The 72,089-nt window shown below is 43.1% G+C and overlaps 1 protein-coding gene and 1 long non-coding RNA gene across 2 annotated transcripts; one reads left to right on the forward strand and one right to left on the reverse strand.

Annotated features, from left to right (window-relative positions):
- Positions 1-46,132: 46,132 nt before the first annotated feature.
- On the reverse strand, positions 46,133-51,955 carry LOC136551587 (uncharacterized). The gene is made up of 4 exons (XR_010782625.1): positions 51,541-51,955; positions 47,416-48,152; positions 46,632-46,710; positions 46,133-46,388 (listed from the first exon to the last, which is right to left on the reverse strand). It is a non-coding gene; the product is annotated as an uncharacterized lncRNA (long non-coding RNA).
- LOC136551586 (uncharacterized) lies at positions 48,411-50,328 on the forward strand. Its single transcript, XM_066543136.1, has one exon. The coding sequence runs from the start codon at positions 48,652-48,654 to the stop codon at positions 49,861-49,863; it is 1,212 nt and encodes a 403-aa protein (XP_066399233.1). The 5' UTR covers positions 48,411-48,651; the 3' UTR covers positions 49,864-50,328.
- Positions 51,956-72,089: the final 20,134 nt, after the last annotated feature.

Below are 72,089 nucleotides of genomic sequence, written 5' to 3' on the forward strand. Positions count from 1 at the left end.
GTCTTGTGGTCAACCAGTTGACCTTCCCTATGATGGTGTTCCACGAGAGAGAGTTATCTTTTATTTTCTGCTGTGATGTATAAGACTAAGTATTGTTATTATTGTGATGTAAGATACACTGTGATGATACTCTCTTATAATTTGACAGCTTGTGTGTGTGATTGATCCCTGGGCACATATGAGTTAGTGCATTCAATTTTATCCTTAAAATTGGGTGTGACCAATTGGTATCAGAGCCGTGTTGACTGTAGGATGCAAGCCTAGTTAGAAACAGTCGTTTTAGCATCTTTGCTCCAATGGTTTCTTGCTTACTGTCTTATTCTTGTTATTTTATCAAAACATTTATGCTTTTTATACCTTAATCTATTATATAAAATTGTTGATTCTAATTCTATCTCACTTTAAATCTATAGATGTCTCATAACCCGAAGACCATTCGCCTTAGCACTGCTGGCTACCATGCCTTGTTCACCCCACGTGCTCCACAGGCAGAGAAGGAGATTGTGATCATCTCTGACGATGAGGAGATGGCTACCCCGACACCTGCACCTACTCCTACTCCAGCTATCGCACCGGTCTATCCTGTTGTAGCTACACCTAAGGAGTCATCAGCTACTTCACCTACACCTGCATCATCCCCAGCTGTCCCTGTGGTGGATGAGGAGATAGGCTAGAAGTGCAAGTATTACTTCAAGCCAGCCCCTGAGACGGCCTACTACCACACCCTCCTCACCCATGTGCTGGATGACTACTACCCTAATCTGCACGCCTCCATCAGCTATCATTGTGCAGAGTACCAGCATCCTTTGGAGGCAACCTTTTGGAAGGTAGAGCTGGTGGTCACCGCTTGGAATGACATTAAGAATGGACATGAGGTGGAGACTGTCCACCGTGCCACTGCCAGGAGGGCCCATGCCTTGGATGGCATGGAAGATGCGGCGCAGGACGCCTACATCTACTACCATGGTCGTCGCTTTGAGGCCATGAGGGAGGATCACTTCAGGTTCCTTCCTCGCAATGATCATGAGGGTGTTTGGCAGGTCTTGGCACCACTAGAGAGTGACCCAACTCTGGAAGCAACAGTGCAACATGTCCATGCTATGCAGGGGGTGGATGAAGAAGTCAAAGGAGAGCTGCGTGCATCATAGAGGGCCGAGAGACGCCTCTAGAAGCAAGTTGATGAACTACGTGCTCAACTTGGGCAGACACCGATCTACAAGAAGAAGCGCCGGTCGTTCACCATGATTGACATCGCCCCATAGGTGTTAGGTGCCTTGATTTAGATTAAAACGTCGTTAGTTCGTATTTATATTTAGTCTTGTTTGGTCTTGTGAACTTGGATGATTAGATGTTTTAATTTGTGAACTTGGTTGATTTGGAGATTGGTTGTTTGCTAGAAGTTTGTGGGCATGTCCACAACTTCCTTAGGTTGGAACCTTAAGTTTAGATGAAATCTTAATGCAGATGGTTTGCTTTATCTTATCTCTGCTGTGCTGTTTTCTAGAGCAGCCTATGTTCTTTATCTTTTATCTCGAAATCTGGGCTGTCAAAAATTCTGAAATTTTTGTGGAGATAACTAGACTTCTGTATCTTTCCAATGCCTCTAGAATCATGTCAATATCTTTTCAGGTTTGGGAGATCTAGCTGTCACAAGTTGATGTTCCTGCGCTGACTGGAACACAGAACATATTCGGTTTAGCTCTATTTTTGACCATGTGTATGTCAGAATCTGTAAAAGTGATCTAAATAAAAGTTGTAGCTGATCTCCTAAGCTTTCAAACCGTTCTTGGTACACCTCTGTTGGATCTCTGAAACTCAAGTTATGATAGATTTACCAAACTGCTGTTTTTGGAATCTTGTCCAGAAAATTCTCAGCAATGTTTCTTATCTTTTGTAAGCTCTCTATAATTTGGAAAATCTCTAAATTTTGCGCATTTGTTGGAAAGCAGATGGCCGCAAGAGGAGGAAGAGACAGAGGCCATGGTCGTGGATGTGATGCTCTCATAAATCCACCACCACCGCCACCTGTAACCATGGAATAATTAATGGGAATGCAAGCGCAGTTGATGCAAGCTATGATTCAGCGCTTGGACAATGAACCTGCAAGAGGACCACCACCTATTCAGGTCAGAGATAAGCGTGGAGAGTTTATGAAGGGTCATCCACCGATGTTCACTTATGCCTCAGATCCTATGGAGGCAGATGATTGGTTGCGTGCTGTAGAGAAGCAACTTAACATAGCACAATGCAACGATCTTGAGAAGGTGTTGTATGCTTCTGGTCAACTCCAGGGAGCAGCTCAGGATTGGTGGGATTCTTTCCAGTATGGACGTCCCAATAATACTCCTACTATCACCTGGTAGGAATTCAAGGACAATTTCCAGTCTTATCATATCCCTGATGGACTCGTGGAATTGAAGCAGGAGGAATTCAGGACCCTCAAGCAAGGATCCATGACTGTGGCGGAGTATCATGATAAGTTTGCTCAACTGTCACGTTATGCTCCAAATGATGTAGCTGAGGATAAGGAGAAACAACGCCGTTTCCTCAAGGGACTCTATGATGGACTGCAGCTTCAGCTGATGTCCAACACCTACCCTAACTTTTAGTCATTAGTGAACCGCGCTATTGTGATCGATGATAAGCGCAAAAAGATGGAAGCCAAGAAGAGGAGGCTTCAAGGGCAAGCTTCTAGAAGTAACACTCGCCCACGTGCATATCCCCAGCAGGGTTTTCAACAAAGGAATCAAGGACCATCTAACCAGGGAAACCATGGTCAGTATCCTCAACATAACCAGTTCCAGCAACGTCCTCAGTACCAGCAATAGTATGGTAATCAGCGTCCCTCGTAACAGACTGGCAATCCAGCAACATGCCAGGGAGTGCCCAATAATACTCCTGTGAAGAGTGGTGCACCCAACAACCCCAACGCCGGCTATCGCTGCAGAGAAGTAGGTCACTATGCTCATCAGTGTCCAAAGAAGTAGAACCAGCAAGCTCCTCAGAACCAGACTGGCAATCAGAAGTTCAATGCCCGACCACCTCACACTACTAAAGTGAACTATGTGTCATCTGATGCAGCTCAAGAGATGCCCGAGGTCATGTTGGGTACGTTCAACGTCAACTCTATCTCTGCTACAATACTTTTTGATTCTGGTGCTTCGCATTCTTTTATTTCCCAAGCTTTTGTTAGAATGCATAGCATACCTTTGTGTGCCATGAAAAACCCCATACTAGTAAATTCACTAGGAGGTAGTATGCCTGCTTCATATTGGAGTCCCTCGACTAGCATTTCCTTAAGGGGGGTAGACTTCAAAGTGAAACCTATTGTGTTGAGAATAGCGGGAATTGATCTTATTCTGGGAATGGATTGGATGAAACAACACCAGGTAGTGATTCGATGTCAAGAGAAATCTATGGTTGTGACATCACTCAATGGAGATAGAATCTATGTAGAAGTGATAGTGTAAGCTCAGCCTATAGCCACTATGAATCAGTTGGATGGTGATGCCAATGAACAAGATCGTGTAGTGGAGGAGTTCCCGGATGTCTTCCCTGATGACTTGCCAGGTATGCCACCTGACCGAGACATTGAATTCATTATTGAATTATTACCTAGAACTGTACCAATAGCTAAACGTCCATATAGAATGGGGGTTAATGAATTAGAAGAGCTTAAGAAACAACTAAAAGAGTTGCAAGAAAAAGGTTTCATACGCCCCAGTTCTTCCCCATGGGGGGCACCTGTGATCTTTGTGGATAAGAAGGATGGTAGTCAATGGATGTGTGTGGATTACCGTTCACTTAATGAGGTTACAATCAAGAATAAATACCCTTTGCCTAGGATTGATGATTTGTTTGATCAGTTGAGAGGAGCTTTTGTGTTCTCCAAGATTGATCTTCGCTCGGGATACCATCAACTTAAGATTTGAAACTCGGACATTCCCAAGACAGCATTCACTACACGGTATGACTTGTATGAGTATACCATTATGTCTTTTGGATTGACTAATGCACATGCATACTTCATGTATCTGATGAATAAGGTGTTCATGGAGTTTCTAGATAAATTTGTGGTAGTATTCATAGATGACATACTGATATTCTCCAAGACTGAAGAAGAACATGCTAAACATATAAGGTTGGTCTTGCAAAAGCTTAGAGAACATAAGTTCTACGCTAAGCTGAGCAAGTGTGAGTTTTGGTTGAAGGAGGTCTCTTTTCTGGGTCATGTTGTCTCCAATGGTGGAATAGCAGTGGATCCAGGCAAAGTGCAAGATGTATTGAATTGGAAACCACCAACCACTGTAAGTGAGATTCGTAGCTTTTTGGGATTGGCTGGATACTACAGGAGGTTCATTGAAGGTTTTTCAAAACTTGCTAAGCCTATGACAGCTCTATTGGAAAATAATGCTAAGTATGTATGGTCGGATAAATGCTAGGCAAACTTTGAAGAGCTAAAGAAGGGATTGACTACAGCTCCAGTATTGATTTTGCCCGACTTAAGCAAGAACTTCTCTATATATTGTGATGCATCTCGTTTGGGCCTTGGATGTGTGCTTATGTAAGAAGGAAGAGTGGTGGCATATGCATCTAGACAATTGAGGAAGCATGAGTTGAATTACCCTACTCATGACTTGGAATTGGCAGCTGTGGTACATGCTTTGAAAATCTAGAGACATTATCTAATTGGGCATAACAGTGATATCTATATAGATCACAAGAGTTTGAAGTATATCTTTACCCAATCAGATCTGAATCTGAGACAACATCGTTGGTTAGAATTGATCAAAGACTATGACTTAGAAGTGCATTATTGTCCGGGAAAAGCAAATGTCATAGCTGATGCACTTAGCAGGAAGAGTTATGCTAATGGACTTGGGATGACATTTATGTCAGCAGAGTTGTGTGCTGAAATGGAGCATCTCAACTTGAGTTTTGTCACTAATGCAATGGAATTGGTGATAGAGCCTACATTGGAGCAAGAGATATGCAAATGTCAATTGGAGGATGAAAAACTAAAAGAGATAGCAGAGAACATAATGCTTGGAAAGGCACCAGGATTTAGGATGGATGAGAATGGTACTCTTTGGTTCGGAAAAAGGATATGTGTACCTGAAGTAAAGGCTATCCATGATGCAATTCTGCAAGAGGCCCATGAGTCTGCTTATTCTATACATCCCGGAAGTACCAAGATGTATTTGGATCTCAAGGAGAAGTATTGGTGGTATGGTTTGAAGAGAGATGTGGCAGAGTATGTGGCTTTGTGTGACACTTGTCAAAGAGTGAAAGCTGAGCATCAAAGACCTGCAGGGTTGCTACAACCAATGAAGATTCCTGAATGGAAATGGGAAGAAGTTGGTATAGATTTTATCGTAGGTTTGCCCCGCACTCAAAAAGGTTATGATTCAATATGGGTAATAGTAGATCGACTCACCAAGATTGCTCACTTTTTACCAGTTAAGACTACCTATACGGGTGCAAGGTTAGCAGAGTTGTACATGGAAAGAATAGTGTGTTTACATGGTGTTCCCAAGAAGATTGTGTTGGATAGAGGCACTCAGTTTACATCGCAATTCTGGCATAAAGTACACAGATCTTTGGGGACAAAGTTGAATTTTAGTTCTGCTTACTACCCGCAAACTGATGGACAGACTGAAACGATCAACCAGATTTTGGAAGATATGTTGAGAGCCTGTGCACTGCAGTATGGTAATAGTTGGGATAAGAGTCTGGCATACGTAGAGTTCTCGTACAACAACAGTTACCAGAAGAGTCTCAAGATGGCACCTTTTGAGGCACTGTATGGGTGTAAATGTAGAACACCTTTGTTCTGGAATTAGACTGGTGAAACTCAAGTGTTTGGACCCGATGTCATTAGAGACGCAGAAGAACAAGTGAGAATGATTAGAGACAATTTGAGAGTGGCTCAGTCCCAATAGAAGAGTTATGCTGATACTTGTAGAAGAGAGCTGACTTTCGAAGTTGGTGATTATGTGTACTTGAAGGTGTCACCAATGAGAAGTGTGAAAAGATTCAATATGAAGGGAAAGTTAGCACCAAGGTATATAGGACCTTTTAAGATCCTAGAGAGACGTGGAGAAGTAGCTTATCAGTTGGAACTGCCTGAGAGTTTGTCAAGTGTGCACGACGTGTTCCATGTTTCCTAATTGAAAAAGTGTTTGAGGGTACCAGAAGAGCAGATTCCTTTGGAAGAGCTTGCTGTTAAGGAAGATCTTACATATGAAGAGTATCCGATAAAGATCTTGGAAACTACCGAAAGAGTTACAAGAAGCCAAACTATAAAGATGTGCAAGGTGCAGTGGAATCGGTATACAGAGGATCAGGCTACTTGGGAAAGAGAAGAGGATCTGAGAAAGACTTATCTCCAACTGTTTGAGTAAGCAATCACCCGAATCTCGATGACGAGATTCATCTTAAGGAGGGTAGAATTGTAACACCCAAAATTTCAATCTTTTGAAATAAGAAAAAATTGATTTAATTATGTTATTAAGTGTGCATTCAAATATAGGAAATTAATATTTTTTGGGAAATTAAAATCAAATATAAGGAATAGAAACATGTTGATACATATATGCTGCCGCATATTTAGTTTGTGATGAATTGTCTTGATTCAAAGATCAAATGAATTCAAAATCTATTTGAAAGTGCTTTTGGAAAATCTATTTGGAAAAAGAAAAGGCAAAATTCTTTTTCTCCTCCTCCCCTTCTTCATTTCGGCCCATGGACTTTTTCTCTGCGCCACCGCACCGGCCCACCCGAGCTGGCACTGCTTCGCGCAGCCCAGCAACCGCCGCCTCGCGGCCCAGCATGCGCGCCAGCCCAGCATCCCACGAACAACCGTTGCCGCCGTGCCTCCTTCCCTCTTCAGCCGCTGACCACCCGGCCCCACCTGTCGGCGCTACCCCCAACCTCATGCACCCCGCGCCCGAGTCACGCGGAACCACCGCTGCGCAACTGCGCCCCGCTCCTGGCGTCGTGGGCGCGTCGCCCGCTCCCCGACCTCTTTAAAATGAAGCCGAACCCCTCTGCGGGCACTCCCTGCCGCCTTCCCCACCTCTTCTTCACATTCACCTAGCGTAGCAGAGGCTACAACCGCTGCTCCGAAGACACCGTGGTCCGCCGTCCACCATCCACGTCATCCGTCGTCCCTGAGCCGTCTTCGACCCCGTTCTTCCCCGCTATGAGCTTCGCCTTGTTCCCCCCTCTCTCTCGGTGTTTTCAATTTGACGAACCGTGGCCTCTAGGGCCTTAGACGAGTGCACCATGGAGCTCCTTGCCACCGGCCATGGCCGCCACCTCGCCAGCCGCGTCCTCCATCCTCCGAATAAGCCTGGCCGAGATCCCCTGCTTCCCCGATAACCCCCGGTGCTCTCGGTTGGGAAAACCATGGGCCCTAGCCCCTGTACCGAGCTTGCCAGCGTGCTCTCGCCGCCGTCCATGGCTGAGCCACCGCGGCCGCACTGTTCTGGCGCCGGCGTCTCCTTCTCTCTCCCCCAGATCTATTTCAGGCCGTCTGATCTTGATCCTACGGCTCACGTAAGCCGATAGCCCTTCGTGGGTCAAATTTCTAAAGAACCCCTCAGTTTTCAGCAAATTGGACCCGCAATCCATAGCGCAAATTCCTGAGTACGCTTTCTTCTTTTGAAAACGTAAACTAAGCTGTTTTAGTCCAAAGTACGTTTTCAGTATTTACAGAAATGCCATTTGTACTGTTTTGCTTATAAAATCGTCGTTTAGCTCCGAATTGATCCGTTCAAATTGCGTTAGCTCCGTAATTTCATAATCTACGTGTTAGTACCACTGTTAATCAAGTTTGCAACTTTTGAATTTCATGATTAGTTTTAATAAAGTACAGTGTTATAGAAAACCTCGTTTAATTTATAACTTTCGCGTGTTAGCTCCGGTTTTTGTGAACTTCGTGTTGACGTGATCGTAGCGAGACGTAGATTATTTTCATAAACATTTTATCTTGTTTTCTATACTGTTGGTGTACTATTCTAACTATAGGATTGTTTGCTTTGCATGAATGCCTGTGGAATGTTGTATGTTGCCGTGTTTGTCGCGTTCAGACGGTGAGGAGAACGTTGGAGATCAAGAGTTCTTCGACGACCGGCAGGACCAGCAAGAGTTTGTGAACCAAGGCAAGTATAGCATGGGCCTACCTTGACGTCCTATTCACTTTAATCATTTACTCATGTGCATGTGTCTAACTTTGATAACCTTAAGGACATTCTAGTCATTTGATGACATGTTCCCTTGACTCCTATGGGTTAATTGCATATGGGTAGATTGCTAGTGCTCTAACTAAACATGATCTACACGATGGTTAATGGTTCTATGGAACTAAAAGTATAACGTGATTTGTAACAACTGATCCATAGGGCGAAAATGCAAATGACTTTTGATCATGTTGCTCCCGGCCCTCCATAAGGACTTATCTGTCGGCAAAAGCTGGGACTGACAGTGCAACCGTGAGGGTCATATGGCTCTGACTTTAGCTCAGTAATAGGACCTTTTCTAGCTTGTTAGAGGTTACCTTTATGGCGCAAGAGGGGCTTGCCACGTTGGGTATAGGGCTGTCTCTGTTCCTATGTGTATAGCCACGATGGATATGTGCCATAGGAAAGGGGGTTTCAGAGATCAAGGACACCTGCTTCATAGTGTACCCTGCTCGCTCACCTTGGCAGCGACATGGGAGTAATTAACCCGGGCATATGGGAATCACGACTCGCGGTGAATGTGCACCACCTCTGCAGAGGGTTACAAACTGTTATAACAGCCGTGCTCACGGTCACGAGCGGCCTGGAAAACTCACAGAATAATTGGATACGCATAGTGGTTCATTTACGACGGTTTACGATGATAATATGATGCAAATGATTCTGATATCTGATTATGTTGGTATAAATGGGAGCTTAAGCATAATTTGATAATAATTGGTAATAAAATCCTGACTTACTAAAAGTGCTAATTGCAGTAAATCAGTGTCGTCATTTTTGAGCTACATAACCCCATGTTATCTTGTTAAGTATGGGAAGTACTTGCGCTTGTTTATTTTCTTTATTTGGATAAAAATCTTGGATGGGTAACAGATGACAACGGGTATGAGGAATTTCCTAAGGATTATTAGGCTTGTGGTCAACCAGTTGACCTTCCCTGTGATGGTGTTCCACGAGAGAGAGTTATCTTTTATTTTCCGTTGTGATGTATAAGACTAAGTATTGTTATTATTGTGATGTAAGATACACTGTGATGATACTCTCTTATAATTTGTCAGCTTGTGTGTGTGATTGATCCCTAGGCACACATGAGTTAGTGCATTCAATTTTATCCTTAAAATTGGGTGTGACAATTACATTCTTGTCAAAGTATTTGGTATTAAAATCAAAACATGTCGCATCAATGCAGTGCCACAAGTAACATTCTAGGAGCGTCCATTGTGGATATTAGTCTGTGACTCCATGAGGGTCATTGGGAGGTACTATAAACACCATGAAAATATAGGTAACTAGTTTATCTCACCATATAAGATGGGAAAATACATATTTACTTATGATTGAAACCATCTTTTTAAATTCCTTTTGTTGTAATGGCCTAGTAAGGACAAAGAAATCGATGAGGATGACTTCATGGGTGTTGTCGGGGATCTCTGCACTCAACAAAATTATACACATATATTCCACGACCAGATGTCAGTGCTATCGCATCAAGTAGATTACAGGAGTCTTTGTGATTGGGAACTCTTAGAATTAGGTCGTTTATGACAATATGCATATTATGTAACATTATGTATATATGTTCATGTGATGTGGTTTGCATATATTGGATTTGACTAAGTATATGTATGTTGATGACATATTGGTGTGTGTGATATGTATTGATGTTGACAATATAAATATCATTTGGCCTCCTCTATAATTAGCGAGTAAAAAAATAAATTTGATGAAAAAATTGTAAACATTTGAAAAGTGTTTCCAAAGATGCCCGAAAAATATAAACCGCCTCTAGAAGTCTGGAAATCAATTTCCAAACGCAAATGAAGTTTGTAGCTGCCTCGCCTAGGCTAGAGTCGGCTAGGAACTTCAGTAGCCTTTGGAAATTGATTTCTTTTTAGAGGCATCTAAAGTCTCTAGACATGGATTTCTAGTGGCAGTTAGATACTCGATTTCTAGAGACGCATGGACAAAGATGGTTTTTCTAGCTGTCTTTAGAAATTAATTGGAGCCTCTCCTTTATAAAGCACTAATTCCGTAGCAGTGCGTTTATGTCCTGTGCTGGTATATCTAGGCTTCGCTTCACTTGTCTCCTTACATAGGTAGCTGAATGCATGAGCGCTGCTGGGAATTATATATATTTCCCTTTTGCATATATATACAACTCAACCAAAATCACATTAGTGGCATATGAAACTACTTGCTTATTTATTTGTAGGAGCATAGATGAAGAGAAACAATTAACTATAAATGTAGTAAGTAACAACTCAAATTACATTATTGTCTTTTTTTCTCGATCGGGGATAATCCCCGTATTTCATTAAGAAGAAGAGAGTTATACGACACAGCTACGAGAGAACCCTCGTAGCACAGATTATAAACCACCAAGCTAGTGGAGAGTACATGGAATTAAACATAAGAACAAGAAAGAGAAGTAAAGACAGAGAGCGATGGCCCTCAACCCCTACAACCTACCGACTGAGCCTGCAAGAAGAATTATATTATTGTCAAGTTTCATTTGGAAAATGCAGTATAATGACTTAAAATTCTGCAATCCAAGATTGGGATGACCATTTTTGAACAGCCTAACGCATGCAAAATATTTGAGGGCTCAAGAACCGGCTGAGATGACGAATTTTAATTTTGATGTGTGTCTAAGATGACGTTTCATACATGCTAGAAGTAGTGTTGGCATCCATCCATACGAAAGTAGTATTCTTATGATGTGCTTCCGAGTAATATCCCATCGTGAGCTTGGCATCCCTCTCGAAGACCCTGATTGTGCAACGGTCTGCGTTGGAGTCTCATACCTCCTGGATGATGGTGCTTGAGGATGCACTAACTGTGGAGGGTGTTGTGATGACAACACCTGTGCAGGTGGTGGCTCGTCATGCGCCTTCGTGGATGGCACACAAGAAAGAAGCATCGTCGTTTCAGGTTGTGGCAATGGATCATGAACTTGAACTGGAGGAGGAATGACATGTGTCGGTACCACGGCCTGGCCGACTGATGAAGTCTCGTTATTCCTCTTGGATGGCACAGGAGGCATTGACTGTCTTCGGTTCATGGATGGCTTATTAAATAGTTGACGGGCAGGGAAAATTGCATGTGAAGTGGGTTGCGATGTCATATGTGCTTGTGGCGGCTTATCACATGCATTATGGTGGATGGCACACGGGAAAGAACAGTTTGTTTGGATTGCTGCACAGGGTCATGAGCTCTATTAGATGCTGCTGGAGTAGGTGCATGCATAGTTTCGTGCCTTTTGGATGCTACTCTAGGAGCAGGAGCTGGCCCCTCCTGGTTTGTGAAGCTGGATGGTGTCTGGTATGTGCAAGATGGCTGATGCACTTTAGTGGATGGAACCTGATGAGAAGGTACCATTTGCGTTGACTGTGGCAATGGGTCATATGCCTCTGATGGCACAACTGAAGAATGACACATCGGCAGCAGCTGTGCCGCCGTCCCTACTGATTGTGGCACATTGTACTCCCTGTCGGAGGACGGCGCACACTGGTAGAGAAAAGACTTTTCATCTGAAGCTAAAATGGGCTCTAGTCCCGACATTTTTTTGCGCACGGGACTAGAGAGACCTTTAGTCCCGGTTGATGTCTCCAACCGGGACTAAAGGTCCCTGCCCAACGGCTACTGCGCTCGGCACAGTAGCAGGGGACCTTTAGTCCCGGTTGGTGACACCAACCGGGACTAAAGGTAGACCCTTTAGTCCCGGTTGGAGCCACCAACCCGGACTAAAAGTCCTTCAACCTTTAGTCCTAGTTGGTAACACCAACCGGGACTAAAGGTATACCCTTTAGTCCCGATTGGTAACACCAACCCGGACTAAAGGACCCTTCAGTCCCGGTTGGTAACACCAACCGGGACAAAAGGTCCCCCGATGGGTTAGTTCAAAAGGGAAGCATCCCATCCATTGTTAGATGTGTTGTGTAGGTGGGGTGGTAAGCTACACGCGAGGCAATGCATGAGGTCTTAGGTTCGAATCTCACGGGACACAGCGGTGGGAGGCATTATTTTTTTTTAAAGCTGGGAGGACCTTTAGTCCCGGTTGGTGTTATGCACTGGGACTAAAGGTCCCCTTTAATCCTGGTTCCTGACCCGGGACTAAAGGACCCGGATGCTTGCTCCCGGGTGGGGAACCGGGACTAGAGGGGGTTCCCCACCAGGAGTAAAGTCCATCTCTGTATCAGTGGCATATGAAGGAGGAGCGAAATGCCATGCCGGTTGCTCCATATGCGGTGGTCGCATGCAGATGATGATGTGCCTTGCGGCTTGGCAAATGAGGAGGTGAAGGACGAGTTGTCCCGGAGGGAGGCTGCAGGTTATATATACAATAGTTGGAGGGAGTGTCTGCGTTGGCATAGGCGGTGTGAGTTGCTGCCCTGATGGCGGCTGCAACACTGTAACGACCTGTGTTCATGGGCGGACCTACAGTTGTGCCCGAGTATTCCCGGGCATACCCAATATTTTTGGAAAAAAATTTAGTAGTTCTTAGAGGTATATACATGTACAATATAGTTAAGGTCTCAAAATTGTGACTCTTCACTATTTTCTGCATGTAATTCGCATCTAACTGAAAAGCAGCCCACAGGCCACACCTAACTGGACAGCCCAATGGCCCATCTGGCCTTCCCACTCCCTAATCTTCAATTCCCCACTCCCCAAACCCATCAGGAGGTTGCCGTAGGAGTAGGGCAGCCAGCAGCTTGGAACGTTCGAGTTCGACGGAAGCAGAATCGCGCCGCGCCGCCGCTAGGCCGCCCGCCCGCGTGGCCGCTCGCGGCGCCGGCGCCCCCCCGTCCCCCCTGCCGCCCCGCTCCCCCCGGCAGCTGCGGAGCTAGAGCTGCTCGCTCGGCACGACCCGAGCCGCAGGAGCCGGCGAGCCCGACTGCTCCAGTACCTTGATTTGATTTTTTCGTTCAGACGTAATCAAAATTCAAGTCCCTTTGGCCTTTGCTATGTTCAGAGGTAATCAAAATTCAAATGTCTTGGCTCTTGTGAACTTTTTATGTTGTTCACAACAACAACAACAACAACAAAGCCTTTAAGTCCCAAACGAGTTGGGGTAGGCTAGAGTTGAAACCCATCAGAAGCAATCAAGGTTCAGGCACGTGAATAGCTGTCTTCCAAGCACTCCTATCTAAGGCTAAGTCTTTGGGTATATTCCATCCTTTCAAGTCTCCTTTTATTGCCTCTACCCAAGTCAACTTTGGTCTTCCTCTGCCTCTCTTCACGTTACTATCCTGACTTAGGATTCCACTATGCACTGGTGCATCTAGAGGTCTTCGTTGCACATGTCCAAACCATCACAACCGGTGTTGGACAAGCTTTTCTTCAATTGCCGCTACCCCTAATCTCTCACGGATATCATCGTTCCGAACTTGATCCCTTCTTGTATGACCGCAAATCCAACGCAACATACGCATTTCCGCGACACTTAGCTGTTGAACATGTCGTCTTTTCGTAGGCCAACATTCTACACCATACAACATAGCAGGTCTAATCGCCGTCCTATAAAACTTGCCTTTTAGCTTCTCTAGTACCCTTTTGTCACATAGGACACCAGACGCTTGCCGCCACTTCATCCACCCTGCTTTGATTCTATGGCTAACATCTTCATCAATATCTCCGTCCCTCTGTAGCATTGATTCTAAATACCGAAAGGTATCCTTCCTAGGCACTACTTGACCTTCCAAACTAACATCTTCCTCCTCCCAAGTAGTAGTGCCGAAGTCACATCTCATATACTCAGTTTTAGTTCTACTGTGTCTAAAACCTTTGGACTCCAAAGTCTCCCGCCATAACTCCAGTTTCTGATTCACTCCTGTCCGGCTTTCATCAACTAACATTACATCATCCGCGAAAAGCATACACCAAGGGATGTCCCCTTGTATGTCCCTTGTGATCTCATCCATCACTAAAGCAAACAAATAAGGGCTCAAAGCTGACCCTTGATGTAGTCCTATCCTAATCGGGAAGTCATCCGTGTCTCCATCACTTATTCGAACTCTAGTCACAACATTGTTGTACATGTTCTTAATGAGCCCGACGTACTTTGTTGGAACTTTATGTTTGTCCAAAGTCCACCATATAACATTCCTTGGTATTTTATCATAAGCCTTCTCCAAGTCAATAAAAACCATGTGTAGGTCCTTCTTCTTCTCCCTATACCGCTCCATAACTTGTCTTACTAAGAAAATGGCTTCCATGGTTGACCTTCCGGGCATGAAACCAAATTGGTTCACAGAGACCCGCGTTATTGCTCTCAAGCGATGCTCGATAACTCTCTCCCATAGCTTCATAGTATGGCTCATCAACTTAATTCCCCGGTAATTCGTACAACTTTGAATATCTCCTTTATTCTTGTAGATCGGTACCAATATACTTCTCCTCCACTCATCAGGCATCTTGTTCGATCGAAAAATATGGTTGAACAGCTTGGTTAGCCATACTATAGCTATGTCTCCAAGGCATCTCCACAGCTCGATTGGGATACCATCCGGTTCCATCGCATTACCTCCTTTCATCCTTTTCAATGCCTCTCTGACCTCAGATTCTTGGATTCTCCGCACAAAGCGCCTATTTGTGTCATCAAAAGAGTCATCCAACTGAAAGATTGTGTCCATATTCTCACCATTGAACAATTTGTCAAAATACTCTTGCCATCGATGTCGGATCTCATTCTCCTTCACCAAGAGATGCTCCCTTTCATCCTTAATGCACTTAACTTGGTTGAAGTCCCGTGTCTTTCTCTCTCGAACCCTAGCCATCCTATAAATGTCCTTCTCTCCTTCCTTCGTACTCAAATGTTGGTAAAGATCCTCGTACGCTCTACCCTTTGCCACACTTACAGCTCGCTTTGCAGTCTTCTTTGCCACCTTGTACTTCTCTATGTTGTCCACACTCCTGTCATGGTACAAGTGTCTATAGCATTCTTTCTTCTCCTTAATAGCCCTTTGGACTTCCTCGTTCCACCACCAAGTATCTTTAGCCTCGCGTCCCCTTCCTTTAGTTACTCCACACACCTCTGAGGCTACCTTCCGAATGTTGGTTGCCATCTTGTCCCACATGTTGTTTATGTCGTCTTCTTCCTTCCAAGAGCCCTCTTTGATAATCCTTTCCCTAAATACCTCTGATGTCTCCCCTTTCAGTTTCCACCACTTTGTTCTTTCAATCTTAGCTTGTTTATCCCTATGGGCACGCACCTGAAAACGAAAATCTGCCACCAAAAGCTTATGTTGAGAAACAACACACTCCCCTGGTATCACCTTGCAATCCAAGCATGCTCATTTGTCCTTTCTTCTTGCGAGGACAAAGTCAATCTGGCTACAGTGTTGTCCGCTATTGAAGGTCACTAGATGAGATTCTCTCTTTCTAAAGAAAGTGTTGGCTATCATCAGGTCAAAAGCTACCGCGAAGTCCAGAACTTCCTCCCCCTCCTGATTCCTACTACCATACCCAAAACCTCCATGAACTGCCTCGAAACCTGCGCTTGTAGTACCTATATGCCCATTAAGATCTCCTCCTATAAAAAGCTTCTCACTACTAGGTATAGCTCTAACCAGGCTATCTAAGTCTTTCCAGAACTGTCTCTTAGCACTCTCGTCGAGGCCTACTTGGGGGGCATACGCACTAATTACGTTCAAGACCATATCACCAACAACAAGCTTGACTAAGATAATCCTATCTCCTTGCCTTCTCACTCCCACCACACCATTCTTGAGGCTCTTATCAATCAAAACTCCTACTCCATTTCTATTCGCGACTGTCCCTGTGTACCAAAGCTTGAAACCTGTATTGTCCACCTCCTTCGCCTTCTGACCCTTCCATTTAGTCTCTTGAACGCATAATATATTTACACGTCTCCTAGTCGCGGTATCAACTAATTCTCTTAACTTACCTATAAGTGACCCTACATTCCAACTACCTAAACGGATCCTAGTTGGTTCGACTAGCTTCCTTACCCTTCGCACCTGTCGACTCAGATGCGAAGACCCTTTCTCATTTTTCACTACACCCGGGCGCCGATGTAGCGTGCCACTAAGGAAGCGACGACCCGATCCTTGGTCACTTGACACCATGCCCAGATCACGACACGGCGCGTCACGGGGGTGACGACCCGGCCCTTGCCCATTTAACACCATACCCGGGTTCCGATATGGCGCGTCGCTAAGAGGGTTACGCCCCAACGATTTTCTTTCGGGTTTCATCTCCATTAAAGTGGCTAAGTTTTTACATTGGCTCGCCACGCCTAACACAACCCTCCTCCTTTACCAGGGCTTGGGACCTGCTATGCTGGGACACCAAAGGCGCCCCACCATAGGCGGAGTTGAACTTTTTATGTTGTTCATCCAAATATTTTCTTGCCATGGACATACCCTACTCTAAAATCCTGGGTCCGCCACTGCCTCTATTTGTGCATATGGCGGCGGGGGCGGTTGCCATTCAGGGTCGTCGTTGGCACTGCCGCAGCAGAACCAGAAATCACAGGAGAGTATGTAAGACATGTGAATTAATTTGCTAAGCTGAGTTGTGTGTGCACGCTGTGATATGATCCCAGGGGCTGATTACTATATATGGTGGGTTGCTATATATATATAGCGAAGCACGTAAAATATCTAGCCAGTATTGCATTAGTTTACGTTTATTTGTCCGCCTCCTGAACATGAATGGACGTGCCTTTAGTTAGGTCAGATTTTGACACCATTGGTCCCAAAATAACCCTGCTCATCATATCACTGGAAGAACCCAGCAGCCGGTTCTTGAATAGTGTACTGTATTTTTCATTTTTTAAAAAAGAAAAAGCGCACACTTTTCATTTTAAAAAATATCTGTTATCAGAAGAATCATGTACCCAGTCCAACAACAGCTTGTGGATACATTAGACTCGCTCAGGAGTACACACTTATAATTTCACATGGCCACTCCTGTTGGCCCTATATATATGTAGATATATGTAAAGTTTGTTTTCTGCGAGCTCCTTTGTTTCTTTCTTCTGGAAAACGTAATATCACCTTTTTACCTCTGGCGAGTCAAATGTTCTAGATAATTGCAATTATATATGACCATCGTTTGGTTTACAGGCGGTTAAAAACCAGTTTCTAGAAATGGCTCTACCCAAGGGTTTCTAGAAATCATATGTTTGTAGAGTTCTAGAAAAAAAAAATTTGAGACATCGAATCAAGATAGACTATGGACTGCAGCCCGCCTACAACTTCGTGGATGGAAAAACAATTACTTCTTCGTGCTATGTGAGAGGAACCTTGAAACAGCCAGCCACCTATTCATTGAATGCCCATACTCAAGAGAAATTTGGATGATGATATATAGCGAGCTGGAGCGCCTGCACCAACCTAGCACCACCAAATTGGACAATAGAGAGCGACGTTGAGGACTGGTTCCTGAATATGACGGACCAAGGTTCGAAGATGACACACACATTAGCAATCCTAACACTTTGGAGCATCTGGAAACAAAGGAACGACGTGATCTTTAGAGACTCGAGGAAATCAATGCCGGACCTCTTTTCAGAGATCAAGGACACCTGCTCCACATGGTCTTACGCTGGGGGAAGGTCCTCTCGCCTCTTTGGGTTGTTCCAAACTTAGGGAGTAATTAGCCTGTGATTCTTGTTTGCACTACACCAGATTTGCGTATCACTGTCGGCATCATCACTGCCGGATTTATGAGAACCGACAGTGATGTACCTTCAATGCCGGTTATGAGCTTGAAAATGAAAAAATAATTGGGGCTGGGCTAAAATCGGCAGTGAAGGACTACATCACTGTCGGTTTGTGGCTTGAACCGGCAGTGTTTTGGCTGCCACTCATCACTACCGGTTTAAGCCAAGAGCCGACATTGATTGTGATCTACCACTGTCGGTTCTAGCCAAGAACTGACGGTGATAAGCCTACAACACAAAAAGGCTGCAGCCGTCCTCTCCTTCCTCTTCTCTTCCATCCCGATAACAGAGGCGCGCGTTTGGATCCTTCCCTCCATTGCTGCAGCTGCTCTTCACCATGAAGCTAGTGCTTGAATTTTGAAGAATGGCTTGATCTTTTTACTTTAAGGTTAGTAACAAACATCCACTCCTTTGATTTTGTTGCTTAATTAGCTTCGTTTTGATGGCTACATTGCTTGATTCTCATTCTAGTTCTTTCTCCATTCTAGAAAGCACTTTTCCAATTGGACATTTGTGCAAGGCTCAAATTATGGTGAATCTATCATCCAAAAGGTTGGTGTCTATGAACACATTTAAATTCCTAGCTAATTATTCCATGGTGGTCAAGATCATCATTGTTAGTATGTGATGTTATAATTAGTTCTTAGAAGTAGAGTAGAATAGTTGTTCTTCAATATTGTGCAATAATTGTTTTTTACTACGATTTTCAATTTACAGCGTCGGGCCAACCAATTTCAATTTTTCAATAATTAGTGTACAATAATGTTTTCCAAAAATGGTACTTTCGAGCTAAAATTGTTGTTCATGAAGCTCAATTTCTTATTAATTCTTTGTAATTACTGTCTCAGTATTTTTTTTGTGCAGAGATGGATTGAGAGTGGATGCATCTGTCCCGGACGGACAAGCGGTACATGCATGGCATCAGCCAGTTTATCACCGATGCCAAAGCCCATGCTAAGAATGGGAACCATGTCTTCTGCCCATGCAAAGATTGCAAGAATCATAGGAACTTTCATCAAATTGAGTCTATACGATTGCACTTGATTACCAGGGGGTTCATGCTAAACTATACGATATGGACTATGCATAGCGAGGTTGGTATGAATGTTCTGCAGGAAAACGATGATGATGTGGACATGCCTAACGTAGCCATCCACGATGCTGACGAGGAACCCGGTGTCAACACGGAACCTATGGCCACAGTTAATAATGTGTTTAGGAACACGCTAGCTGACGACACCGATGATAACGATGGCATTTCTCAGCTGCTACGTAATGTAGAGACCAGATGTCTTAGTGAAAGACAGCTGAGAAAGCTAGAGAAAATGAGACAAGATGGCAAAACATCATTGTATAGGAATTGTCCAATGAGCAAACTGGAAGCCAACATCATGCTGTTAGAGTTCAAATCGACAAACGGATTGAGCGATAAAGGCTTCAATTAGTTGTTAGGTATAATAAGGAAAATGCTCCCATAAAAAAACGAGTTGCCAGAAAAGACATACTTGGCCAAGCAAATGATCTGCCCCATCGGCCTCGAGGTTGAAAAAATACACGCGTGTTCCAATGATTGCATATTGTACCGTGGAGAAAAATACAAGGACTTGAACAAGTGCCCTAAGTATGAAGCTCCATGGTACAAGGAAGGGCCGTCAGATGAGGGTACCAAGACCAGAGGAGGTCCCATAAAGGTTGTTTGGTATTTCCCTATAGCTCCCCAGGTGCATAGACTATTTACATGTGCAAAGTCAGCCAAGCTGTTGGCTGGCATGGCGAAGAGCGTAAGAAAGATACAATGATGAGGCACCCTGCCGATGGACATGATTGGAGGACTGTCAATACTATGTTCTATAAGGACATCGGTGGAGAGGTAAGGCACCTTTGGTTTGCTTTGAGCACAGATGGGATGAATCCTTTTGACCATGTTAGATGCAATCATAGCATCTAGCCAGTGACGCTCTGTATATACAACCTTCCACCTTGGGTCTATATGAAGCGGTCATACATCTAGATGTCACTACTGATCCAAGGGCCAAGACAGCCTAGGAATGACATCGATGTGTTTTTGGAACCAGTGATCGATGAACTAGTGGAGATGTTTGAAAAGGGTGTGCCAAATGTTTGGGACGAGTACAAAAAGGAACATGCCATGATCACGGCGCCGGCGCCCCCCGTCCCCTGCCGCCCCGCTCCCCCCCGGCAGCTGCGGAGCTAGAGCTGCTCGCTCCGGCACGACCCGAGCCGCAGGAGCCGGCGAGCCCGACTGCTCCAGTACCTTGATTTGATTTTTTCGTTCAGACGTAATCAAAATTCAAGTCCCTTTGGCCTTTGCTATGTTCAGAGGTAATCAAAATTCAAATGTCTTGGCTCTTGTGAACTTTTTATGTTGTTCACAACAACAACAACAACAACAAGCCTTTAAGTCCCAAACGAGTTGGGGTAGGCTAGAGTTGAAACCCATCAGAAGCAATCAAGGTTCAGGCACGTGAATAGCTGTCTTCCAAGCACTCCTATCTAAGGCTAAGTCTTTGGGTATATTCCATCCTTTCAAGTCTCCTTTTATTGCCTCTACCCAAGTCAACTTTGGTCTTCCTCTGCCTCTCTTCACGTTACTATCCTGACTTAGGATTCCACTATGCACTGGTGCATCTAGAGGTCTTCGTTGCACATGTCCAAACCATCACAACCGGTGTTGGACAAGCTTTTCTTCAATTGGCCGCTACCCCTAATCTCTCACGGATATCATCGTTCCGAACTTGATCCCTTCTTGTATGACCGCAAATCCAACGCAACATACGCATTTCCGCGACACTTAGCTGTTGAACATGTCGTCTTTTCGTAGGCCAACATTCTACACCATACAACATAGCAGGTCTAATCGCCGTCCTATAAAACTTGCCTTTTAGCTTCTCTAGTACCCTTTTGTCACATAGGACACCAGACGCTTGCCGCCACTTCATCCACCCTGCTTTGATTCTATGGCTAACATCTTCATCAATATCTCCGTCCCTCTGTAGCATTGATTCTAAATACCGAAAGGTATCCTTCCTAGGCACTACTTGACCTTCCAAACTAACATCTTCCTCCTCCCAAGTAGTAGTGCCGAAGTCACATCTCATATACTCAGTTTTAGTTCTACTGGTCTAAAACCTTTGGACTCCAAAGTCTCCCGCCATAACTCCAGTTTCTGATTCACTCCTGTCCGGCTTTCATCAACTAACATTACATCATCCGCGAAAAGCATACACCAAGGGATGTCCCCTTGTATGTCCCTTGTGATCTCATCCATCACTAAAGCAAACAAATAAGGGCTCAAAGCTGACCCTTGATGTAGTCCTATCCTAATCGGGAAGTCATCCGTGTCTCCATCACTTATTCGAACTCTAGTCACAACATTGTTGTACATGTTCTTAATGAGCCCGACGTACTTTGTTGGAACTTTATGTTTGTCCAAAGTCCCACCATATAACATTCCTTGGTATTTTATCATAAGCCTTCTCCAAGTCAATAAAAACCATGTGTAGGTCCTTCTTCTTCTCCCTATACCGCTCCATAACTTGTCTTACTAAGAAAATGGCTTCCATGGTTGACCTTCCGGGCATGAAACCAAATTGGTTCACAGAGACCCGCGTTATTGCTCTCAAGCGATGCTCGATAACTCTCTCCCATAGCTTCATAGTATGGCTCATCAACTTAATTCCCCGGTAATTCGTACAACTTTGAATATCTCCTTTATTCTTGTAGATCGGTACCAATATACTTCTCCTCCACTCATCAGGCATCTTGTTCGATCGAAAAATATGGTTGAACAGCTTGGTTAGCCATACTATAGCTATGTCTCCCGAGGCATCTCCACAGCTCGATTGGGATACCATCCGGTCCATCGCCTTACCTCCTTTCATCCTTTTCAATGCCTCTCTGACCTCAGATTCTTGGATTCTCCGCACAAAGCGCCTATTTGTGTCATCAAAAGAGTCATCCAACTGAAAGATTGTGTCCATATTCTCACCATTGAACAATTTGTCAAAATACTCTTGCCATCGATGTCGGATCTCATTCTCCTTCACCAAGAGATGCTCCCTTTCATCCTTAATGCACTTAACTTGGTTGAAGTCCCGTGTCTTTCTCTCTCGAACCCTAGCCATCCTATAAATGTCCTTCTCTCCTTCCTTCGTACTCAAATGTTGGTAAAGATCCTCGTACGCTCTACCCTTTGCCACACTTACAGCTCGCTTTGCAGTCTTCTTTGCCACCTTGTACTTCTCTATGTTGTCCACACTCCTGTCATGGTACAAGTGTCTATAGCATTCTTTCTTCTCCTTAATAGCCCTTTGGACTTCCTCGTTCCACCACCAAGTATCTTTAGCCTCGCGTCCCCTTCCTTTAGTTACTCCACACACCTCTGAGGCTACCTTCCGAATGTTGGTTGCCATCTTGTCCCACATGTTGTTTATGTCGTCTTCTTCCTTCCAAGAGCCCTCTTTGATAATCCTTTCCCTAAATACCTCTGATGTCTCCCCTTTCAGTTTCCACCACTTTGTTCTTTCAATCTTAGCTTGTTTATCCCTATGGGCACGCACCTGAAAACGAAAATCTGCCACCAAAAGCTTATGTTGAGAAACAACACACTCCCCTGGTATCACCTTGCAATCCAAGCATGCTCATTTGTCCTTTCTTCTTGCGAGGACAAAGTCAATCTGGCTACAGTGTTGTCCGCTATTGAAGGTCACTAGATGAGATTCTCTCTTTCTAAAGAAAGTGTTGGCTATCATCAGGTCAAAAGCTACCGCGAAGTCCAGAACTTCCTCCCCCTCCTGATTCCTACTACCATACCCAAAACCTCCATGAACTGCCTCGAAACCTGCGCTTGTAGTACCTATATGCCCATTAAGATCTCCTCCTATAAAAAGCTTCTCACTACTAGGTATAGCTCTAACCAGGCTATCTAAGTCTTTCCAGAACTGTCTCTTAGCACTCTCGTCGAGGCCTACTTGGGGGGCATACGCACTAATTACGTTCAAGACCATATCACCAACAACAAGCTTGACTAAGATAATCCTATCTCCTTGCCTTCTCACTCCCACCACACCATTCTTGAGGCTCTTATCAATCAAAACTCCTACTCCATTTCTATTCGCGACTGTCCCTGTGTACCAAAGCTTGAAACCTGTATTGTCCACCTCCTTCGCCTTCTGACCCTTCCATTTAGTCTCTTGAACGCATAATATATTTACACGTCTCCTAGTCGCGGTATCAACTAATTCTCTTAACTTACCTATAAGTGACCCTACATTCCAACTACCTAAACGGATCCTAGTTGGTTCGACTAGCTTCCTTACCCTTCGCACCTGTCGACTCAGATGCGAAGACCCTTTCTCATTTTTCACTACACCCGGGCGCCGATGTAGCGTGCCACTAAGGAAGCGACGACCCGATCCTTGGTCACTTGACACCATGCCCAGATCACGACACGGCGCGTCACGGGGGTGACGACCCGGCCCTTGCCCATTTAACACCATACCCGGGTTCCGATATGGCGCGTCGCTAAGAGGGTTACGCCCCAACGATTTTCTTTCGGGTTTCATCTCCATTAAAGTGGCTAAGTTTTTACATTGGCTCGCCACGCCTAACACAACCCTCCTCCTTTACCAGGGCTTGGGACCTGCTATGCTGGGACACCAAAGGCGCCCCACCATAGGCGGAGTTGAACTTTTTATGTTGTTCATCCAAATATTTTCTTGCCATGGACATACCCTACTCTAAAATCCTGGGTCCGCCACTGCCTCTATTTGTGCATATGGCGGCGGGGGCGGTTGCCATTCAGGGTCGTCGTTGGCACTGCCGCAGCAGAACCAGAAATCACAGGAGAGTATGTAAGACATGTGAATTAATTTGCTAAGCTGAGTTGTGTGTGCACGCTGTGATATGATCCCAGGGGCTGATTACTATATATGGTGGGTTGCTATATATATATAGCGAAGCACGTAAAATATCTAGCCAGTATTGCATTAGTTTACGTTTATTTGTCCGCCTCCTGAACATGAATGGACGTGCCTTTAGTTAGGTCAGATTTTGACACCATTGGTCCCAAAATAACCCTGCTCATCATATCACTGGAAGAACCCAGCAGCCGGTTCTTGAATAGTGTACTGTATTTTTCATTTTTTAAAAAAGAAAAAGCGCACACTTTTCATTTTAAAAAATATCTGTTATCAGAAGAATCATGTACCCAGTCCAACAACAGCTTGTGGATACATTAGACTCGCTCAGGAGTACACACTTATAATTTCACATGGCCACTCCTGTTGGCCCTATATATATGTAGATATATGTAAAGTTTGTTTTCTGCGAGCTCCTTTGTTTCTTTCTTCTGGAAAACGTAATATCACCTTTTTACCTCTGGCGAGTCAAATGTTCTAGATAATTGCAATTATATATGACCATCGTTTGGTTTACAGGCGGTTAAAAACCAGTTTCTAGAAATGGCTCTACCCAAGGGTTTCTAGAAATCATATGTTTGTAGAGTTCTAGAAAAAAAAAATTTGAGACATCGAATCAAGATAGACTATGGACTGCAGCCCGCCTACAACTTCGTGGATGGAAAAACAATTACTTCTTCGTGCTATGTGAGAGGAACCTTGAAACAGCCAGCCACCTATTCATTGAATGCCCATACTCAAGAGAAATTTGGATGATGATATATAGCGAGCTGGAGCGCCTGCACCAACCTAGCACCACCAAATTGGACAATAGAGAGCGACGTTGAGGACTGGTTCCTGAATATGACGGACCAAGGTTCGAAGATGACACACACATTAGCAATCCTAACACTTTGGAGCATCTGGAAACAAAGGAACGACGTGATCTTTAGAGACTCGAGGAAATCAATGCCGGACCTCTTTTCAGAGATCAAGGACACCTGCTCCACATGGTCTTACGCTGGGGGAAGGTCCTCTCGCCTCTTTGGGTTGTTCCAAACTTAGGGAGTAATTAGCCTGTGATTCTTGTTTGCACTACACCAGATTTGCGTATCACTGTCGGCATCATCACTGCCGGATTTATGAGAACCGACAGTGATGTACCTTCAATGCCGGTTATGAGCTTGAAAATGAAAAAATAATTGGGGCTGGGCTAAAATCGGCAGTGAAGGACTACATCACTGTCGGTTTGTGGCTTGAACCGGCAGTGTTTTGGCTGCCACTCATCACTACCGGTTTAAGCCAAGAGCCGACATTGATTGTGATCTACCACTGTCGGTTCTAGCCAAGAACTGACGGTGATAAGCCTACAACACAAAAAGGCTGCAGCCGTCCTCTCCTTCCTCTTCTCTTCCATCCCGATAACAGAGGCGCGCGTTTGGATCCTTCCCTCCATTGCTGCAGCTGCTCTTCACCATGAAGCTAGTGCTTGAATTTTGAAGAATGGCTTGATCTTTTTACTTTAAGGTTAGTAACAAACATCCACTCCTTTGATTTTGTTGCTTAATTAGCTTCGTTTTGATGGCTACATTGCTTGATTCTCATTCTAGTTCTTTCTCCATTCTAGAAAGCACTTTTCCAATTGGACATTTGTGCAAGGCTCAAATTATGGTGAATCTATCATCCAAAAGGTTGGTGTCTATGAACACATTTAAATTCCTAGCTAATTATTCCATGGTGGTCAAGATCATCATTGTTAGTATGTGATGCTATAATTAGTTCTTAGAAGTAGAGTAGAATAGTTGTTCTTCAATATTGTGCAATAATTGTTTTTTACTACGATTTTCAATTTACAGGGCCGGGCCTACCAATTTCAATTTTTCAATAATTAGTGTACAATAATGTTTTCCAAAAATGGTACTTTCGAGCTACAATTGTTGTTCATGAAGCTCAATTTCTTATTAATTCTTTGTAATTACTGTCTCAGTATTTTTTTGTGCAGAGATGGATCGAGAGTGGATGCATCTGTCCCGAACGGACAAGCGGTACATGCATGGCAGTCAGCCAGTTTATCACCGATGCCAAAGCCCATGCTAGGAATGGGAACCATGTCTTCTGCCCATGCAAAGATTGCAAGAATCATAGGAACTTTCATCAAATTGAGTCTATACGATCGCACTTGATTACCAGGGGGTTCATGCCAAACTATACGATATGGACTATGCATGGCGAGGTTGGTGTGAATGTTCTGCAGGAAAACGATGATGATGTGGACATGCCTGACGTAGCCATCCACGATGCTGACGAGGAACCCGGTGTCAACACGGAACCTATGGCCACAGTTAATAATGTGTTTAGGAACACGCTAGCTGACGACACCGATGATAACGATGGCATTTCTCAGCTGCTACGTAATGTAGAGACCAGATGTCTTAGTGAAAGACAGCTGAGAAAGCTAGAGAAAATGAGACAAGATGGCAAAACATCATTGTATAGGAATTGTCCAATGAGCAAACTGGAAGCCAACATCATGCTGTTAGAGTTCAAATCGACAAACGGATTGAGCGATAAAGGCTTCAATTAGTTGTTAGGTATAATAAGGAAAATGCTCCCATAAAAAAACTGAGTTGCCAGAAAAGACATACTTGGCCAAGCAAATGATCTGCCCCATCGGCCTCGAGGTTGAAAAAATCCACGCGTGTTCCAATGATTGCATATTGTACCGTGGAGAAAAATACAAAGACTTGGAACAAGTGCCCCTAAGTATGAAGCTCCATGGTACAAGGAAGGGCCGTCAGATGAGGGTACCAAGACCAGAGGAGGTCCCATAAAGGTTGTTTGGTATTTCCCTATAGCTCCCCAGGTGCATAGACTATTTACATGTGCAAAGTCAGCCAAGCTGTTGGCTGGCATGGCGAAGAGCGTAAGAAAGATACAATGATGAGGCACCCTGCCGATGGACATGATTGGAGGACTGTCAATACTATGTTCTATAAGGACATCGGTGGAGAGGTAAGGCACCTTTGGTTTGCTTTGAGCACAGATGGGATGAATCCTTTTGACCATGTTAGATGCAATCATAGCATCTAGCCAGTGACGCTCTGTATATACAACCTTCCACCTTGGGTCTATATGAAGCGGTCATACATCTAGATGTCACTACTGATCCAAGGGCCAAGACAGCCTAGGAATGACATCGATGTGTTTTTGGAACCAGTGATCGATGAACTAGTGGAGATGTTTGAAAAGGGTGTGCCGAATGTTTGGGACGAGTACAAAAAGGAACATGTCCATGATCAAGGGAGTACTTATCGCTACAATCACCGACCTGCCAGGTCGAGGTTCGTTGTCTGAAGAGAAGACAAAAGGCTATATTGGATGTGTCGAGTGATTGGACGACACCGATGCGGTAAATTTGCCAAATAACTCAAAGATAGTTTATATGGGACATCGTAGGTTCCTACCTAAGGATCACCCTTACCGCAGGAACAAAAAAGATTTTAACGGTGCTATTGAGAAATGCTTAGCTCCAAAATATCGAGACGGGCCTGCGATACTTCGAGAACTCAACAAATTGGAGGTTGTCCTTGGCAAGGGGGGATAATGCAGTAGCAGCGCCTGATGGGAGCGTTTGGAAGAAAAAAATCGGTTTTCTAGAAACTACCTTACTAGCCATTTCTGAGTGTACACCACTGTCTTGATCCCATGCACATCACTAAAAACATGTGCGCTAACACTCTTAACACCTTGATGGACACCGAGGGGACATCGATGGATTCACTAGCCACATGCCTGGACATGCAATACTTGGGAATCGGAAGGAGCTGCATCCCGTGGAGCTAGAGAATGGCTAGTTCGAACTTCCAGTTGTAGTCATGGACATTGAAGAAGGAAGAAAAGCGTCTGCTTATTTCTTTCTTCAATGAACTCAAAGTCCCGACGGGCTACTATGCGAACCCGAAGAGGCTAGTGAACATAAGAGAACTCAAGTTCAACTATGGCCCTATGAAGGCCCATGACTGTCATGTCATTATGACTCAGCTGCTCTCTGTTGCCCTGCGTGGTATCCTCCCCCAAAGGTCCGCGCCCCAATCATAAAGCTTTGCTCGTCCTTCAACGCGATCTCAAAAAAGGTCATTAATGTGTCCACGCTAGAGCAGCTGCTAGCGGGACATAGCCAAAACTCTCGTTAGGCTTGAGATGCATTTCCCGTCGACTTACTTTGATATCTCATTGCATCTGCTCATTCATCTTGTTGACCAAATTGGAGCCCTTGGCCTAATGTACCTGCATCAGATGTTTCCTTTTGAAAGATTGATGAAAGTTTTTAGGATGTATGTTCGAACAGATTCAGGCCAGAAGGGGGCATGGTTGAAGGATGGTCAACGGAGGTGGCCATTGAGTTCTGCACATATTATCTAGACATCAAAAGGGTCAGAGTTCCAGAATCTCGTCATATGGGAAGACTACGTGGCAAAGGAATAATCGGGGAGAAATCTGTTATAGTAGACGCCCCTGTTTCTTTCATATAGGCACAGTTCGCTGTTCTCCAGCAAACCAAGGGTGTGATGCCATACATTGACGAGCACAGGCAATCGCTGCAAACTCTGTATCTGAGCAGGTCACAGGCTTGGCAGGATAAAAACATAAGGAAGAATTTGTCAGCTGATTGCGATGTCGCTTGCTTAGAATAAAGTTGGGTAACCAACTGGATGCCTTAGCTAAGGGGCCTTCGAGCACATATCTTAAGTACCAAGGGTACGAGATCAATGGATTCACATTTTACACAAAAAAGCAAGATGGAAAGAGCACATACCAAAATTGTGGTGTTCGTTTTGATGCTCATGACGAGAACGGCAACGTGCAGGCGACATACTATGGTTTCATAGAGGAGATATGGGAGCTAGCCTACGGTCCATTGAAGGCAGCTCTTTTTCGCTGCCAGTGGGTCTGGCTCGAGGAAATCAACACTGACAGCGAAGGGTTCACTACCGTTGATCTCACTAAGACCGCATACAGAGATGACCCCTTCGTCCTTGCAAGAGATGTTATGCAAGTCTTCTATGCAAGGGACAACAAGACAAAAGGAAGGCTAAAAGTAGTCCTAGAAGGGAAAAGGAAGATTGTCGGTGTCGATGGAGTGACGGACGAAGAAGACTACAGGGGCTATCAGGAAATGCATCCATTCGGGGCGAACGTACCCCTACCTATCCTTCAAGAGGGTGACGAACCTGCTTACGTACGAATTGATCACAATGAGGCCCTCATTGTTGATGCACCTAAAGATAGTTAGATTATTGTTAACTATGTAATCATTATGGAGACGTTGTATCAGTAATTCGCACTGAATATTTAATTTATATTTTGTGCGCATCTCTACAATTTAATTATTGACTATGTAATCAAATATTAAGATGATGTTCACAAACACTATTATTTGATAATTATAGACCATTAATTAATTATCATAGAATTAAATAATCAAGACACAAATTTTTGTGTTATCTTAGAATATAAACTAACTGTATTATTTTTATTAATAAATAAATAAAGAAAAGCAAACTAACCGAACTCCCTATCCTAGCTCAGCGGTTAAGGCCACGCACTCTGTACTATGAGACCCTCGCTCGAATCCCAGGCGGACCAAACTTTTTTGATTTTGCATTTATTATTTAGTAGTGCATTACGATGGGATAAAAGAAAAAAATAAAACCATTCTAACCGAACTCCCTGTCCTAACTCAGCGGTTCAAACTTTTTATATTTTTTACAAAAAGGCTGCGATGGCAGGCCGCGCACTCTCGACCCCAGTGACCCGCGCTCGAATCTCAGGCGGGCCAAACTTTTATATTTTTTATAAAAGGCTGCGATGGCAGGCTCCAAACCGACAGTGTTTTTTTTATATTTTTTTACTAAAAGATGGCGGCAGGGCCCTTCACTGCTGGTTTTGGTTTAAAACCGGCAGTGATAGCTTCTATCACAGTCGGTTTTAAAACCGGCAATGATAGCTTCTATCACTGTCGGTTTTAAACTAAAACCGACAGTGATGTGTAGATGCTCCTCACATGCCAACAGTGCTCCCATGACCATCAACAATTGGAACACTGCTCCCACCTACCCCGACAACTTTAGTTCAGAAATAAAAATATACCACGACTGCTAGCCCCTATAAAATGACCCTCGGCCAGGAGCTAGCCTCTCCATGCATGTTGGTTTCAGCCAGGCCTTATCAGCCATGATACAATGTTTTCCTCTCACAACAAACCACATATATCATTATGCATCGTAGTCCACCAAAATGGTGCACACATGAGGTACTAGAATAATGCTACTGAAGATAGAGCAACGCCGAAGATTAGAGATACCACGAGGTTCACAGAGCCATCCGTTGTGGTGCACTCTAGACTGTATGTCCAGAGAGACCTGGTGTGCTCTTGGCAATTTCCTATCCCAGAGCAGCATTGGTTCATCGGTGCAGTGCCGAGCTGAATCCGATGTGCTCTAGACTGTACTAAGAAAAAAGCCATGTACAATAGAGGCATGGATTCATCGATGCCACCTTATCATCTCCAACTGGTATAGCTCGTAGATCACCTCAGTGTTGTTGTTTGATCCTAGTTGGTGCTAGAAGAATGCTACTGAGGTGGTTAAATTATAATGTGTTGATACACATTGATGGTAACATTGACCAGTACACAAATAGGTCTTTGTATCGTATATGGAATTTTAGTGCAAGGTCTTTGTTATCGTATATGTAACTTATTTCTAATTTTTTGTAATTTTTTTATGTATTTCATTACTATCTAAATAAATATATCGTTCTTGTTAAAACTTTCCCACTATAGTATCTAAATAATATATCCTTTACATATATGCACCTTCACTGTTGGTTCTATTTAGAAACCGCAGTGATAGCCACCTTCACTGTCGGTTCTATTTAGAAACCGACAGTGATAGCCACCTTCACTGTCGGTTCTATTTAAAAACCGCAGTGATGTCCATGCCCCCCTATATAAAACAAACTATCAGGCCACATACATCGATCCCACCCACCCACGAACTCTCTCAGTCTCATTTCTCACGTTTCACTCTCACTTCTCAAGACATCCACTCTCTCTCTACGTGATTTGGTCATGGCTCCTGCATTTTTCAATGGTATTGATATGTTGTCTTCTCCAATATTGTATCTATATTCATTTGATCTATATTTATATTCATGTTTCTTTGCATTCTACATTTATATATATTCTTATTCCTTGCATTCGATCTATATTTAATTATGTTGCCACATTTTACTTGGAAGAATTTTTTTGTGCATATATTTTATGTTCATATTTTTTTGCATTTTATTGATCAGGTGGCATGAACAACGGACCTCCCCCACCACAAAAACCAGGTTTCCACCCTGGCAATGAGTCATTCGCTCCTAATGTGGCCATTCCACGGTTCCCTATTCTAGCTATTGTATAAAATATTTTCCAACATCTTTTGTTTTTTATGCTAATAAATAAGTGTAATTAGTTTAATATCATTGTTGCATGCATATATGTCGCAGACTATATCCCCAATAGATTGGCTGCGAATAGCACTTAGTTGGTTCTTTATCTCGGACATCGTTGAGAACACGGCATCTAATGCAAGTGGTCGGCTATGGACGTGTGAACTCAGTTTTTTCATCCCTATGAGGGGTTCAAATCATTGGAACCATATCCACGGGACGGGAATACAGAGCCCGGATGTGATAAGCACCCAATTAAGTGTTGTGCGCATCTGTTTAGAGGCACTTTGACTTATTTACTATGATGTACCTGATTTCTCGCACTTTAAGGCACTTGCTTTGAATGCTGGTGATATCCCCATCCCGCAAGCAAGTGAATGGTTTGCAAGCTACAACCATGCAAATATGGTAAAATAGTCACTTATACTTGAGTCATGGTTGTTTGTTGTTTATTATTGTAATACCATTCTCTAATTTTTTTCTCCGCATGCAGATTGCGCTATAGGACCTTACCTATGCTGCATGTGGCTTGTGGGCCGTTCTAGACCAAGCTATGGAGCAACTCGGGTACGATTGGGACTTCTATAATGGAAATCTCGGCCAGCTCACTATAGAAGGATACCAGTACTGCATAAGGATTACTAACAGGGGCAATGGTCGTTTAGTAGGTTACATCTATGGCCGACCATTCTTTCAGTATTGTGAGGCACGAGAAAGTGCACTCATACGGGCATTGGACTTCACCGATACAAGCGGATACGTAATCCGTGACATCAATTACCATATATGGCTACAGAGGCATGTTAGTGTGCATGGCCCGATCGATCCTGACAGTGATTCTGATAGTAATTAATGTTTATTTAGCTAGGTTTTCAAGGTCATAGTTTAACTGGGTTCTAATTTTAATATGTATGGCTTTGTGTGTTTAATTATTATCATGCAAGTAATTTGTGTAATATTTGTTGGGCAATTAGAAATATACATTCCGGTGTCGTATTGGTCTCAAAATTATTCTCAGGCTTACACGTGCCACATATGAAGGAAACACCAAGTTTAGAATTTTCTAGAGATGGTTTGCTACTTTCTGAGGTTTAATTGAATTTTCGCGTGACGAGACCGTTTAATTATAGGTTGAACTGAGTCTACCCACGAAAAGATTCAAAATGGTGTCAAACTTTTACACAGGATCTAATATGCCCTAGGAATAAGAATTTTGTGGAGGTGGATGAAAAAATCTATTGGGTCCAAGATGAAATTCACCCTCTTTTGTCTCATTCAGCACACAGAAAAATATAATTAACAAAAAATAATTAGAAAAACCTAAGATCTTGTGTGGGATCTTAATTTGGGTGTACAAGTTTGCCAAAAAAATTTCAAGCCATTTCGACATAGGCGGAGTATACATGCTTCACAGAGGTACATATGCTCTTTCATCGAACCATGACTATACACATAGGTTATCAAGGTTTCTGTGGTTCATATGCATTCCGGAGTTGTATTGGTCTCAAAATTATTCTTAGGCTTGCACGTGCCACGTGATGGTTTGCTACTTTCTGAGGTTTAATTAAATTTCCGCGCGATGAGACCATTTAATTATAGGTTGAATTGAGTCTACCCACAAAAATATCTGGAATGGTGCCAAACTTTTACACAGGATCTAATGTGCCCTAGAGATAAGAATTTTGTGGAGGTGGATGAAATAATCTATTGGGTCCAAGATGAAATTCACCCTCTTTTGTCTCGTTCAGCACATAGAAAAAATATAATTAATAAAAAATAATTAGAAAAAACTAAGATTCTATGTGGGATCTTAATTTGGGTGTACAAGCTTGCCAAAAAAAATTCAAGTCATTTCAACATAGGCAGAGTATATATGTTTCACAGAGGTACATGTGCCCTTTCATTGAACCATGACTATACACATAGGTTATCAAGGTTTCTGTGGTTCATATGCATTCTGGTATTGTATTGGTCTTAAAATTATTCTCAGGATTGCACGTGACACGTGTGAAGGAAACACCAAGTTTGGGATTTTGCGGAGATGGTTTGCTACTTTCTAAGGTTTAATTGAATTTTCGCGCGACGAGACCGTTTAATTATAGGTTGAACTGAGTCTATCCACGAAAAGATCCGGAATGGTGTCAAACTTTTACACATGATCTAATGTGTCCTAGGGATAAGAATTTTGTGGAGGTGGATGAAAAAATCTATTGGGTCCAAGATGAAATTCACCCTTTTTTGTCTCATTCAGCACACAGAAAAATATAATTAATAAAAAAATGATTAGAAAAACCTAAGATCCCATGTGAGAACTTAATTTGGGTGTACAAGTTTGCCAAAAAAATTTCAAGCCATTTCGACATAGGAATACATATGCTTCTATTTATTCAGTATATAAAAGAATTTTTTTAATATATATAAACATCACTGTCAGTTTCAAAAAAACCGGCAGTGATGAGAAAAAACCGACAGTGATGCTTGTTATCATTGTCGATTTATTTTGAAAACCGGCTGTGATATATAAAAAATTAAAAAATAATTGTGCCAGCCCTCGGTTTAAGCTCGGGTCTCGAGCTACAGAGTTCAGACACTTAACCACTGCGCTAGTATAGGATGTGCGCTAAGGTTTATTTTTTTTGACCTTTAGACCGCTTAATAAATTATAAAATTAAACCAAAAAATTTGGGCCACCCAGGATTCGAACACGGGTATTGGGGGCTAAGTTGCGGGGTCTTAGCCGTTGAACCAGTAGGAGGTATTCGAAAGAAGTGGAAAAGATAAGTTACTTATTCTGTAACCCTATACATGGAAATCACTGCCGGTTTAAAGAATGGCCCAACAGTGATGTCTAGAAGAGCAACAGTCCTGTTGGCCCCCTCGATCTCCGGTATGTAGTATATCATATACTACGGTCTTCGTGACAACGAGACAACGACCAAGATGCATCGCCACATACAATCCAAGGGACGATGTAAGCAAAACGAGGTCATACAATGCAACATCTAATATGTAAGCAAATAAAACAAGGTCATGCAATGCAAGTATCAACCCAAGGTGATGATGATCAAACAAAGGATTCGACGACACGGTTTTTTTAGCACCAGTAAATTATTACATCGACCTAAGACATCGATTAATCACTAGTGCTACTAATTACTACCGGTGCTGCCGCATGCGTCGTCCCCCTGCTGCTGGTGCTCCTCTTCGTGCTTCTTTCATCGCTCAGTCCTACGCCGGCGCTGTTCCACGTCCATCGTGAGACGCCGCTTAGCCTCCTCCTCCTCCTCATGCCGGCGGCGCTCCTCACGATGGCGCTCCTCCTCCTTGGAGATCTCGACGACGTGCTTCAGGATGCAGTCATCGGTCTCCTTCTATGTGATGGCACGGAGGTGCCGGTCCTCCTCCTCCTTTCGAGCCATCTCCAACGAGTTGAAGACAACCTCCTCCACCGAAAGAGGTTCTGGTTGCTCCTCTGATGCGGTCTCATGGTCTGGATCGTCCTTGAGGTTCACCTCGAGGTCCAATTCGGACGACGGTGTTGATGGAGCTAGCATCGGGGGGCGACATGAGGACGACGGGTTCAGCATCACCCATGTTGTCTTCAAGCAGTGAGGCATTGTGGTGGCAGGTCGAGGGCCAGGGCAAGGTGTGCGTGGGAAGAGTGCTTCACTTTCTTGACGCGCGGTGGTGCAATGGCGGCAACTGTGCATGGGGGCCTAGCTTATATATAGGCGTGGAACTGATCATAGTGCAATAACTCACACCCCTTAGAAGACGGAGCGCGCTTGCATTGGGAACTGGCCTGAGCAGCCGATGGACTCCTGGGTAAACGCGGCGTCTCTTCGTGGGGAACTGAAGGGCCGTGACCAGTCCAAGGACTGGGTAAAACAGTGGCTCTTCATGGGAACCGCGTGACCAGCAGTGGCCGGGGAGTTGAAGGGCCTATGCATAAAGCAGGGATAGATAATCACTCAAAGGAATAAATTCCTTCAAACTTTCCTAAATTAGGTGATAGCTCAATGGTTTGTGCACTTCTCTAGAACTTGTAGGCTTCGGTTCGATTCAGGGATGCAACACATTTATTTTATCTTTTTATCTTTAGACCACTCAATAAATTATAAAATTAAACCAAAAAAATTGGGCCACCAAGGATTCAAACACGGGTATCGGGGGCTAAGTTGCGGGGTCTTAACCGTTGAGCCAGTAGGAGGTATTCGAAAGAAGTGGAAAAGATAAGTTACTTATGCTGTAACCGCTACACGGAAATCACTACCGGTTTAAAGAATGGCCCGGCAGTGATGTACCACCATCATTGTCGGTTCCTACTTACAACCGGCAGTGATGTACCTCCATCACTGTCGGTTTCTAATTAGAACCGGTAGTGATGAGGTCTGGTATAAAAGGCCACCGTGGGTTGAAATTATCCAAATTTCAACCCCACGCCAACCGTTCCCCGTGCTCCTCTTCTTCGACGCCGATGCCCGTGCACCACCCCATGCTAGAGCACCCGTCCACTGCCCCAACCCCGCGCTCCTCTTCTTCAACACTGAGGCCCGTGCATCGCCCCACGCCAGAGCAACAGTCCTCCACCCCCCGTGCCGCTGTTCCTAGCCCCACGCTCCTCTTCTTCGATGCTGATGCCCATGCACCGCCCCACGCCGGAGCACTCCCCATGCCACCACCGCCCGATGCCGGAGCACAGCCGAGGCCTTCAGGAGCACGTGCGGACAGCTGCTTTCCCACCCCCACGGTGAGTGCGTGGCTCACTACCCGCTAAGTGTTAGATGAAATGCCCCACGGTGTTGTCTTCCCAATAGCAGTCGATTCCTATTCGATTGAGTTATATGTTGTTACTCCTTGGTTTAGCTATCTTTATATGTACATGCTGTTACATAAACCAGTTAGTTTTTCCCTGAAGAGATTATGCTACCTACTGATTTAGAGAGGACCTAGTAATCATGGCCCTAAACTGTTTAAGAACCATTGGTGTTATTTGCATGTTGTCGCAACAAGTTATTCCCTCGAGTCACAGCTAAGTGACCTTTTGCGCTGTGTGCAGTCTAAGTATTTAAACATTGATCATCAACACCTCTTGACATAGTTAGATTGAATATGTGACAATGATATGAGCATATCTGTCTCGAATAGTAGTTGCATAATGTTATGATATCTCTGTACTTTGTAATTATTGCAAGCAATGGAAACTAGTAGTCAAAGGTACACTGTTAATGACTGTGGATAGTCTTATTTGTGACGGTAGAGAGTGTTCTGTTTGTGTAAGAGTTAGATAAGAATTTCTGCTCTTGCTTAAATAGATTTAGTTTGGAATGTCAAGGATAAAGAACATTAAATAGATTTAGTTTGGCCATATAACTTGAATAATAACTCTTGTTAGTGAGTTACCATTACCACTTACCACATGCCTAATTTACTTAAATGTATAGGCAACCATGGCATGGTATGTAGTGCATGTTGGTCACATGCCTAGGATTTATCAAACCTAGGAAGATTGCTATGCTCAAGTCAATCGCTACCCTGGTAATTTGCACAAAAAATACAACACAGAAGTTGAAGCTTTGAGGGCCTACTATAGTCATCCGGCCTACCTTGCAAACTATGGGCAACCGGCCTACTATGGTCCAATGAATGCAAACCATGGCCATCCGCTGGCACTGGAGATCGAAGAGAAGCCACCCGCCGGAGATAGTGAAGATTAGGAGAATTGCTCCTTGGTCTTGGAAAGATGTCATGCTTTTATTTATGGCTATGGTCATCGCTTTTCTTATTTGGAAGTTGATGTAGGCTTAGTTTCGTAGAACAGTAGGTGGACTTTGTTGTATGTGGTCAATCAAACAATGAATTTGTTCTAGGTGAACATATGCTATTATTTGACTTTGTTGTATGTGGACTTATTATTAGACTTTGCATTAAACATATTATATATATATATGAACATATGCTATTAGTAGTTGTCCATGGCTAAAACTAACCACGATCGTGTCACAACCATGACTCATCGTCGCCTATTACCTCGTCACCGAAGAACTGATCGGCAACAAGAAGCGGCTGATATCGCTGGGATGGGAGAGCCGCAAGATCCGACAAATGGTGATGGTGTCAATCAGGTCGGTGACAACGAGCAGCCATGGACCCCGTCCGGCCTGCTCGATCTAGGTCAAAATGACCAAGATGACCAGGTAACTTTGGTATCATGTCACTATGTAGCCACACACGCTAATCAATTGAGAGGGTCATAGCTTACTTGGTGTCTCTAGCAGGAGCCTCCGATGGCCGAGGAGTCAGAGGGTTCGGGTAGTAGGAAGGCCAGATCTAAGCGAGGTGTGTCAAAGATTCTTATTGGTAGGAATGCACACAAGCACATTACTGAGTTCGATGAATTTGGGGATCCACTCTCACCGCCTATAGCTTTGACCAAATACAAGACTATCCTCGGGTTACTTGTTAGGGACTTCATCCCGATTAAGTATAAGGAAGTGGATTGGGAAAGATGATGACCGGTGGAGGGTTCCTGAAAGCGAGAAGGATTACATATGGGATGTCAAGATCCCAGAGTATTTCACTTTCCCAACCGAGTATGACAGGGAGTTAGTCAAGAAAAAGCAAAAGAAATCATGGGGACATGCTTCAAGAATTTCAAGGGAGACATTGTACAAGAATTTTGTCCTCCAAAATAAAGAGCCAGATTTCGATGGTGGACAGTTTAGCAAGCAGAAGGACTTCTGGCAGGCTTTCAAGGAATATAGGTTATCCGAGGAGTACTTAGAACTGAGCAGGAAGAATAAGGAGAATTCGCAGAAAGCGACGAATCCTCATCATCTCGGCTCTAGTGGCTACGCCAAAAAGATTGCCAGAATTTGAAGTAGAACTTCAAAAGATGGATTGCCTTGCTGAGGAAGGCATTTAGGTTGAGACCATCGATTGGGAGCCTAGATCGTATTATACTGTATGGGGAGAAATGTACAGGCACGCCGAGGATGGGAGCTTTAGCTCCTCAAATCAACCCATGAGCGAACTCATCCAGAGGATCTCCTAGGTAACTGAGGAGGTGAGGCAAGGGACTCACACTTCTAATAGGGAGAAAGACGTGCTCACCCAAGCACTTGGAACTAAGGAGCACCCTGATCGTACTAGAGGAACTGGTGTTGTTCCTTGGAAACTAGCATTCCATCAAGAATCTAACACTTACCAGAGCCGCTCGAGGGGTAGAGCAGAACATGAGGCAGAGTATTTGAGGAGACTAAAAGAGATGGAAGACAGAATGGAAGCACGGATTGAGGCGACCGTTGAAGCATGAGTCGAGCAAAATTTACTGTCCAAGGGGTCAGTAGTACCACAAAACCCTACTCCTAGTGCCTTTAGCCCACAGTTTAGGGGTTGCAGCAGCTACAGATCGACCCCGCTCAACGAAGAAGAGGCGATTGTGCCTCATCCGGTGGACGACATCATTGAACCCATCAATGTAGGTTGTACATCCGTCAGGAATGGACAAAGGACAAGGTGGCGCTCGACCAGGCCTGGCCTATGGGAGACGGGATAATTAATGGCCGCCCAATTCCACTAGGGTACGCTCGCATCACCATTGACAGAATACTTGATAAGAAGTATAACAAGATACCCATTGAGTACCCCATAGCGGAAGACAGGCTAAAACTTGGTCAAAACAAGGGCTCTCAAGTCGCCTGGCGCAAACGCTTTATTAAGCTTGACCATCAATTGTTCTCTGATGATGAGGACGACTGCGAGTCTTCACCCACCCGCGATGATCACTCACCATCTCCCAACAGAGATCACTCTCCTCCTCATCTGGAGCCATCACCCCCGAGAAGACAGAGGTCTCCTTCTATTCCTCCTCGTCTGACTCCATCTTCATCAGCCTCGAGAAAATAGACTCCTCCTCCTCCTCCATCTTCATCAGCGCCGGGAAAATAGAATTCTCGTCGTCATCCTCCTCCTCCACCTCAGCCCAAAACAAGATCAAGGACATCCTCGCAGTCGTAGAAAAGGTCCTTGGATTCGGTCGCTAATGCTCCCAAAGTGGACCAACATAAAAGAAAAAGGTCGTTACAGTGGCAGCGTTACCACCTTGATGAAAGACAAATTTACAGCACACATCTCGAAGGAAGATTGTGTTAGTTTCTTCAATCTATGTGCCTCACTGCCTCCGTTTTTGTTGAAGTCCGAAATTCAAAAGGCAAACACAGAATAAATACGCTACAACAAGAGATGAAGAAATACACAATAAAGATTTAAGGAACATTATGAAGTTAGTCGAAGACAACCCTGATTTAACCATGGAAGAGGTCGCAGAACATCTATTATGATGTACAAGGGACGGGAACACCGCAATGAAGTATGAAAGGGGCAATCTTTTGGTTCCCGATCATGAGTATAAAAATCTGACAACATATATGCATCAGTTACATGAATATTATATGGCTCAAGCAACAGAGACGGACGACTTTGGTTTTGAGGTTATTATCCGTTCGCCACATGTTTTCCAATATCCTGAAGAAGAGAAGTTCGATGTCGAGTGAGAGTGCTTGTTCCAGCTATACCAGAAACGCTCTCTCGATGTTCAAATGTTGACGATGTGGACTATGTAAGTACACTACACGCACGATCTTACAATTAACTACTCTCTCGAGACACAAATTGTTAACTTTTGAGCACTTCCTATGATTTTATGTAGGTGTATAGCAAAATTTTGCATTCTAAAAAGCAAATGGGATTACATAGGCTTCTTGGACCCCATGCGAGTCAATGAGAGGACATGTCTAGGCCTCTATGGATGTGACGTGGAAGACCTGAAACAGAGATTGATTGCTGTTTTCGATGAATTCACGATGAAGAAGAAAACCCACATACTTCTAGCCTACAACTGCGAGTATGTGTTCTCGGCTTTTAATTTTATGCTTCTTTTTTCGTTAAGATTATTCGATAATTAGGATTCTGTGATTGCAGCAATCCATTTCGTCTTCATTTGTGTTAATCTTGCCAAAAATCTAGCTCGAGGTGTGGGACTCGAAAGAAAAAACTATTTCATCATCTGGATGCACTGGTGGCAGTGCTGAATTAGTAAGCGATCCTAATAACTATTATTTTCTAATCACACATACCGTTTTCTAATGTTTCTCCTTTTAATGTTGCTCAGTGTCCAAAGAAGACATATCGGTGGGACGTCGGTCCCATTCAAGGTTGTCGAAATGGAGGGGAAGTACCTATCACAGTCGGCGGAAAACAATGAATGCGGGTTTTATGTAATGTGGGCAATGCTTCGCTACATCGGCGGGAAATCAGAAGAAGCCGATAAGTTGGTGTGTATAATCTCCATTTCATTTATGTCTGTTAATAATTCAACAAAATGATTTAATGTTCCTCTTTGGATATCATCTTTTTTGAACGACAAGCGCAAGAAATTTAAGCACGAAAGGCTGCTAGACATGGAGATCGTCGCACTACAATCGGAGCTAGCAAAATTCATCTTAGCCGAGGTATTGGAAAAAGATGGAGTATTTTCCATTGCACAATCTGTGAAGTACAAGGACCAGTATGGCCTAGAGCGGCTCGCCAGATTATTGTAGGAAGTCCGAGAAGCATGTGTGATAGTCCAAGAACATTTCTTTTTTATTTTGAGGGATCGAGATGTGGATAAGAACATTTGAATTGTAATCGTAACATTTGTAATGTTTAATATTGATGGACCTGTCGTCTACGTAGCGTATATAAAGCGAAACACGATTCCACGAAAAAATATAAATTAAAATAAATTATAAAATAATAAAATACGAACGGGCCATCACCGCCGGTTAGCAACAAACCGGCAGTGTTGTCGTAACCATCACTGCCGGTTAGAAGGAAACCGACAGTGTTGGCTTGCTCAACACTGCCGGCTTGAACCATGAACCGACACTGATAGTTACGAGAACACCGCCTGATTTGATCCATGAACCGACACTGATATTTACTACAACACTGCCGGTTTGATCCATGAACCGATAGTGTTGGCTTACTCAACACTGCCGGCTTGAACTATGAACCGACACTGATAGTTACGAGAACACTGCTGGTTTGATCCATGAACTAACACTGATATTTACTACAACACTGCCGGTTTGATCCATGAATCAACATGTAGGCTTGCTCAACACTGCTGGCTTGAGCCAAGAACCGATACTCTTGAAGCAACCGTCACTGTCGGTTAGCACTACAAACCAGCAGTGTTGTTCAACTGGACATTGCTGGGTGGAACCAGAAACCGACACTGTTTCCTGTAGATCAGTGTTGGTTTTTAAGGACCGACAGTGATGTCAACCCCCATCACTGCCGGTATGCCACTGTCGGTTCAAAATCCGACAGTAAAGTGGATTTTTGAACCGACAGTGATGTCTAGATCAGAGGTAGTGTTGCCTGCGCAGGCCTCTGCATTTAGGCTGCGCCTCTCGCGCATGTAATATGAAGTCATGACTTATTTCCCTCTTATTATTAATACAAAGCCGGGTAACCAGATCTTTCAAAAAAAATCAAGATATATTTTTTTTCATGTCTTGATGTTTTTTTTTTTGCGTAAGTACATATGCGTGGGTTTTCAACGATTCAAATTCATGAGCCTTGCTTACCATCGTATTGCTTTCAGTGGAAATGATTTTCTAAAGACGGTCGTGGGACAATGCAACCTATCTCTCGAAATTATTTTCAGAGGCAAGCCTCTTTGACCTGTCTCAAAAAAAAACCAAACATTTGATTTTTAAATAGATATGAGAGCTTATAGCTAATATCTGGTCCCGAAACATTCCCAAATGAAAAAAAGTTATCTACTATTCTCTTCGTTCTAAATTATAAGTCGCTTTGATTTTTTTGTATATTCATTTTGCTATGCTAGATATACTATGCTAGATATATACCAAAATGGATGAACCAAAAAAGTCAAATTGACTTATAATTTAGAATGGAGGGAGTGCATAATTTTAGATCTTACGTAGCTCTCTATATTGGTATAAAGTTTATCTTAATCAGACTTCATTTTAATGTTATAATTTGTACAAAGTTTTTCTTAATTCATCTTCATTGGAAAAACTATGAATTTATTTGAATATGACAACTATTTCTAGAGATAGACCACCTTAAATACCACGTTTGAAAATTAACTTCGAGGTGTGCTTTGCAAGATGCTCCATCTCCCTGATGTGTCCATTGTAGGGTCACCTTAGAAACCACGACCCTATAAATCTATTTCTAAAAGGCAGTTTGTTAGCTGGCTCCCTCTATTTTTTCTTGAAACGGTTGATTTTCTAAACCACGTGTGAAAAAAGAAAGTCTCGTACTATAACTCTGTTTATGTGTGGTAGTGTGTCATTCTCTTATTTTCTCAATCACCAGGATATCGAACGGATACAAAATCATTTCCATGCATACTCACTCCATACACATATCCTGTGTGATCACATATACAATCATTACTCTCTCTCTCTCTCTCTCTCTCTCTCTCTCTCTCTCTACACACACACACACACACACTTTGTGTGTAATAAAAAGGTGGAAACAATATTTTGAAGCATAGACTTGGTTCTTTACTAAATGCTTCTCATCCCCATGCTGGCTAGGTGTTATTTATAAGGTGCAAATATAATTGTTGTTGAAAAATAGTATTAGTTAAGGTATTTATAATGTTGTAAAGTGCCTGTGAATGGTATATAAATTAGCATCTTTACATTGAAGTTTTTTTTCTTCTGAGAATTACATAGTATAATGTAGACGTCCACAACAAACACGCACATTCACCCATATGAACACACGTACGTAAATCCTACCCCTATGAGCACCTCCGAAGAACTGAGCCAACAGATCTCGAGATTTATGAAGTCACCACAAACACCTCGCTGTCAACAGGGACGTCGCTTACCACTAAAAGCACAACTTCATTAAATCCTGGAAAATACGAACACCCGTGCTAAGTCGAGAACTTGAACCCGGGTGGACAGGTTCCACCACAAGGAAGTTAAAGGAGAAAATGCTACTGGTCAGTAGAGTAATCAAATGTACAAATGGATCTTGGTAACAATTAGAGCAAGTCAAAATTAATCAATTTGTTTCAAGAAAATTTCCGTTTTTCTAGCAATTATGAACGACTACTGATAATTTTCCTCGTTCTGTTGTCCTATGTTCAAGCTCCGATTTATAAATAAAAGAAATTAAAGGCACTAGACAGTCTCCGTCCCCCACCACACCAACACACCCAGCCGCTCCGGGAATAGGATGTTCATGAATGATGGTATAACCTTGCCTGAACAAAGGGAACAAATCATGAATTGATCTGCGCGTATAGAAATGATGAGTGTGTACGGCGGCCTACTCTAAATTTATATTCTCTCAAACACACACATGTTTTTCTTTATCGAGGGATGAAAATTTATGTTAAATCGGTTAAACTGCAGGCAATCTGAGTGCACTGACTTGTTCAGATTACCTGCATGCAGTCATTTCATATATCCTAGGCCGTGCCCAATGCACCAGGTTGGACAACTGTCCCAACCTCCAAGCCAGAGCCATTGCTCCATGTCACACCGAACAACACCCTCCCAGAGGTACTGTATGTTCCATCTCACAAAACCCGAAGCATTTGCTTGAGCGCGCATTGGAGACTTCACCGTACGTGTGTGTCCTAAAGAGCAGAATGAGGAGGGGAAAAGCTACAGAATGGACAGTGGTAGGGGTGGTGGCGGCAAACACTCTGAAAAAGTACCGACTCTTTTTGGGAGATTGATTAGTATGCACTCTGCTTTAACTCGGTTCCGTCTACGTAGACTCCGAGGCATACGATTATTACTGCCTGCGTTGAGCCTGGCCTAATGGACAGGGTTAGAAGCTCCTGCACTTTTTTATTGTCAAAGTTAGAAGGACCAATAATTGCAGCTTCTCAACAGAGTATAGAGTACAGTGTAGACAGTGACGCACCTTTCTCATATCTGCCATCGTGATATTCTTGAGATCTGTCAGAAGAACAATTAGGTAAGAACGCACCTTTCTCATATACAGTATTTTTGCACTGTGCGTGTAAATGTCATAATCAAAAAGTTATGTGAATGTTTGGAATATATGGCGACTATATTGTACCTTCCATTGCGCATCTTCTATATTTGCTTGTTTGGACAGCGGTGACTCAGACTAAAATGCCTAAACTTTGGATCAAGTTTTAACTAACTGAAACATCAGATTTTAGTATTTTACCATGCCAAAGATTCCTAAATAATTTTAATTCTCGAATACGCAAGTGCATTGCGTATTATTGTATTAAGAAGGTAGAAGTTGTATATTATAAGAGAGGCCGTTCCTGACTCGGCGATTATCTATATTTTGACTATAACAACCTTGGGATCTATTGGGATCAACCTTAACTACGTTCTGGCTAATAAAGCTTCCAGGCAATGCGCGCTGGTTTTGATCCATTGATCAGCCTCGGCCTTGATGGTTTGCAGAAGGTCTGTCATCATATCGTGGATGTTGCGCTGCCGAAGGAGCTTGCATTCGGTTCTTTCCAAATTTCCCATGAGACGAGCGCGAACAAGGAGTCCATACCCGAGCGTTGATGTCCGTCCCAAAGCAAGCGCAGCCTCCAGCACCATACTCTGATGGATGCTGCTGGTTGTGGAAGATGTCGTCGTAGCGTCTGCATAATGTGATGCCAGAGGTCCGGGAGGGGGGGCTCTGTGTGACCACCGCGACCGTGCCACCTCCTTCGGCATACCCACCATCAAAGAGAGAGGTGAGATGGGCGGCGCTCCCAGGAGATGGACCTCCTCTTCCCTACCCACCAATGAAGATAGAGGAGATGGACGCTGTCGGGCTCCGCGCCCCTGCTCACCATTGAAGAGAGAGGAGATGGGGAGAGAGAGGGGCGCTATCGGGTGGGAGCGACAACAAAGAGAGAGGTGAGATGGGGCGGTGTCTGAACCACACATACCACTAGTCCACTTATGTTTTCGTCCTCGCATCACGTAAAATGGTTAACATGGTGGGATGGACTCTAGAAGCATTATATGTTGGTCTAACCCACGTTTAACAACCAAGGTTGAAGTAAGCCCTTCGTAATATCTCATTAACATGCACATGGTCCAAATTCGAAACTAGACGGGATATGACAACAAGAGGTACGCCTCCGAAAATAGCATCTATTTTTAGAGGTGGACCTTTTAAAATGTCCGCCCTTGTTAATTGATTTATAGAGGCTGCAGTTTGTTAGATGCCTCCAAAAATGGTCCGTCCGTCTTCTAAAACCATTGTACATTTTAGGAGCCAACCATATTTTTTTTAGCCCACCTCTGTAAATCAAAGGAGCAGTCTCGTAAAATATTTTTCGTTGTAGTGCAAGCAGCCCCTACTCGCAGCCACCAAAACTTGCCGATGAGCACAATGCCTCCGCAACGCAACACACACGCTGCACACCTTGGCGCTCTGATCCCAACCACACCACAAGATATTATCATGGCTCACGCCTCCCCCCTTCCGTGACGAGTTTGACCAGCAAGGGTGGGCCCAACAACCGAGGAAGATCGACACGCCAGTATACCTGCCACTGGGAGGGTATGGATAAATCTATGCGTATTCATTCATGTTCAAATCTATATCATCATTATCTAGTATATTGCCCATGCTAACGCAACGGTGAAATTTTAGATGATGCAAGTTAACAACCAAACACGGTATAAAATAAAATAGATTGAAGATTCACATAAAAAAAGAGCGATACAAACTTACAAGATTATTATATTATTTATTCCAAAAAAGATCATACTTATATTACTGAATACAACAAGGATAATTCACGTCAATTGATTCATCTATCAGGTAGTCAGTTTTAGGGCTCGTGACCACAAAACCCTTCTTCACGGACAGGTGTCAGGGGTATACGGTGTACCATGAAATCTCATGTGAAATATTTACACACCTAATTTTTTGTTTTAATCACTGTCTTATGGCTTCGGATCCTTCGCATGTCAACACAGAGTCCTTCAACTCGAACACCTGCAAGTACACCAGAACATGGAAAAAAAATGTGGTTAAGATAGGAAGGCACTGCACAACATCAATCTACTTGTCCTACAGTAATTTCGGAATGCACCAATACATCAATCTACTCCAAGAAAAGACCATTGCATTATGTAATTTCTTAATGCAACACAAAAGTTTCTTATCTCACCATTTATGTTGGCATTAGTAATTAACTGCCTACAATATGCATAACTTTATTGTGAGTCAGTAGCTTACTTTGCCAATGCGATTCCTGGACCAGAGTTTTCTTGATGCTTTCAGCAACTATTGCATGAAACCCAAGGAACTCGGCAACCTGCAAAATTTACTCTAGTTTTCAGATTATTAACATGCCAAAGAAGTTCAGAAATTAATTAGATATGATTAATGAACAATTAGCATGCATACTTATAGTAATCTGAGCACTAAAATTCAGATATTACAAACAAGCATCGCATGGCAGTTGCATTCCCTCTCCCTTTCTCAAAACAAAGGTATACGTAATATTTTTTTGGTGGTTGGAAAAAATAAGAGCCGCCCACCAATATAATAAATTATTTATTAGTTAGTAAATTGTTTTGATGAAAATCATTAGATCAACTGTTAGAAAAAGTTAGAGGGGAAAAGCCACGGTAAAAGAGCTCAAGGTATACATCTAAGTGACAAAATCACATGTCCTTTCCATAATATCAATGGTGTTGCATTTCGTCAAAAAAAATATCAATGGTGTTGCACAAAGCAACCTATCACATAACAGAGGCAATAAGAAATTAATATATTATATTACGAAGCACAGTTGTACTGAATACATTAAAAATGGCCAGATTCTGAAAATAACAAATAACCCTATATCTGAAAATGTTAAACCTACGAATCTTAAAAGTATGTCAAAAACAAGCATACACAGCATGCATTTGAGCACAAGTTCCAGGCCACAACTATGCTCTCCAAAGGTTCTTAAGTAATGAAAATAACAGATGGGTTAAAGCAAAGCAAGGATGATGGATTGAAATGAACTAACCAGCTTGCCCTTTCAAGAAGACGAGGCCGACGACCGGCCTTCTCTTTGTGATCGCAAACTTGAGATTCCCAGAGCCAACAATGCAAGGCCAAGAACAATACCAAAATGGAGAGCAGAGGAAGTTCCAGTCAACATGAAATTGATGAAACCCATACGGTAAGAAAGGTACCTACAGAAGACGATGCAAGTGCAAGAATAACTTTAACCCTTCGAGTCAGCATGAAATTATGTTAACAGCTAATTGACGGTACAACACATCACATGGTCTAGTGAAAACATTATTTTGGTGCATTACATTTTGTCAGCCCTTAAGAGAATGAAATTATCAAATTAATTTGCATTGAAAATTTCACCAATGTAGAACATTGACATAGCAAACAGAATGCCCACACGATAATCCTCACTCTGATGGCCAATACAATCTTCCAGAGCCCTGAACGTTGTTGTGATATCCTTGATCTGAGCCTGGTGAGTTCCGAGCTGCCATAACCAGATATTCCTGTCCCTGCTGACTAACCTTTGTAGCTATCACGCTCAGGTCCTTCTGCGCTTTGTCTGCCTGTATCTTCAGTTTCTCAGAGGCTTCCAGCAGGACCTCCCTCGTCGTCTTGGAGTAGGCATCATACGCCTGCATTGACAGGTCCTGCATCTGCAGGGCGTCAGCCTTCCTGAGCCTTCCAAGCTTCCTGAGCCTCGTCGGGCTTTATCTCCATGTCGCTGTCCACCTCTCAACCCTCCTGGATCCAGCACCAGGATATTTAGATAAAGAGTTAAATGCATCAGGGATCCATTAACTTGTGAGGAGATTTCAGTTAAGTACATCAACTTTGAAAGTGACTTTTTGGGTCCATAAACTTAGTATGTGTATCACTTAGGTCCACAGCTGTCCATCTTGGCTTCTTGTGCTGATATGGCATGATGCCGTGGCCATGCGGCGCGAAAACACGCCAGCCGCAGCCGTGGGTGTGCGAGCAGGCACGCCGCCGTCTTCCTCGTCGCGCTGCTCTGCCACCAGCCACGGGCGGTGGCGGAAGGGCAGCAGACCCCGCCGTTCGGGCCGCCGTGGCCGGGAGGAGGACTCACGCCCAGGCGGCCGTCAGGTCGCTGGACGCGTGGCGCAGCCGCGAATGGAGACAAGCGGTAGACCACCATGCCGCCGTCCTCCGAAGACACCTCGCGGACGGCATGCTCTCCGCATCCTCCCACGCCGTCTGCCTCGGCGGTGCCTAGGAGGCGATGGCGCTGCGGGAGCTCAGCGTGTTCGGCGCCGTCACAGTCGCCAAGAAGCGGTCCCCGCCCCTCGCCGTAGCCGGAAGCGACCACCAACTCCCGTTCCCGGACTCCTCCGTCGACTTCAACTTCGCCGGACGCGCCCTAGACTCCTCCAAACGCCAGGGCGACCTCGCCACCGAGGCGGCATGGATTATGAGGCCGGACGGCCACCTCACGTCCGGCGCCAGCGACGCCTACAACCTCCGGTCCCTCCAAGCTCTTTTCCCGTCCCTCGGATTACTCCGATCGCGCGAGACCAACGGGCGGGATGGCTCCACCCTCCGGGAGCTGGTCTTCCAGAAGCATGCAGGCATTTCCTCCTCCACCACCACCACTAGCACGTCCTCCTCCTCCCTCAACGGCAACAATCCCGCGAGCAACTGCACGTATCGCGACCACCAGCATCGAATCATCGACCTCGCCGAGCCGCTGATCCAAGAAGAGCCGGCGAAGCCATGGATCTCGCTGAAGAGGAACATCAAGAGCATCAAGTACCTGCCTACGCTTGCCGACATCGGCTTCAAGCGCCGGTACGTGTACGTCGACGTGGGCACCCGGAGCCACGGCTCCAGCATCGGCAGCTGCTTCCGGAAGCAGTACCCAAAGCAGAACCACACCTTCAAGGTCTTCGCCGTTGAGGCCGACCCTGCGTTCCATGCAGAGTACGCCACCAAGAAAGGCGTCACCTTGCTGCCCTACGCCACCTGGGTCCGGAACGAGACGCTCATGTTCGAGATCAACGGTGGCCCGGCCGGCAAGAAGAAGGGCGCCAACAGTAACGCCAGAAAGCCGAACGGCCGTGGCATGGGCCGCATCAGCACCGCGGCCGGGGCGACCAACGGGGTGTCGTCAGGCGAGTTGCGGCGCGTCCCGGAGTTCGACCTCGCCGAGTGGCTGAAGCGCACGGTGTCGGAACAGGACTTCGTGGTGATGAAGATGGACGTGGAGGGCACCGAGTTCGACCTCATCCCGAGGATGCTCGACACCGGGGCGATCTGCCTCGTCGACGAGCTGTTCCTCGAGTGCCATTACAATCGGTGGGAGAGGTGCTGCCCTGGTGAGCGGTCGCCCAAGTACCAAAACACGTATGGCGAGTGCCTAGAGCTATTCACCTCGCTCAGGGACAGCGGCGTCACCTTGGATCGAGAGGAGCCGGAGGGGAAGGCACAGGACTAGTGCCGCGACGGCGAGCGCGTCGTCCGGGAGCCTAGCCGCGCCGATGCAAGGCGCGCCACGGAGGTGCCGGCGAGGAGCGCCGTCAGCGCGGGCGCCACCAGCCAGTAGAGGCGCAGGGTCAGCGGGTGCGCCGCCGCGCGGAACCGCTTCTCGTGCGCGACGACCGCCGCGGCGGCCAGGTGCGCCGCACACTGCAACGCCAAGAACACCGCCTCCAGGGCCTCGCCGCCCCTGTTGACCAGGGAAAGGACCAGCAGCACATCGTAGAACGCAGCGAGCACACCGGACGCAGCCAGCGCAACGACGAACCTAGCGCCGACCCGAACAACCACGGCCCTGTCCAGCAGCGGCTGCTTGTCTTCGCCGTTCAGGGCGCCACCGGCGCCATGGCGTCGTCGCCGTGTGGAGATGAGCTTGGCGGCGCCGAGGCAGAGCAGCGCGACGAGGAAGACGGCGGCGCGCCTGGTCGCGCACCCACGGCTGCATCTGGCCTGTTTTCGCGCCTGCATGGCCACGGCATCATGCCATGTCAGCACGAGAAGCCAATGTGGACAGCTGTGGACCTAAGTGATACACATACTAAGTTTATGGACCCAAAAAGTCACTTTCAAAGTTGATAGACCTAACTGAAACATCCTCACAAGTTAATGGATCTCTGGTGCATTTAACTCTTAGATAAATTAAGCACCAGCACTCAGCGACTAAATCATGAAATTCACCATAATAAAGTGAACAAAACATTGCGATGAACGCAGTAATCGAAATCAGCATCACCATCCAGGAAGTGAAATGAAGCACCTGGATCAACATTTTTTTGCCAAAATGATTGTTGCAGCATAGACAAAAATAGGAGAAACTACTAATAATCAGTTGGGGATGCAAGCTATAAATAAATTATAATTATTGCTGATGCAAGCTTCATAGGACGAGAGAAAGATGTAGTAAATCTTCACGTATAACTGATAGGTATGTATTTGGACATAGGAGATTTGCAGAGTGTTCTATAGTTCAAACAGATTCTTCTTTTACCATGCTATAAATCGTAAAAGTAGTTAAAAAATATCCAAGCGTGATCTAGTACGTTCTGTACACATATCAAATGAAATAGGGCATGTTTTAAGAAACAGGGTTGAAGCATTGGTTTTCAGCTACATTATTATGCGACGTAAGAATATTAACAGGTGCATCAACATCACCACACCAATCTGCATGTAGTGAGCCATACACCGACAACAAATCTACACAAAACATAGATATGAAATATAATAAGAGGGATCTCTGAGTATCACAACAAAAAATCAGAACTATATATAACTGTCTGAAACGAATCCAATCAGTCAAATCAGCGCCCCAAAATCAATACAGAAGGCAACCTGAACATTGCATCCCGTCCACACAAATTGAAGCGAACTCAATTCACTAACCAAGCACAACCCTGCTGACGCATCTAAACACCTGGCGCCACCAAGCCTGAATGGCCCAGCCATGAACCCTTACCTACAACAACAGCACGAAACCCCACGAGGGTGGCACCATCAAACACCCGCCGAAAACCCCCACAAACCCTAAACCTATGACACGGATCGAAGGGCTGATCGAGAACAGAATCGAGATCAACCCGAGAGTCGGGCCTAAGCTACGGTTTCACGCGGATCGAGAAGGGGGCGGAGCGGTTACCTCTGGCAATCTGGGCGGCAGTGTCGATGGCGAGGCGGCGGCTAAGGATCGATGATGAGGAAGTTGTCATCCACCTGTTCTTCAACACTTGCTCGTGGTTGTCGTCATTGGAGGCCGCCTAGCGCATGCGCGTCGCTCGTAAACTGTCTCCGTGGGGGATCCAGCCATGGAGGTGGGTATCCGAAGGGCGTGGTGTCCCGTGGTCTCATGCTTTGTCAATACTGAGCAGATAGGGGTGGGGATTGGAGAGCAGGATGGGGATGGGCGGCGGCGCGAATGGGTAGGGGATGGCCGATGAGCGGCGTGGCCAGGGGCGAAGCTCGGGTGCTCGCGTCCTGATGGTGCGTTTCATTTTTTTATCCCGTGTTCGCAGCCTTCAAACCCTGCTCGCGACGGTGTGTACCTGAGGCGCGTTAGAAGCAGCGTGGCGTGGAGCGCGTTGGAAGTGCGAGGATGGCGCGGGGGTGAGAAGACAGGCGAGAAGCCTGACATCACACGCCGAATCGTGGCCATCGGTGTTGTATTAGCCTTTATTTTAATAGAGAGAATTTCTGTCTATATTTTCCTAACTGCATAATGGTTGAAGGCTCTCAGCAGACAACGTTTTTCTAAGAAGACCTAGTATAATTTTGATTGATCCATTATAGTAGAGATTTCTCATCCTCTCCGATCTTATCCATACCCATTGGTTAATAACCAATTTTATCTATATTTATTGTTTTGAATTGAACTACTAGTTTCCTATTATATATACATGTGGACTGCATATAAAAGCTGGACCCCTGGATTGAAAATCTCACATTCACAACTTAAATTTTAGTGAAACTAACTGAAACTTGGTGAAATAACTCATTATAGCAGTCTACGACTTTGTGCAGACTGGCGCAGCTAAATTTAAATGTGGGCCCCACGTTAAAAGCCGGAGTCTAATTAAAATTAAAACCTCGCGTTTACACCTTAAATTTTATGCGAAATGGACTGAAATTAGTTGGAGATAGACTTGCTATAACCTGCGTCAACTTTGTGCAGATTAGTGTTGCCAGTTATATATGTGGGTCCTACATTTAAAAGTTAGACCTAAAATTTGAAAGCTTGCGTTCACAACTTAAATTTTTTGCGCGCTTGACTGAAATTAGTTGGAGATGGCTCGTTACAGCAGGCAGCAACTTTGTACTGATTAATGTTGCCGGTTATATATGTGGGCCCCACATTAAAAAGTTGGACCATAAAATTAAAAACTTGCGTTCACACCTTAAAATTTACACAAAATTGACTGAAATTGGTTAGAGATGACTCGCTATAGCAGGCAGCAACATTGTACAGAAATATTTATGGAATATCAACATGTGGGTCCCAAATACTTTGTATTATCTAATTCACCAATTTATAGTAATAAATGATTAATTGAGCTAAAGCCTTATCCATGGATAATGCATCCCCCATACCCTCACCTCCCCATTTCTATTGGGTAAAAAAAATTACTCATACCCTACCCAAATAAGATGGGTAAGGGTTTAAATAGGGGTATTGGATACCCACCAACAGTCCACACGCCACCCACGGCAGCTTGAGTAGCAGCCAGCCAGCCACCCCCGCCCAACGACCACCAATGGCAGTCTTGACGACGCCCATGGCAGTCTTGACGGCCACCAATGATGAATGGACGCCAACCACGGGTGCCACGAGGTCCACCTGCATAACTACTCTTTTTAAGCGCCCAGGAATCCCTGGCTCTAGGGGCGTCGGCAGTGTACGACACTATTTTTTTTTATTTTTTTGTTAGTTTTTTTTCTTTTTTCTTCTTTTGATGGAAATTCTTCCCTAAAAATACTACTTTCTTTAAGCGTCTAGGAATCCCTGGCCTCTCTTTAAGCGCCCATGAATCCCTGACCTCTAGGAACATCGGCACTGTGTGACGCTGTTCATTTTCTATTTAATTTACTTTTTATTTATTTTATTTATTTTAATTTTTTTCACTAGAAGCTTTTTTCTTTTTTCTTCTTTTGATGAAAATTCTTCTCTTCCAAAAAAAAGTACTTTGGGTCTCGGCCATTATGTGACACTGTTCATTTCTTTTTTATATTTATTTTTCTTTTTTCTTGAATTTTTTTTCTTTTGACGGATATTCTTCTCCTTCCAAAAAAAAATACTACTCTTTAAACGCCCAGGAATCCATGGCCTCCTTTTAAGCGCCCAGGAATCCCTGGCCTTTGGGGGCTGAAGGATCACCTATGATTTGGCCCATTACAGGTCAAGGTGGACCACCATTTCCTCAATTGGGCTGCTGCATTATGTCTTTATTTATTACTGTAATGAAGGCCTTTGCTGTTCCCATGGAGCTGCTTACTGATGGATTATATAGGGAAGCACATATTCCAATGAAGCCTTGGATATTAAGAAAGAAATAGCTTGTGTGCCGGATATATGGTCTTCGCATTGACTTTACCTGCCAAATGTGGTCAAGTTCTTTAATTTGTTAGGATCATTTTTTGTCCCTCCACTATTACAGAATGGACTTGTTGTCCCAGGCGGTAACGGCCTTTAGTCCCGGTTACCACGCCAGGACAACGATCCCGGGATTAAAGATGGAACCTTCAGTCCCGGGTCATCGAGCCAGGACTAAAGAGGGACCTTTAGTCCCGGTTGGTTACCAACCGGGACTAAAGGCCCTCCAACCAAGCAAACCTGGCCGCACCCTTTAGACCCGGTTGGTAACCCCAACCGGGACTAAAGGTTCCTTTTCTTTTTCTTTTTTTTTTGTTTAATTTGTTTTTAGTTCAGTTACACATATTTGTTTAATATATAATATGTTTTTATGTACGTATTCTACGCTGCTAATATAAATACACGCACGCATGTAATTATATCTAATTCTCATCTTGAGCATTATTATATTTGAATAAAGTATTAAACTATATATATTATAGATATATATGTATATAAACAACACTTTCATAATCTTGTTCTCGAAAATAACGATATCAATAAACATTTAATTTACATCATTAGTTCCTTAGATCAAAGTAGAACTCGTCGTTGGGATTTAGCACTTTTTCTAGAAGATATCCTGCTATTGACTCTTGAACTGCTTTCAGATGGTCTTTTTGCATGACCCTTCGTTTCAACCATTCAGTCTTGCATTTGAAATAAAAGGAAAAGTATTAATACATATATATATATTCATTTAAAAATAAATAAAAAATTGATATATACGTACTCTGAGGACATCTTCAGGAGTTCTTCTTATGTATGCAGTGATAAATTCACAAACGTAGTATCCACACAAGTTATTACCTAGTTCCTGCCGCAAATACCACTGTACGAGAAGAAATTATTCTCATCATCTCACACGTAAATTGAAGTACGATATAGTAATTAAACACGTGGGAAAGTATATATAGTACAACTTACTGGTATTTCAACTATATTAAGTGGTGCCTTGTAATCCTTGCGGTGTTGTCGAATAAACTCTTTCCAAACCCTGTGCGACTAATAATGTACGATCGTTAATAAATTATGACAAAGTCTATTCAATAATAGTTATGCGCGAGAGATCGAAATTACCCTTGGATAATGTCTATCATATCTTGGTATAGTGCTCGCTCTTTTCTCAATGAGTCCAAGATTACTAACTGACTTGAGTTTAACTCAATGACAATGAGTATCCAGTGAAACCTGCATTAGTTTATACACACACGTACATGCATATAAGTTGTATTGATATTACATAAAATGTGTAGACTACATTATTATTAACACTTACTCAAAGTTGTACGGGAAAAGTATTGTTGTCTTGTCGTGCTGCTTCACGAAGAACTTCATGATATTCGTCTGTGCTTCAGATATCCAGTGCTCCTTGACAATAATATCAGTTTTGAATATGATATAAGGATCAATGAAGCCAACACTGGTGTCTTGTATTCTTTGGAGCTCTGACATCTGGAATCTGTATATAAATATAAGTTACATGTGAGGATAATTATATACACATACGCATGGAAGTAAGTTTATTAAATAAAAGTAAGAATCACTTACAAACAAAAGGAGCTAATAATTGATTTGTCCAGAGCGTCCAAGTGGAATAGTTAATGCAATTCTTCGAAACTAATATGTAAGATGTCATCTCACGGAAGTAATGATGGTCTCTAAATCTTACAAAGATCCACTACTCACCCCTGCCACACGCCTGCATGTACCACTTGTTGAGCAAGTACATTTGCGTACCCAATTCATTCAGAGCCGCAGGGTTGTACAGACTTTTGCCAAATTTATAAGTCTTCCAGGTATCAACTTTCAGGTTTTGGATTGGAGCTTTGCCCGTCACTTGATCCAAGGTTAAATCAGTTTGTTCAAAAAAAGCATTAAGGTCTTGAACCGACACTTCTCCAGAGTTGTCTAGTCGATAGACATCTATGTTGGAACCATATTCATTAGCAACAATAAGATTTTGCATTGGTTGCTTCTGTTGTCCGAGCTGTGGGACATCCTTCCCTGATGCTCTTTTCCTTTTCTTATGTGCATCATGTGACTTCACGAGGGAGTGGTCATAGTCTGATAGTGGCAGAGGCTTACGAACTTCAAGCATCTTTTTTTTGTGAGCTTCGACCTTCTGCCTCAGCTGATCTCGTGGTATGTAAAAGTACGACTTCTCCTTAAGCTTCGCTTGTCTCTGCTTTTGGATATCTATAAAAAAATCTTTCACTTTTTTGTCTTCTTCAGCTGCTATTTGCTCATCAGTCTTTTTAGGAGGTATTTCTTGAGAAATAACTCTTTTTTTGGGGGTCTTCTTTGCCGCCGGGACCTTAGACCTCTTTGTAGTGCGTCGCTGTGGAGGGGTGGGGGCGGTGTTGGAGACCGGCGTGGAGGCGATGAGGCCGGTGTTGGAGTCCAGCGTGGAGGCGTTGGAGATCGTTGTGGAGGCGGTGGGGCCGATGTAGGAGTTGGAGATCGTTGTGGAGGCGATGGGGCCTGTGTAGGAGTTGGAGATCGCCGTGGGGATAAAGTCGTCTCGCCCCCCGCGACGCTGTGATGAGATGGGGAATGAATGATTGGGCTAGGCTGGGGGGAGACCCTACTACAAAAACAAGTTGTGGATCAATTATTTTTGAAGCCAATATAAAATTAATGGAAAAATAATATTTTATTCACTTTCATTCGTACCTAGGGTGAGGTGGGAAGCGGTGGTGCCCTAGGAATGATGATGAAGCGTTTGTGCCATTGAATAAATATCTTCTCTGCTTCTCCTAGTGTCTTCTCCCCATCACCGCCTTCAATGTCAAGAGGAACATTGCTGTAACCTTTGAGCACTCTATCGACCGAGACGCTAGCATATCTAGGTTGAATAACTGACCCATGGATTCTTTGTGTCTTCGTTCGGTCTATTGGAGATACAACCCCGATAGCCACCATGATTGATGCATTATTACCATCTGGAATGTGCAGCTCACATGTTGTTAGAGGCTCGGTAATGTCATCAATAGGGAAGCGCAACCCAGCGTCACCTTGAATAACTGGCAGCTCTGTGGAAGCACAACTACTTTTCATCTGACCAACGGGGCTAATGGTGACTCCTGGCATTGATTGCGATTGCATTTGACTCATTACTAGCTTGCACTTGCCTCTTGATCTCCTCCTGCATTCTTGCCTCAAGAGATTTTTTTCGTTCACGTGATTCAAGCAATGCTTGTCGTGACTCATTAACAAATTACTCCAATACACGGATTCGATCTGCCTCCTCATCCTTCTTTCTCTAGCGGCTTCTGTAGGTATCCCTATCTGCTAGGAATGCTTGTAGCCATGGAACTGCCCCATAGCCTCTTGTTCGAACCACCGTGTTCGGGATTCTCTAGGGCATATGTCAATTCATCCTTTTCTCTGTTGGGCTTGAAAACACCACTATCAGCTTCTTCCCTAGCATGAGCTAGTCTCTTGTGTTGCTCTCTCAATTTTTTGGCCGAAAATTAGCTTGCCAGTGTCTGGGTCTAGGCTTCCCCCATAAGCGTAGAACCAATTCTTCGCGTGTTGAGGCCAGTTCTTCTCTATTGTTTCAGGTATAATTCCCTTGGCAGTAATCTCTGCTTCTAGGTTCTGCCACTTGGGAATAGCACTCCTATAACCACCTGATCCCATGCGATGATGGTATTGCTTCTATCAGGCATTCTGCTGATTCCTCATCACACGTTCCTCACTCTCTTGAGATGTCTTGTATTGTACAAAGTCATCCCAATAGGACTCCAACTTGACAAACGCCTTAGCATTGAAATTCGGCGTTTCATTCTTCAAGATAAACATTTTATACAATGTCTTCTTCCAACTCTGGAACAATGTTGCCATCTTCTTCATTGTCCAATCCCTCACTAGCTCCTTCAAAGCATCATCTGCTTGTAATGTGAAATACTGAGTGATATCTCTCCAAGCTAGGTTCTTGTCATGATCAGATACAAAACTAACATTAGGAGTGAATATCTTCTGCTTCCATTCACGAGCACTAACTGGGATCCTATCCCTTACAATGAACCCACATTGATTGACATATGTCTGAGCATGTGGTCCCAATGGTTTGCCGGTATCGGTGTCGAATTCTGATATTATGAAACGGCCCTCTGATGGCTTTTTTGGCCCTCGGACTTTCCTACTCTTGCCGGTGGTTGATGTAGATCCAGAGACCGGCTACATGAGTAGAAACACAACGATTAACAACAAATATACGTACTCATGCATCTATAAGAGATGATAGATAATCGAATATACCTCACCAGTATTTTCTTGCGTGATAATTTGTTGATCTTCAACCACCGGCATATTTAGGATATCCTCATAATTAGCAAAGTACTGACTCGTGTCATCTACATCCACATTGGTGCCAGCGTTGATAATATTTGCCATTATGTCATCATTCAAGTTATCATCCAGAGCAGCCATTTGTATCTTCAAGATAACACATAGATAGAATTACTATGGCACATAACATAAGTACATGTGATAACACATTTAGAATTACTAAATCCAATTAAATATAATAACACATAATATTTCATAAGGATAAACAATAATAAGGTATAGGATTTGGAATCGAATAAAACACTTTCAATCCAAAAAACATGGAAATAAGTACATGTATATATACACATAGAATAATACAATTTTCTCTCTCTCTCTCTCAACACATAGAATAAGTGCATATGTATATATCTCTAGATATGCATGTGATAACACATAGAATGTCTCTCTAGATACAATTTTCTCTCTCTCTCAACACATGGAAATAATTAAGTACATGTATATACACATAGAAATAATTAAGTACATATATATGTATACATATAGAATCTCTGGATAGAATTAATTACTAAATCTAATTAAACCTAACATATATACATAGATAGAATTACTAAATCAAAATTAAATCTAACACATATATAGAGAGAGAGATAGAATAATAATTACTAAATATATCAAAAACTATAATAAAAACTATCTAAAAAACTATCTAAATAAAGTACTAATTAAATTTTAATACATTTAAATCTAATTAACATATATAAAAAACTATCTAAAAATTAAGAATAAACTACTAATTAAATTTTAATATATTTTAATCTAACATATATATCAAACACTACCTAAAAAACTATCTAAAAAACTATCTAAAAAGTATCTAAAAACTATCTAAAACAGGCTATGGATGGCCATGGCGGCTGGGCGTGCTGGCCGGCCACGGGGCCGAGCAGAGCCACGTGAGGACGACGTACGGCGGAGACTCGACAGCCGTCGGGCGGGGCTCGACGACGACGGCGGCACGGGCGTGGCAGAGACGACGAGATCGAGGCCGGGCGAGGGTAGACGATGACGGTGGCGCGGGCGCGGCAGAGACGACGAGATCGATGTTGTAGATCGAAAAGTAGAAGATAAACAGAGAAACCATTCGATATATATAGGCCGGGACCCTTTAGTCCTGGCTTGTAACACCAACCAGGACTAAAAATCCTTTAGTCTCGGCTGGTAAGCCGAACCGGGACTAAAGGTCCAACCCTTTAGTCCTGGCTCGGCTTACCAGCCGGGATTAAAGGATCTTTAGTCCCGGTTGGTGTTACCAGCTGGGACTAAAGGTATTTTTGGACGGGCAATTCCGCCCACCCTTTAGTCCCGGTTCCTAGCCTGGGCCGGTACTGAAGGCCTGAAATTTTTGTAGCCCGCCAAAGTGTTGTTTTTCATTAAGGATTGTAGATCTTGATGAGCTGCTCAAATAAGACACTAAATGACCTCAGATAAAAAATCTCTGAATACCAAGTTTGATCATCTCAGCAATATCTACAATTGTTACATAGCTCATTTTCCCATTTGAGAAAGTTTTATCAAACACTAGTTACAAATTCTTGAATCTCATATAGACTTTCTAAAACTATGTCACACACTTGTAAAATTTGAACTACATTTTATTCAAACTTTCTAAAATGAAAAATGGCCTATATAAGGATTATAGATCTTGATGAGCTGAACAAACTTGGTATTCAAAACTTTTCAATTTGAGACAATCTAGGGTTCCGAAAACTAGTTTGTAGGCATCGAAATTTAAAAATCATAAATTTGAACCATACAAACTATCTCAAATGGAAAGTTGACCAAAACAACAATTGTAGATCTTGATGATTTTAACAAACTTGGTATTCAAAACTTTTCAATTTGAAGTCATTTAGAGTTCATAATACTAGAGTCAAAGTGTTGCTTTTTCATTTGACCAAATTTGACTTGGTCAAACTTGCTCAAATGAGACACTAAATGACCTCAGATGAAAAATCTCTGAATACCAAGTTTGATCATCTCAGCAATATCTACAATTGTTACATAGCTCATTTTCCCATTTGAGAAAGTTTTATCAAACACTAGTCATAAATTCTTAAATCTCAGACTTTCTAAAACTATGTCACACACTTGTGAAATTTGAACTACATTTTATTTAAACTTTCTCAAATGAAAAAAATAGCCTATATAAGGATTGTATATCTTGAAGAGCTGAACAAACTTAGTATTCAAAACTTTTCAATTGGAGACAATCTAGGGTTCCGAAAACTAGTTTGTAGGCGTCAAAATTTAAAAATTACAAATTTGAACTGTCCAAACTATCTCAAATGGAAAGTTGACCAAAACAACAATTGTATATCTTGATGATTTTAACAAACTTGGTATTCAAAACTTTTCAATTTGAAGTCATTTAGAGTTCATAATACTAGAGTCAAAGTGTTGTTTTTTCATTTGACCAAATTTGACTTGGTCAAACTTGCTCAAATGAGACACTAAATGACCTCAGATGAAAAATCTCTGAATACCAAGTTTGATCACCTCAGCAAGATCTACAATTGTTACATAGCTCATTTTCCCATTTGAGAAAGTTTTATCAAACATTAGTCATAAATTCTTGAATCTCATATAAACTTTCTAAAACTATGTCACAACAGTGCATCGTTGTATCATGCGGGCACAACAGTGAATTTTTTCTTGACGTATGACCCTTGGTTATGATCTTGTCATAACCATGGAGTGTCTTCATCATTTAACATGATGCTTGGATCTTTCTTCACTATGAAGGGTGAAATTTGAACATTTCTTTCATAATCTTCTGACATGTCTAACTTGTCTTCAATTCCCACTATATTTATTTTCCCAGAAAGAACTATGTAGTGCTTTGGCTCATTGATCATTGAGTTGATGTCTTTGTTTTTTCCTCTCTTTGATTTTATAGACATGTCTTTCACATAGAACATCTGACTCACATCGGTAGCAAGGACGAATGGTTCATCTTTGTACCCAATATTGTTGAGGTCCACTGTTGTCATTCCATACTCTTTGTCGACTGTTACCCCTCCTCCGGTCAGCTTCACCCATTGGCATTGGAACAAAGGGACTTTAAAATTAGGTGCGTAGTCTAGTTCCCATATATCTTCTATACGGCCATAATATGTTTGTATATTCCCATTTGGATCTGTGCCATCTATGCGAACACTACTATTTTGATTGGTGCTCCTTTTATCTTGGACAACTGTGTAAAATGTATTCCCATTTATCTCATACCCTTGGTATGTGAGGATATGCCATGATGGTTGCCTAGCCAACAAATACAGTTGCTCATCAATATTGTCATCGCCTTGACATTCTTTTCGCAACCAACCACTAAAACTTTCCATGTGCTGATGCCTAATCCAAGCTTCAGTCTTCCCTAGAAACTTGGATCGTAAGAACTCCTTATGTATCTCGATGTACGGATGCACCAATGACGAGTTCTGAAGAACTATGTAGTGTGCTTTATTGAAATAATTGTCTTCCATGCCAATATATGTTTTCTTCCCTAAAGTTCCTTTACCACTGAGTCTCCCCTCATGTCGCGATTCAGGAACGCCAATCGGGGCAAGGTCAGGAATAAAGTCAACACAGAACTCAATGACCTCCTCTGTTCTATAGCCCTGGGCGATGCTTCCTTTAGGCTTAGAATGGACTTTCACATATTTCTTCAAGACTCCCATAAACCTCTCAAAGGGGAACATGTTATGTAAGAACACAGGTCCAAGAATACTAATCTCCTTCACCAAATGAACTAGGAGGTGTGTCATGATATTAAAGAAGGATGGAGGGAACACCAACTCAAAGCTGACAAGACATTGAACCACATCATTCTATAGAGTAGCTAGTTCCACTGGATTGATTGCCTTCTAAGAAATTGCATTGAGGAATGCACATAGCTTCACGGTGGCTAGATGTACATGTGGAGGTAGAATTCCTCTTAAAGCAACTGGAAGCAATTGCGTCACAAGCACGTGGCAGTCGTGGGACTTTAAGTTTAGGAATTTCTTCTCTAGCACATTTATTATACCCTTTATATTGGAGGAGAATCCCGATGGGACCTTGATGCTGCTTAGACATTTGAATATGCTGTCCCTCTCTTCTTTGCTAAGCATGTAGCTAGTAGGACTTAAGTAATGACGTTCATCATCTGTCTTCTCTGGATGAAGGTTGTCTCGTTCTTTTATGCCCTGCAAGTCCTGGCGTGCTTCAAGTGAATCCTTTGGCTTCCTGTACACACCCATGAATCCTAACAGGTTCACACAAAGATCCTTTATCAGGTGCATCACGTTGATTGCGTTGTAGACCTCTAGGACTTGCCAATAGGGTAGCTCCCAAAAGATGGACTTCTTCTTCCACATGGGTGCGTGTCCCTTAGCATCTTTGGGAATAGATTCGCTGCCTTGTCCCTTTCCAAATACTACTTTCACATCCTTGACCATTCGAGTACATCTTCCCCGGTTCGGTTATGAGGCTTCTTCCGGTGGTCTGGCTTACCTTTAAAATGCTTACCTTTCTTTCTTACTTGGTGATTCAAAGGAAGGAATCAATGATGGCCAAGGTACACGACCTTTCGACATCTTTTCAAATATATACTATCAAGGTCATCAAAACAATGTGTGCATGCATTATATCCTTTGTTTGTTTGACCTGAAAGATTACTTAAAGAAGGCCAATCATTGATTGTTACGAACAACATTGCTCGTAGGTTAAAGTGTTCTTGTTTGTACTCATCCTAGACATGTACACCTGGTTTGTTCCATAAAACTAGAAGTTCTTCAACTAATGGCTTCAGATAGACATCAATATCATTGCCAGGTTGCCTCGGACCTTGGATGAGGATTGGCATCATAATGAACTTCCGCTTCATGCATAACCATGGATGAAGGTTGTAGATACATAGAGTAACTGGCCAAGTACTATGACTAGTGCTCTGCTCCCCAAAAGGATTCATACCATCTGTACTTAAGGCGAACCTTAAGTTTCTAGCCTCATTTGCAAACTCTGGAAATTCCCTGTCTATCGCTCTCCATTGGGACCCATCAGCTGGGTGTCTTAGCATATTGTCTACCTTATGGTCTTCTTTATGCCACCGCAACAACTTTGCATGGTCTTTATTTTTGAACAAACATTTTAAGCATGGTATTATAGGAGCATACCACATAACCTTGGTAGGGATTTTCTTTCTAGGACATTGTTCACCCTCGACGTCACCAGGATTATCGCGCCTGATCTTATACCGCGCTGCTTTACATACCGAGCATTCATCCAAATTCTCGTATTTATTGCCATGGTAGAGGATGCAGTCATTAGGACGTGCATGTATCTTCTGGATTTTTAATCCCAAAGGGCAAACAACCTTTTTTTGCTTCATACGTAGTGGTGGGCAATTCATTTGGCTTCGGAAGCATCTTCTTTATGAGGTTCAATAAATTCCTAAATGCCTTGTCGGATACACCATTCTTTGCCTTCCACTGTAGCAATTCCAGTGTTGTACCTAGCTTTTTTTGCTCCTCTTCAGCCGTCGGGTATAGCAACTTCCTATGATCCTCAAGCATGCACTCGAACTTAACTTTCTCTTTTTCACTTTCGCATTCTTGTTGTGCATCATGAATGGCATCACCAAGAGCATCACCAAGATCATCTTCTGCCGCTACCTCTTCTTCATCTCTCCCCATTGTAGTATCATCAAAGGCACCATACTGAGCAATAATGTCATCAATGTCTAAATCTTCTCTTTCACCTTCTTCCATCATGACCCCGCTTTCTCCATGCTTAGTCCAACATATATAGTTTGACATGAAACCTGACTTAAGCAAATGTGAATGAAGACTCATTGAGCTTGAATATTCCTTTAAATTCTTACATATGGCACATGGACAGCACATGAAACTATCCCGCTTATTTGCCTCGGCCACACATAAGAAATAGTGCACGCCCTCAATAAAGTCTTGGAAGCGGCGATCGGCATTGTACATCCAATGGCATGACATAATCTGCATTACACGATAAATTATGAAAACCTTGAACATAATTAAGTATTTTATTACACAATATAGATGACACACACACGGTTGATTAATTAACTAAGCCTAGCTACAACGTAAGCAATCCCAACTATCACTAAATAAACTAAAACTACAATGCACTTTAGTAACATAATTATTTCATGATCGTACGCAACTAAAACAGACAAATCATTCTTCTGTTGAATATCAATAAGCTTCTCCTGCTGGCTCACTGCCTCATCATCAGCAGCCGCTACCTCAAGCGCACTCGAATTCTATACGTATGTAGCATAATCTTCCTCCCAGTACCAACCATTGCATCCATTGCCCTCCCACTGAAATTAAAGCCAAAAAATATTTAGTCAAAAATATTCAAGAAAAGCAGGTCAATTAGCCATAATAATCAAATGCGTAAGAAACTCATATCGCGATCCGGGCACTTGTAGAAAACACGACTCTTATTGGGTCCCTGTCTCTTGACTCGGTACTCCATCACAATCTTCTGCTTACACTTGCCGCAGATAATGAGAGGGAGTTCTGGCCTTAGTCGTTTCACAACCGAACGAGAGGCCGAGGATCCAGTACCAGTTGTCATCTACTTTTTATACTTATTTTTGCAAACTAGAGTAAATTTCACATTTTCTAAAATAATATATTTAAACAAAACTAAAATTATTTATTTATCTAACTAAACCATGAAATATGTACTATGTATAATAGTAAAATACCAAACTATCAAGTGATTTTACTATTGTAAATCATCATGTGATTTTGAGCTAAAAATGACATAGAAATCACATAGCTCAAAAACATGTTTCAATAAATAACCATTCGTACTAGTTGACCTTGCTTATGTGATCATCTCGGCGAGCATTTCTCCACCGGACGGCACCGTACTTGGCCAAGGAAGAGCTCCGATTCTATGAGGAAGGGAACACGGTCTTCCACGACCGTTGCCACTCTCTCTCGTAGAATCAAAGCTCCTCCTTGACGCCTGTTACCGCTCGGCAGAGAACATGCTCGCCGAGATGAACACGGTCCACAAGTTGAACTAGTACGGATTTTCTATAATTTTCTATCTATTTTCTAAGTTTTTCATTTCATGAAAAATTTAATTCTAAAAAATAAAAGGCATGATTTCTAAGTATTTTATTTCATGGAAAAAAATAATTCTAAGTGACCTGCTCGATATCGGCGAGCTCACGGGCGTTTTGGTTGCCGAGGATAGTAACATTTGTAGATGACATTTATAGGTCTGAAGTTATCAAATATCCATCAAATTATAGCTCAAAAACATGTTTTAATAAATAACCATCCGTACTAGTTGACCTTGCTTACGTGATCATCTCGGCGAGCATTTCTCCACCGAACGACACTGTACTTGGCCAAGGAAGAGCTCCGATTCTACGAGGAAGGAACATGGTCTTACACGACCGTTGCCACTCTCCCTCGTAGAATCAAAGCTCCTTCTTGATGTCCATTACCGCTCGGCAGAGAACATGCTCGCCGAGCTGAACATGGTCCGCAAGTTCAACTAGTACGGATTTTCTATAATTTTCTAACTATTTTCTAAGTTTTTTATTTCATGGAAAAATTAATTCTAAGATCACGTAAGCCGCCGGGGACGAGGATGGCACGTGCTCCAGCGAGGGCGAGCGAGGCATGATTTTAATGAACTAATTTAACTTTTATTTATCCAAACATATATGCAAATCATCATGTGATTTTGAGCTAAAAATGACATATAAAATCATAATAAAGTCCAACATATAAAGTTACATATGCATCTACATCGCAAAATGAGATAAGCTACTGATAAAACATAAGAGGATTAAGTTTGTTACCTTCAAAATCAAAGAGCAACACCAATGGAGGGGGAGAGAGCAAGAACAACAGCAAGCTGAAGAACAGAGACAGTGAGTTTGAATGGAATGGCTCGGGCTCGGGAGGAAGAAATGAGCCGGTGTATAGGCCGGCATAATTAGTCCCGGTTAGGTGGCCAAACCGGGACTAAAGATTAATATTTATTCATAGGGTATCACCCAAACCGGGACTAAAAGCTTTAGTCCCGGCTGGTATTACCAACCGGGACTAAAGGTAAACCTTTAGTCCCGGTTGGTAATACCAGCCGGGGCTAAAGATCCCTGCCCCGCGGACGACCGTTGGGCAGGGACCTTTAGTCTCGGTTGGTATTACGAATCAGGACTAAAGGGTCATTTAGTCCCGGGGCAAAAAATGCCGAGGCTAATGTTAAATTGGGACATCGTTTTAAAGTCTGTTCTCTAGTAGTGCTCACTCCTGCAATGGTCTTAAATAAATCATGGAATAATTATCTATTCAATTTTTGTACCGTAAATTATCTTATATATTCAAATTTCCTTTGAGACAATTAAAGTGAATCAACTAAATAAGTTTCAGATTTACTTTTTGTTGCCATTTAAACTCCAGTATGTAGAATAATGCATAATTTGAGAACCATCCAAAAACTGTAGGATGATATATATGATCCAACCCTTGTGGTTCGATCCCCACCTGTGTCGGACCAAGAGATGATGTAGATGAGCATCTAGGTCCACACATATGCGCATAGCAGCCCAGCCAGCGCTGCTTAATTAAATGCTCACCGTACCCACTTATACAAGGGAAAAGCCAGCGTTGCATGATATATGTTTAATTGATTATGACTTTCTCCAAATAAATACTACGTATATGTCAATACGGTAAAACTACATTTATTTATTTTTGCTTGGATCACTACCTAATGTCCATTCCTAAAAATATGAAATAGAAATGAAGAATTAATGTTTGTAATATTGCCTAGTTGGGCTTGATTTTGGACAATTTTGGAACAAAATATGGGTGGTCAAAATTCTTGATTAAATTACCTTTCGCGTTAGGCTAGAACGAACGAACATGGCATTATCTATGCACGCTAAAGTTACTTCTGTTGGCCTTGCATGATTGCATCTCCTGGAACATTCACTAGTTGTCCGGTCACTGTCATCAATCAAAAGAAAAAGGAGAGAAAATTAAAGTTGAGGGGAAAGGGAAACACAAAATATATGTATATATTTTGAGGAGAAACAAAATTATGTGCAACAATTGCAAGTGCTTAGTTAAAATTGAGGAGAAAGGAAACACAAAAGGCCGGGATCGGACACCTTCGAGTTCCATAATTTACCACCGTATACATATGCTGCTAGATAGGGATACAGTTACTAGCTAGGAAGTTACATGAGAGAATTATTTATTTGGCACTGAAACAAACCAGTGTTTCGTATTTGGCACTCGAAAATTTGAACTTTCTTATCTGGCAACAAGTTGAAATTTTCTTTCGTAAATGGCACTGCCGTACATTTAGGGCAGTAACGGTGTCAAGTGACCGGCAAAAAGACATAAATACCCTTGTTTGCAGCAGAAACCCATGGTGCCAAATATGGAAGTTCAAGTATTTTCGTATAGTGGCAAATAGGGAAGTTCAAGTATTTTCGTATGGTGCCAAATAGGGAAGTTCAAGTATTTTCGTGGTGAGCACTGAGAACATCACGCTCAACTGGTACTTCGGCAACGACCGCTCCATGCTGCTGTCCAACTGCATCTTCGGCGCCACCCATGCGGAAGATGCAGTTGGACAGCAGCATGGAGCGGTCGTTGCCGAAGTACCAGTTGAGCGTGATGTTCTCAGTGCTCACCACGAAAATACTTGAACTTCCCTATTTGGCACCATACGAAAATACTTGAACTTCCTTATTTGACACCATACGAAAATACTTGAACTTTTCTATTTGGCACCATGGGTTTCTGCTGCAAACAAGGGTATTTATGTCTTTTTGCCATGCTGCTGTCCAACTGCATCTTCGGCGCCACCCATGCGGAAGATGCAGTTGGACAGCAGCATGGAGCGGTCGTTGCCGAAGTACCAGTTGAGCGTGATGTTCTCAGTGCTCACCACGAAAATACTTGAACTTCCCTATTTGGCACCATACGAAAATACTTGAACTTCCTTATTTGGCACCATACGAAAATACTTGAACTTTTCTATTTGGCACCATGGGTTTCTGCTGCAAACAAGGGTATTTATGTCTTTTTGCCGGTCACTTGACACCATTACTGCCCTAAATGGACGGCAGTGCCATTTACGAAAGGAAATTTCAACTTGTTGCCAGATAAGAAAGTTCAAATTTTCAAGTGCCAAATACGAAATACTGGTTTGTTTCAGTGCCAAATAAATAATTCTCTCAATAATTATTCCCAGTGCCCTTGTGGGATGAAGTGCTGTGAGTCGCCACGAGGAAGCGCCGCCTGTGGCGGCACCACATCCGGCAGTGCAGCATCGTTGTAGTAACTAGCAGGTGAGCCCGCGCGTTGCGCGGGTAATATTGGGGGAAAAAGGTTTGTGCTGTGTTGGGAAAAAAAAACAATTTATATTGTGATCCGTTACTGTGCATAAAACCCGTTACTGTAGCGCAAGATTTCACGTTAGCTGTGCCGGTAACAGTGTTTTGTGAGAGCGATCGGAGTTCTCAGATTGCACGTCTTTTATACTATAGTATAGATAAGTTTCGGATGGCAGATGAGAATGCGCAGGGTCATGTTGATTCACCGTCGGTGGCATTGTTATAAGCCAAAAAAAAAAATTAGCCATACTTTTTCAGTCATACAACAGTATTTTTCTCTCACAACAAGTCAGCTCTATAAATAAGCCGCAACAATAATAAGTTCTGCCGAACAAAGCCGATATGTCTTCCATGGTTGACGAGTAGGCCATGGAAGCTTGTGCACCATTTCAGACTGCACATGAGAAGCAGGGATCATCTGCATATGTGGGCGCTGCATGTCATGTAGTACCTTTGGTGGTAATGGCACGCTTGGAGGCATTATCGGTGCCGATGGAGTTTGGATTTGAGACCACACTGGAACTGGATGGGTATGAGGTGATATCTGTTGTGTGAACATAGTAAGGGAAGACGAGGTTGAAAGGACTCCTGCTATGATACTATAGCCATTGCAGATGTAGGCGCCGTACGGCTCACCTACAGCACTGTAGGTATATGCAGAGGCTGGTGCAGAGACAGTCCTGTATGTTATCTAGTCACTGTTACAGCAGGGCAGCTGTACTGGGACTAGATGGATAGAGTTGTATAAATAGACTACCACGACAACTCAGTAAAAAGAGTTCAGATTTACCATCTCCCATACAAGGCTTCGGCCAACGCTGGTGTCTTATACTGTGTGTGTATGCTCTGTTCTCCTTTCTTCTTCTTCTAGCTATAGCCATAGTGCGTGGGGACGGACAACGCTTGTTCGTGGTCGGCACGGCTAGTGGGTGCTCGGCAACACTAGCGGATGCTCAGCGAGACTCATGAGTGGTTCACTCATCTGAGCTGGTGATCCTGTGGGCCGACAAGTGGTATCAGAGCCGTACAAGCGCCGTTGCCAGACTAACCACTGGCGATGATGGGCGGTTCAGAAATGGACGACAGCAGTGGCACTGCTGTGGCTGCCCAGCCACGATCGAAGGTCGTTGTTCACACGGTACGAGAGGCTAGCGGCACCAGTTGGCCGACGCTGACTCGCACCAACTATGAAGAGTGGTTGATGACCATGAAGGTCAAGCTCAGAGCCCAACGGCTTTAGAATTTCTAGAAAGAAAAAAGCAGGAACTCGAAGCTTCTAAGATTGTATCATCAAGGAATCGATCAGATGTGAATCGATATCAGCTGGTTCTGATGTAGTGTCGGAATCGGCTATTTTATAGATGACGTCAGCAGACGACGTCAATGGACTACGTATGGATGGCGTCGGGGAAAAATATGTCAGACTCTACAAAAAGAAAAAGATTAGAGTCCAAGTTATTTTTAAGTTAGTAATATTTTCTTTTGTTCCAAGAATTGTAATGAGTCATATTTGAGTATGATTCATGTTTAGGTTCTAGGTATAAATATTGGACCCTGGTTATTGTAAAGACACGAACAACCAACCAATACAACTACTTTTTTTGGCTTCATGCCAACCCTTAGGAGTAGGAGTACTATAGATCTCGGTGAGTTTTTCAACAACCAGGGATGCATCGATTAATTGACCTCTGGCTTGTTTGTGAGTACCGTCACGACTTATATTATGCTTGTAAAGCTGCATCAACCGATTGATATTTTACAAGTATAGTATAAGTTAGTTATCGATTTGTATCTTTGTTTGTAAGGCTGCATCAGCTGATTGATCTCTTACGGATCATAATATAGATCAAAGTTATTGATCTTGTGTTAAATAATTTGTTTTTTAATACAATATCACTAGTTATCGAATCTTCTAAGATTAGTAAGATATTCCTGGCTGTTCTTGGTTGATTCACCAGTTATCGATCTTGTTATAATTAATGTTCCATTAATCATAACAAATTATCTGATTGAGATAGAGATAGATCGACATCATATCATCATAATTGATCGTCTTCTAGTCTAGTCACACTTTGAATCTTATAATTGATGGCTTAATTCTGCTAGATCAGTTGTTTTATCTCTATTCCAATCAAGCATAATATGCATTCAAAGACATGTTTTCAATCTTGGGTGAACTCACTAGTTAATAAGATCTAATCTAATGACACCACCATAGTTGCATCGATCCGGTCGAACCTCACTAGTAAGACTTTAGATTAGAGATTATCGATTAGTGGTTTTGTTCATGATCGAGATATGTACTCTGTTTGTTTGCTATGTATGTATTGACTATTTTAGCCGATTTGCTTGTGCCTTCACACATATAGCATGTTTTTTCATGAACCTATCAATATATAGATGGTTTTATGGATTGTTTGGCTTTAGTTTGCTATCATTATCATAGCTGTATCAATCTGGCCGAACCTCACTGTTGATGGTAACAAATTAAATTCAGAGCGTTTGTAGATTCGTTTGTACTAGACAGTCGATTTGTTCGCATGTTATATCTTTCCTTGTTAAACTTATCGGCTCAATGCTTTACACTGGTTATATCCATCTAGCCGATGATGTTACTTATATCTAGGTGCATTGTACTTATTATCATAAATCACTCATGACCCACAAACATCACATTCCTTAACAGTCGATTTCTCCTCGTATTGACTATTTAGTCGATTCTCCTATTTGGCTACTCTCGAAGCAGCACACTTGAAACTGTCTAGGCAAAATCGGCATGTTCCACCCTAACCTACTGATAAAACTTCCTCTCCTTATCAATTGCAGGTCAAATTGACTAGCATGCCTTTTGGATTTTTCAGGATCGACTGGTCCTATTGTGAAGCCACGCAAGATCTACGGGTTGACCTCGCTCAGATCGTTTCGGCTTGCTGTGTGTCAGGCGCATCACCACATTTTTGCGTCAACACACGTTTTGGCACACCCGGTGGGACCACAATCATCATGGTAGCCCACAACAATAGGGACATTCTTATAGTGCCTTATGAAGACTTACCTAATAAGGATAAATATGTCATTGGTGAAGCTATAGAAGAGTTTCAGAATAAGTGTTTGTTGTTCTACACCAAGACATGTGACAATAAAGTTGTTTAGAAATATCCACTATCAAGAGTTTTGATACATGGGCAGTCAGATACAGATGAAGCCGATGATAGACGTTTCTTTGTAGATGCTATCAACAAATCTATCCATGATGCCATGTTGAATCATAATACAACTTTCTTGAACATATTCTACAACACCATGAAGG

This window comes from Miscanthus floridulus, chromosome 4 (genome assembly GCF_019320115.1).
Source record: "Miscanthus floridulus cultivar M001 chromosome 4, ASM1932011v1, whole genome shotgun sequence".
Classification (NCBI taxonomy): Eukaryota; Viridiplantae; Streptophyta; class Magnoliopsida; order Poales; family Poaceae; genus Miscanthus; species Miscanthus floridulus.

Excerpts from the sequence above, each read along its gene's own strand:
- LOC136551586 (XM_066543136.1), top strand. The coding sequence starts at position 48,652 with ATGGCGCTGCGGGAGCTCAGCGTGTTCGGCGCCGTCACAGTCGCCAAG.